General features: G+C 50.5%; 1 pseudogene; it reads left to right on the plus strand.

Moving 5' to 3' along the window:
* Positions 1-16,549: 16,549 nt before the first annotated feature.
* On the plus strand, positions 16,550-38,225 carry LOC105607482 (uncharacterized; annotated as a pseudogene).
* Positions 38,226-72,089: the final 33,864 nt, after the last annotated feature.

The raw sequence follows: 72,089 nt of genomic DNA on the forward strand, positions 1-72,089 counted from the left end.
ATGAAATCCAGTGGGAGAAAGTGTGGAGAGCGGGGCAGCATAAGATGTCTGTCTCCACCAAGGAGCCAGTGAGGGAGACAGGATCCACATTGAGCAAGGACGGTGATGAGAAGCGTGGAGTAAGAAGAGACCCTTAAAGGGTTCAAAATCAATAAATAAATTATGGGTAGGGGCCAAGGAGGAGGTCAGGGTGGACCCCGAGAACGGTTCTGAAGCCAGGCAGCAGCACCCAAACCCGGAAGCACAGGTAGTAACAGCCCCTCTCCAGCGACCTCACCACCAGTTTGGATGCCGAGCAAAGACAGACGATGCCCTTCCGATCCAAGTCGTCAAACCCGTGGTGAAACATCGCAGATGCACCCTACAGCAGTCAGGCCGCAGTGTCAGACCAGGAAACGGAAGCTCTGCCCCCATTCCAGCCAGCCCCCTTACACTGGCTACTGAATTCCTGCCACCTTCCAGGATGCCTTTTCTGATGACTTCAGCTGAAATGAATCCCAGAGAGACGACTATTTTCTCAAAGTCGTGCCTCTTTAAGCACTTAGGCGGGGGGCGGGGAAGAAAAAAACTGTATAAAAGGAACCACAGAGACTTAAAAAAAAAAAAGCCCTTCGATAAGCTGCATTCAAATCACCTACTTAGGAAAGAAATTAATGTTAACTGCTAAGGTCAAAGAATGAACTAAAGACATGGCTCTGAATTTTAACCCCAACTTTTCATTCTGGTCACATATTGTGACTTCTCTGCAGATTTGACATTGATTCTACTATTTAAAGCAGTCATGCAAATGTGTGCGGGGCCTGGGGTGGTGGGGCAGGGGGGGCCGCTGGCTGTCTGCCCACCCCAGCCTGGCAACACTGGGCACCTGGTAAATATCGTAAATGGACTTTCCAGCCAGAAAAGCCAGCACCACCCCTTATTCTACCAATTGCCACCCACCACTTGACAGTGACCTGCCATGTGACATTCACGGAGAAAAATTCCCCTCGAGGTAGTCAAGAGTCAAAATCCTACTAAACCATTTCTCCCAGGAGTGGGTTGTTTTTCAAATAGGAGGTCAGCCAACATGAAAGGAATATTTTACACAAAGTATTTTAAAATGAAGCACTAAGCACTAAATTATACTCATATTCTACACTATATCACTCTCACCACTGGTGAGAATGAAAGCGAGGGAAAGATTTGTGGCATTCTTACATAAAGCTTTCTGCAGGACTAAGGATATTCTCAAAGACTCTGCAAGGCCAATTTAAAGAAACTAATTTCCCAAAAGCATTTCAAGAGGAAGTAAGTGTCCTACCAATGTAATTTTTCTTATATGCTTGGGCTGAACACTTAGACCTTCTAATTTCAATTTAGAACCAATTTTACTGTTCAGCAAGACAGACGTTATGAAAAAAAAAAAAAAAAAAGGACTCAACTTTCAGTGAACTGAAAGGAAAAGGCAGTCTGTAGCCACGTTGCCTTATTATCCAGCTCGTGCACTGATATTACCATGAGCTCTATAAATACACATGAAAACTTTCACTAGTCCTCATGACTCAAGAAATCCAACTTTTGCCTAAATTCCATGTTATTTCTTTAAAAAAATCACATTCTTCCATACTAAACAAACTGGGCTCTATTTTTCAAATTTTCTGCTTTAAATTGAATACATTCTCAGTCATTACTTGGAGGCCAGGCAAAGGCATCACAGAAGCCATCAGCACTTGGGAATCCTCTACCTGGATCTCAGCTGCTAAGATCATTCTTCTGCACAGAAGTGGGGTGCTTTCATTAGAGGGTCTCCTGGTGCTCTGCACTCAGCTGAGACCCTGCCTACTAGATTCTGGTGGACCGGAAAAGACATGGCCCTGGGCTCATTGACGGTGCCACAGGCTTCAGGCAAAATCAAATAATTTAGTCTGAAGAGGGAAGCTATTGTTCTCTCTTCACTTCTGTCACACACGCAATCTCTCCCTACAAATCTAACCTGTCTCTCATTTCTATAATGATCGGCTACCCTCTGCCCACAGCAGGAAAAGAATCACGTCCGCAAGACAGAAGCAGTCATTCTTCCTTTCTGCCACTTGCACTTGAAGCCCAAGGTCTCAGCTCAGCCTAGCAGAACCACTAACTCCTGCCTAATTTTAAAACTTGCGTGAAAGTATTCAGGGTTTTGTTTTTGGCTTCTTTTTTTTTTTTTTTTTTTCATTTTTAGGAAAGGGATGCCGATGTCGTTTTGATGAGCATGACTTTATTGCAGTTATCAACAGCCACACATCAGAGAGGTTGTGGTTGCACTCATGGTTAACAAGTGTCTTCCAAGAATGACTAGATAAAGAAAAGGAATATATTAAATATATATGTATACCTATATATATTTCAGTATTTAAAAAAAAAGGAGATCCTGCCATTTGGAACAATATGGATGAATCTGGAGGACACTATGCTAAGTGAAATAAACCAAACAGAAAATCAATAAAACTGTATAATTTCACTTAGATATGAAATCTTTAAAAAAAATCAAATACAGATACCACTGATATGTAGAATCAATACAAATGAACTTATTTATAAAGCTGAAACAAATTGACAGGCATAGAAAACAAATTTGTGGTTACCAAAGTTGGGAGTGATAAACCAAGGAGTGTGGGCTTCCCTGGTGACTCAGTGATAGAGAATCCACCTGCCAATGCAGGAGATGCGGGTTCGATCCCTGAGTCAGGAACATTTCCTGAAGAAGTAAGTGGCAACCCCCTCCAGTATTCTTGCCTGGAGATTCGCATGGACAAAGGAGCCTGGCAGGCTACAGTCCATGGGATCATGAAAGAGTCGGACATGGCTTCAGTTGAAACAACATGGGATTAACAGATACACATTACTATATATATAATAAACAACAGGGATTTATTGTATAGCACAAGGAACTGGATTTAATATCTTGTAATAAACTCTGATGGAAAAGAATCTTAAAAAAGACTGTAAACCAATTATCCTTCAGTTAAAATAAATAACTTGTTTTAAAAAGAAAATAAAGAATATAAATTTTTTTATATATCCGAATCACTTTGTTATACACTTGAAACTAACACACTATTGTAAATCATCTATACTTAAGTTTTTAAAAAATCAAATACAGAGAAGCAGGGAGCAGACAGTGGTTACTAGGGTGGGTAGGAAGGTGGGAGGAATGGGGAGATATTTGTCCAAGGGGACAAAGCTGCAGATATATAAGATGAATGTTCAGCAAGCTGAGGTACAGCATGATGACTACAGTTGATAATACTCTGCTGAATACTGAAAGTTTGCTAAGATGATAGATTTCAGGAGCTCTCATCACCAAAGAAATAAGGCAACTAAGGGAAGAGGCTACGTTAATTAGCTTCACTATAGTAATCATGTCATTAAATCTGTGTGTGGGTGCGGGTTCAGTCACTTCAGTCGTGTCTGACCCTGTGACCACAAGGACTGCAGCCCGCCAGGCTCCTCTGTCCACAGGACTGTCCAGGCAAGAATACTGGAGTGGGCTGCCATTCCCTCCTCCAGGGGATCTTCCAGACCCAGGGATAGAACTGCATCTCTTATGTCTCCTGCATTGGCAAGAGAGTTCTTTACCACTAGTGCCACCTGGGAAGCCCACTGTACACCATATATATATATATATATATATATATATATATATATATATATAATTTTTATTTTTTTAATTAAAAGTAAATTAAATTTCTTCCATGAGAGTGAGCAACCCTACTGAGGCAATATGTAGTGTTTCACTTGAACCTGGAATAATGGAATCTAGGGATCTTCTAAGCTACCTTTGTGATCCAGCAGGCAGAACCCTCTGACTTTTAAGACACCTTCATTTTTCTAAACCCCAATCAGTTCTTCCAGTTGTAGTCAACTTTCCCTATTTGAGTGTTTTTTGGTGACAGTTCATACATAAGCGATCATTTATGTTGCATACTGTATTATAGGGCTTCCTCAGTGGCTCAGATGGTAAGGAGCCCACCTGCCATCAGGAGACCTGGATTTGATCCCTGCGTTGAGAAGAACCCCTGGAGAAAGGAATGGCTACCCACTCCACAATTCCTGCCTGGAAAATTCCATAGACAGAGAAGCTTGGTAGGCTACAGTCCATGGGATCACAACACTCACTCACTAAAGCTAGGCATGAGGTCTAAAGCTGAGCAGGGTCCAGGACTTGCCCTCACAATGCTCATATGTGCTTGCTGTTGACTAACTGTGGTTGGTGACTCCAGACTCTAATAATATTCATCACAAATATCTTCTCCCAATACATAGCTGTCTTATCATTAGTGCACAGTAATTTTAATTTAATATCAAATTTATAAACCTTTCCTTTATGGCTTTTGCTTCTCACGTCTAATTTAATATGCTTTTCCATCCAAGTGTTAGAAGATATTCTTCCACGTTTCCACATTTCCCTTGTAAGTCTTTAATCTACCTGAGTTGACCTTCTTGTACGTTGTAAGGTAAAGATCTAATTTAACATTTTTCTTCCATATGGATAACCAAATGTTCCACCGCAAATCCAGACTCTCCCCACTAATTTGTAATTCTACCTCCGTCCTCGACCAACTTTCCATATGGATCAATTTCTGGGATTCTGGTCTGCTCAACCAATTCACTTTCTATTCTTGCCTCAATACTTTTATTTTAAGCTTTTTAATAAGTCTTAATGTTTAGAGAGCAAGCCCCACATGATATTCTTTCCTATTCATATTATCTTGTCTATAGCTGGTACTTTAGTCTCCCAGGTGAATTCTAGGGTTCTCTATTCAAGTTCCATCTTAAAGGAAATCAGACCTGAATATTCCTTGGAAGGACTGATACTGAAGCTGAAACTCCAATACTTTAGCCACCTGATGTGAAGAACTGACTCACTGGAAAAGAACTTGATGCTGGGAATGATTGAAGGCAGGAAGAGAAGGGGATGACAGAGGATGAGATGGTTGGATGGTGTCACCAACTCAATGGACATGAGTTTGGGTAGGCTCCAGGAGTTGGTGATGGACAGGGAAGCCTGGCATGCTGCAGTTCATGGGGTCACAAAGAGTCGGACACAACTGAGGGACTGAACTGAACTGATTCAAGTTCCATGAACTGCAGTGAATTTATAGATTAATATTAACTGAAAACTTTGTGCTATAGTACCTCCCCATCCATCACACCAATGTGCCAACTCCAACTGCTCCATTTACAAATAAGAACCCATGACCACACAGAAAATCACAGGGAGAACCAGGTTAGAGCCCAAGTCCCCTACCCAATACTCCTTCCACCAACTTCAAATAGGGATCCCCTCCCCCTGGGGAAAGCTGTGCCTTCTGATATCTTTCTATTTAAGTCCAGGCATTATATCATCCATTCATACCATTAGCATTTTGAGACCAAGTGCCTCAAAAAGAGTGAAGCACACACTCTTTGGACAAGATCATGCTGGGATCTGATCAGAGCCAGGTTTTTCTGCTCTACTACTTTGAACTGGACTCAAGTTGTGGGCACAGTCCCTCCTCCGAATCTCCAATGGGATGCAGCCATGGGGGCTGAGTGATGGCCCAGAGCCATCCCCTGGGAATGACTGGCTCAGAGACCTTGTGTGGTCAGTGGGGAGGGGCAGAGGCCTCAGCTGGGGAGAAAGAGAGGCCTGGTTTAGTGGAAGGACTCAGCACAGGGGGTCCAAGGCTGTGTGAGAGCCATGCTGACTCATGCTCCCCAGCCCTCAGGAAACCAAAGCACAGAAGTGAGAGTGCCCAAGTGTTCATTTATCGTTAAAACAAAATATGACCGCCTAGCACCGGCGCTTACTTCCTATGGCCGCACATTTGCTCCCTGTAGGCAAATTACACAGGAAGCCAGATTATAACCAGAAGTTTGCTTGGTGAGCTCAGAGCCAGGGCTGGGAGAATTGAATTTGTCCTGATTTGAATGTGTCCTGACGTCAGATGTACTTGCTTCCATAACAGGGCACAGTCAGCGCTGGAGATGACAGTCCCAGGCCGGGAAGGGGCTCTCCTTGCAGAGCCTACCCTGCAATCCCCTCACCCCGAGTCCCTTCCCTCTGCCTCCAAGATGGCCGATTCTCCTCCTGAAACACACACTCTTTCTTTTGACAAGATCATGCTGGGATCTGATTGGAGCCAGGTTTTTGTTTTGTTTTGGTGTTTTCTTTTTTTTGGCTCCTCTAATTTGAATTATAGTTGAACTTTTACAGTGGGTTATTTCTAATAGTTTCTTGAGGACAGGTAGAAGTTCTATTTTGGCCAGCAGGGAAACTGAGGCTCAAAACAAGTTAAAGGAACTCACTTATCCATGGTTGTCTGGATAACAATTGTATGAACTGAATTTCAAGCCGAGTTTTAATCCACTTGAAAGGGGGAAATGTCTGAAAATACACTGAAGGTTAAGCGGCTAAATTTGGTGCCTAACCACATCAACCTCTGAGGTTAGAAACTTAAAAGCGGAGACCCTGACTTCTGCTCCTGTATAACTAACTTCCCACAGGGCCTGGTCCAAAGAGTGCTCACGCAGGCACTCCAGACATTGACTGCTGAGCTTGCTCCACTACCTTAAATGGACCCAAACACACCCAGAGGCCTCACACATCAAGCCGACTTTGCAGGACACTGGGGAGCCCTTTCCTCTCCCTGCCCTACATGCCTCTGGACCTTCTGCCTCCCTGGGACACCATCACCACCACCTTCCCTCCCAGAGATGCTCCAGAGTCCTTGGGAGTGGTGATGGCCATTATATCTGGCCCCATCCCCAGAGACAGAGGCGAGACCTACCCACACATCCTGGACCAGCACGCCTTTCTCTGACCATGGCCCTGGCCTTCATCATGAGTGTGGTGGCAAGGGGGTGAGGGGTGGTCTCTTTGCCAGCAAAGCCTCTGTGCCTTCCTCATGTGACCAAAGGTCCCCTCCCTGCCAGGACTTTGGAGCAGAAGGAAGAAGAAAATGTGATCAGAAAAAAAGTCCATGGCCACACATTTAACAGATGGATGTTGAGTGTCTGTGGGTCAGCAGGATGACAAAGAGCTGAGCCATGGAAGACACTTGGACACTAGGGTTCTCATCCCAACCTTGCCTCCAACCCAGCTGGTAGCCCTGAAACTGTTGGTTCAGGCTGTCTTTGCCTCAGAGATCATCCAGTCCAAACCCTCTAACTTTGCAGCCTCCCCATATAGTTCTCATCTCGGACAGCTCAAGCTTCTCTGTGCCTAAGCAATTTTAAATATTATTCAAAAATAATCAATTTAGTAAAACATATACAGAGAACCACATTCCAATGAGATGCAAGTCTTTTTAAGATTACTGTAACAATGTGCCTCTGGATGATTCCATGGAAGACATCTCTAAATGTCTTCTTAGAAGAGTGGAGGACTGCCTTGAACTTGAACAATCTGAGTAGGTCAGAAAAGGAAGTAAGGCTATCATGGAAGCTTTCCTATACATTACCAAAAGTTATTTTGTGTTTTGACTTTTATAGTAGGAAAAAATATCTACCTGTAAAATATACAAATAAGTTATCTATTTTCAAATGTACATTATGAACAAGAAGAATATTTATCATGTGAGATAATACAACTGTGTTTATTTAAGCTTGTGTGGTTAAAGGCAGCAAATTCAGAATGTATATGCTATACTGACAACTCAACTTCTAAGTCTGTTTCCATTGAGGGTTCTTTCTTTTCTGACTTCTTTCAGCTTCTTTTTCCTTATCTCAGGAGTTCCTGAATGGAGTCTGTGGACATTTAGACACTTAAAGAAGCACTACAGAAGGTCCTTAACCCCTAAAATTGAAGGACCTATGTGCTCTTTTTTTTTTTTTTCCTATGTGCTCTTATAGACTGGCTTTCATCTGATTTTCAAAAGGACCCTGGACCCCACAACAGCCTCTGATTATACTCCTTGTTCACATTCAGCAGGAGAATGTTCTAGGCAAGACCTGTATGTGAACAAGCAGCTTGGCAGAAAGAATCCTGATTCTGGCAGCACTGCAATCCGATTGAAATCAAGCTGCCAAATGAACTCTACTAGACTGTGACTCTCCGCTGTGCTATCTCTGTGAGGTGTGGGTCATAGCATTTGCCCACTTCACAGGGTTCTTGTGAGGGAGAAAGTATTTGATACCTGTAAATCCCAGTGTATCATCAGTGCAGGCAGGTGGTAGAGATTAGGAACCCCTAGAGGTTCCTTCCTGGAGAGCCTGCCTGGAGGCCCAGCCACCCTCCAGGGTCCCCCATGGCCAGGAACTAAAACACAAGCCCAGGCCAGCCAACTCAACCTCTTGAACCCGATATTCCATGGCCTTCAGAAGTGATATTTCTCCTCGAGGGCGGTTCCTCCGAGCACTGACCAAGACTCCCTGACCCACATGTCTAGCCTTCAGGCTCCAATGCCACCCCCACCCCAGCAGACATCACAAGAGAAAACAGCCTCCACATCCCCTCAGCCCTCCGCCTGAGACTGTTTCCTCCTTCCACCTATGGCAACAAAGCCACTTCCTTGTCCTCAAGGCACCTACGGATCCCACTTCTACTTCCTCCTTGACTTTCGTTTCTCATACCTTGTCTTGAGCCACATCCTCTGTGCTAGAAACAGCTCCCACTTCCGGCTCGCCCAGCAGCCTCGGGGCACTTCCTCCCTGGCTGTGCTCTTTAGCAGGAGCCCTGGGCGCCTGCATCTCCAGGGATGTTTTAGCCATGCTGTCTCTCCAGACAGGAAGACGGCAAGTTGGGAGGTCCCTATAAATATGCTGTGCGCTGGAGGCTGGGGGCCTGTCCTGCTGCCCTGCCCACTTAGACACAGCACAGACCTGCCAGTTCCCACCCTGAAGCCAAAAGCAAGAGAAAGCTCCTCATGGAAGTTCCTAGAACTTCCTGCCTATTCCTGTTTTTCCCATTCTCCTGTCGTCCCAAACTGCTACCCCTCAACCAGGTATTTGCAGGTGAGCCAGTACTGACTGGCTCCTTTCAGATGACAGGCTGAAGTAAACTGAGGAAAGTTGCAGGGAATTGAGACCAGAGGTGGACAAGAGCGCCCGAGGGGCCAGAGGAGCTGGGAATGGAACAAAGCCCCGCATGGTGGCCTATTGGCACTGAAGGCACCAATTCACCAGGCCCCCCGAGGGCCACTGAGACAGATGATGGGAAGCACCTTCAGCTGGTGTGAAGGCCCTGCTCCCACAGTTATTAGCTCTGTGGCCTCCAAGAGGGTTGTTTTTTTTTAATTATTCTTTAGGCCTTTGTTTTCTATCTGTATAGATAGAGTTAACAACATCCCTTATAAAGGGGTCACAATATAACTGAAAATGGAGGTCCCAAGTTTCACCAATAAAGCCAAGAAAGAAGCAAGTTGGTGGGAAAGTTAGCTTTATGTTGGAAGCCAGCAGCCCAGGAGGCGATAAGGAGGAGAGTAGACACCTATCTAAAGGTCCAGCTCCTGCCCCAACCCCTGACAATCAGGGGACAAGAGCTTTTATAGGTGGAGAGAGGGAGCTACATGTAGAAACGGTGCAGTCAGCTCTGACAGTCACCTTGAAATTGGTCATGCAGTGGTCTGATCAGCGTCATCTTGATTGTTTTAAGTACAGTTAATCTTCTGTTCCAGGGTCGATTTGTTCCCGTATCTCTGAGGCCAGTTCTTGGAATTGTGGCAGTTTATGTCATGGCTACCTTCTGGCCGTCGTGCAGTTAACTTCTTCCACCTGATGGGGTTTCAGTATCTACAAGACAGCTCACAGGATATGGCTCAAAGTATTATCTATAGCCCTTGAGAAGGAACTGAAGGTCCTTGACTTTGCTTACTGACTAAACTATTATTGTTCTGTCCTGTTTGACTGCTTTTCTTCACTTCTGCCTTCTCACACTTCTCTGATGAGTAAATTCATTTTTTGGCTTACATTTCTCTATGGACCAAAGGCAGATGGAGGGCAAGTGGGGGAAGGACCATAGGGTCCTGCTCTGTTTCAGTAAGAGCTAGTGGAGAAGATATGGGTAGAGCCCTTGGCACAGAGAATGTCCTCACTGCAGGAGAGCTGGCATCATCATCACTTGGCTGGGTACCAAAGTGGGAGTGATCTATTACTAGGCTTCTAGACAGAAAACTCTAGAATAGGATTTCCCACAGGGGCCAGGAAATCCTACTGCCAGCACTGAGTTGTGCACATGGGCCCAGCCCAACCCCTACACACAAAATTAACTACAAGCTCTGAGGGCACTGAAGGATTATGACAATCATGGATCACAAATCAGACACATTTCTTAAAGGAAGTTATAATGCTTGACTTTCCTCTGTTTCCAGAATCAAGTGCCCCCAAAGGATTGAGCCTGGTAGTTGTTCAGTCTCTAAGTCATGTCCAGCTCCTTGTGACCACGTGGACTGCAGCACACCAGGCTTCCCTGTCCTTCACCATCTCCCAGAGTTTGCTCAAACTCATGTCCACTGAGTCAGTGATGCCATCCAACCATCTCATCCTCTGTCATCCCCTTATCTTTTTTGCCTTCAATCTTTCCCAGCATCGGGTTTTTTCCAATGAGTCAGCTTTTCATATCAGGTGGCCAAAGTATTTGATCTTCAGTTTCAGTCCTTCCAATGAATATTCAGTGTTGATTTCCTTTAAGATTGATTGGTTGGATCTCCTTGCAGTCCAAGGGACTCTCAAGAGTCTTCTCCAACACTACACTTTGAAAGCATCAATTCTTCGGCGCTCAGTCTTCCTTATGGTCCAACTCTCTTGAGCCTGATAGCTTTGTTGTTAAGAGACAGACGATTTTCTTGTGGTTTCTCACCCTGCCCCCACACCTCTCCCCAGGAAGTTTCATCAAATGATTGATAGTCTCCATGACAACTGCTGAAGCCCGGCTCACCTGAAACCCCTGCCCCCACTGCCCCAGACCCACCAGGGGGACAGTCCTGGCTGCTGATTACTCAGCTTTTGCAGATCCCTGAGCAAAGGTTATTTGCAATGGCTTACTCGACTGGGAGGTGAGTACTTTGTTCCTGAAACCAGGTGCTGAGATGACACATACTTCCCTTTAACCGTTGGAGGGTTATCAAACAAGAAATCATAGCTCTGATGAGCATTAGAATAACCAGATGGATGGAAACCAGGAAGAACCTTCACCAGCCCATCAACCTGTAAGTACTTTCTGGAGAAATGTGAGCCAAAGAAATTATGCTTGTCTCCACAGTAGCCATTGTTTATGACATTCATACAAAGCACCACCTGAGAAGGCGGATACGTATCGACAGCGTTGAAAAAAGTGCTTTCGTAAACTCAGTGCAGTACAGACAGGATAATGCCCACCTTCAGTTAGCTGCTAGGACTGTGTTGAACCCCTTCCATATTCAAAAAGGTTGTTTCAAGTACACTGAAGAGGGAAAAACCAACAGGGAGGGGGAAGGGGGAAATCACAAACTATATCTGGCTACAGAGAGTTCAGAGTGAGGTGGGGGAGGAATCAAGCTTTCCCAATCTACCTAGCTCCCTGCTCGACAAATGACAATGACAGGATTGAAATTAAAAGGGAAGGAACACAATGCCCTTTTCATTTCACTTCAAGGGCAACTTCTTTGGGTTTGTGGTAGCATTTGCCAACCCTTCACCTAGGATTCTCCCCACGGACATCGGAGACTTTGCAAGCCTCTCAAAAGAGCTTACAAAACGTCTTTAGAAATGGGGCTAACCTTTTGCAAGGTGAGAAGTCTGGCTTCGTTTTTTAATCTCAGGGAGAAAAGGGAGCCGCAGGAAGCGAGACTAGAAATACACCACAAAGAACACCAACGCCAAACTGAGTTAGTAATTCTGAACACCCAGGAATACGTCTGTATTTCATTCATCCAACTAGCCTTGGTTAGACCATTACCTACCAGACACTGGGAGGTATTTACTGGGATGTAAATATGAATAAATCTGGATCTGTGTCCTTGAGGAGCTCCCAGGGGAAAGACAGACACTAAGCAAGCAGTCACGTTACCAGCAGCATACCAGGAGTAAAAAAGCCCATGGTATGGGAACCAGCTGGTCCACTCTGGGGTTCGAGGACAAGGGGATTTTGCCAGAGGGAGAAGGATGGAGACTGGATAAGAAGATGCAATTGAAAGTTCAGAAATGGGAACTCCAGCCACATCTAAAGACACACCTCTGCCCTCCTTAGTGCCATCTTAGAACCTGCCTCCCATCACTGCAGAACAGTGCAAAGATTAATGAGAAAACGTGAGATGCCATCTTGAGAATTTCTAGGAAAGATCTTAGAGTCATTACATTTGAGAGTTCTTTCGTATTAGGCAGATTTTTGCTCCTAATCAACAGGATTCCATTTGGCACCAATTTTATTGCCGATCAAGATCAACTGCTGTATTTTTTTTTAAAGTATACCTATCTCCTGAAAGATCTTCAAATAGATCTCTGTGTTTTAATCAATTAAGGACTATTTACTGAACACTCCCTCGTGCCATATCCTGTTTGCCATATATAAATAAGTCTTCAAAAGTGCGGCGAAGCAAGTCTATCAGTGACACCAGTCTTCTCATTCCCCTTTCATGTCTATCCATTTGGTCCTCAGTATGTTGTTTTTTTTTCTTCAAGAAAAGATGTAGCCAATCACGCTTCTTTGTTTTTATTTTCTGAGCAAAGAGACTAACTTGCCATAGAAATAAAGACAGTGGCATCTGGCAAGGGGAGCAAATTTTATATGTGGGGACTGTGGTTTCACCATCCCTAGAAAATGGACTTACAAGTTAAAGTCCAAAATTGGACATTGATGACAGAACAGATTTGAGAGACTGAGTTGGCCAGAGGTATCAACGAAAGCCAGCAGTTCTCGGGGGAGCCCAGGCTCACCTATACGTGTCCATCATCGATTTATCCGTGAATCTTCTCTGAAGGGATGACCAGCCTTCTGAGGGGCTCTGTGACAATGCACTGATTCAGACACTTTGCCCTGTCTTGTCTGAGTTATATCTGGGCATTGTGGGTTTTTTCTCTTTCCTTCAAGTCGACAGAAGGAAAAGAGTGCCAAGGTTACCGGTGCATTCAATGATTGAGAAATGTTTGCCATTTAAAGCCATTTCACTTCCTGCCTGATACCACAAAGAAGCTTTTTAACAAAGTTAGCCTTTGCTTTTCCCAGTGTCACGATGCATCTCGCTTATTTTGCCCACTTTTCACTTTCAATGCTGAAGATAATAATGAAATGCTTGTTTCCATTGCACAGAACAACTCTATTTCAAGGCAGTCAATTAAGAGAAGAAAAGTTAGCGGGAGCCCCGAGGAGGTCAGAGAGGAGGGATGAGCAGAAGGATGGCTCAGTGGGAGCAGAGACCACAAGCGGCAGGACCAGATCCTCACTCTGCTCCGAAGGCGCCGGCCACAGTCACGCTCCCATGGGCATCAGAATCCTCAGGCAGTGGAAGGACGGTGAACAGTTAGCAAATCCTAGACCAAGGGCCACCCTCGCTTGGCACTGGCCCTTGCTTCCCTAGCCCTACAGTTGACACGTGACTTCATCCAGCTTCAGCCAAGAACAGAAACACCACGAATGGCCTTGAGATCCCTCAGGCTAATTCCCAAAGCAGGAAGAACCCACACCTTCAGTCGCTCCTGCCAAACCTTACTGTTGCAATTAACACTCAAGTTTTAATCTTCGTGATGCACAGAATATCTAGTTTCAAATAACTAAAGCTACTGCTTCTTAAGGGCTTACTCTGTGCCAAGCACTGCACATTTTGTGTGCATCTTCCCACTTAATCTCCTCAACATCTTACAAGATAGATTTTGCTGTCTCTCTTTACAGATGAGAAAACAGAGACATAGAGTTAAGTGATTTGATCTGCGTCAGCTGTTATTAAGGCCACCACCCAAGGGATATAAACACAAGTCTGTGCTCTTGGTTACTAGCTACGCTGCTCCAGGACTTTCTGGTCTACCTCCCAAGTACCTATATTTGAGATGACCCATCTCCAACAGTGAGGATATGTTGGCTATATCCGCATATATATCCAAGCAGGAGACACAGGTTTGATCCCTGAGTCAGGAAGATCCCCTGGAGAAGGAAATGGCAATCCACTCCAGTATTCTTGCCTGGGAAATCCCTTGGACAGAGGAGCCTGGCAGGCTGCAGTTCACAGAGTCGCAAAAGAGTCAGACACGACTTAGCAACTAAACAACAACAACAACAGCTTCTAGCCCACGTGACTATTGGTCACTTGACATGTGGCCAGTCTGAGTTGAGATGTTTAAAGTGTACCATACAAACCATACTTCCAAGACTTAGTATGAAGAAGAGTGAAAAAAACTCACTAATTTTTCTGCTCATTACATGTTGAAATGATATTTTTGATACGGTAGGTTAACTAAGATGTAGTTTCTATTTTCATATGTTTCCTTTTACTGTTTAAAGTGTGACCATGCGACAGGTTAAAGTCACCTTTGTGACTCACGTTACACTTCTCTTGGGCAGCCCTGCTCTTGAGGCACGTGCCTGGATAGGGTGACAAGTGAACAGAGCTGTCCCTGTCACAAGCGGGCAGAGAAAACGAAGAAGGCACCATGAGGAGGCCGTGGGAGAGCAAGTGAAATGCTACACTTGGGTCTAAAGAACGCAAACTTGAAGCTCAAGTCCTTCTGAGGGACCGTCTAGTTGACAGATGTGTTAGTCACTCAGTTGTGTCCACCTCTTTGTGACCCCATGGACTGAAGCCCACCAGGCTTCTCTGTCCGTGGGATTTTCCAGGCAAGAATACCGGAGTGGGTTGCCACTGCCTTCCCCAAGTTAACAGATAATCGACCACAATCACCGGCCTCTACTCTAGAGACTCAGCAACAACCCAGTAAAGCTTCAGTGCCTGGATAAGAGTAGGACAAACACTGAGCGCAAGGAAAGTGCTGGCTTCCATTCTGGACATCTACATCAGCTCCAGTGCCAGCTCTGCTCTCATTTCCACCTTGATCTGGGCTTTATTTGTATCAAGCGTTTAGACCCAGAACCTCTCTCCTCCCGGACAAGGCAAGTCCCAACCCCACCTGCCTCATTTTAATAAACCACTCCCCTCATCCCAAACTCCTTTGCAGACTGTGACATACACTATCTAGTATCCACATCCTCCCTTGTTTCTTGCTAGAAGAATCCCACTTTGGTTCAGAACAACCATAGGCCAGCCCCCGATCATGGCCAGGATCGGTCTAAGTCATCTTAACAGTTCTACTCCTCTCTCTTCAACCGCCCCTTGTAGCAAAAGGGGTGTCATCTAATTCTGGGCTTGAGAGTAAAGCCAGAGACTGTTTCAGAGTCTTTCAAACCTTGTACTTCTAGATCGAATGGAAGAAGGTAGGGCTCAGAATGTCTCTCCTTGTCCTGCCCCCATCATCCTGCCTCAAACATGACAGCTGGGGCTGCAACAGACATACTGCAAATGTTAGGGGAACTCCAAGAAAATTGCACGAGGTTGTCACCAATAGCCCACCTCTCCTGAAAACCTCTGCTGGCAGCTGCTAGTGGACTCGCATGAGCAGTTGAGGTGTTGTCGGGTCATAGCAGTAACAGCCCAGGAGGTCAAAGTTTCAGAATTCTTCGCACCACAGGAGCCACGTGCATTGGAGGTTCCGATGGACCAGGCATGAAACGGCTCTCACATTCCCGTGACTACACTTAGTCATGGGGCCACACCTGACTGCCAGGAGGACATGAGAGGAGTCAGCTGTGTGTCCAGAAAGAAAAGGAAACAGCCCTGGTGCAAAATGAAAATACAGGGGCCCAGGCTCATGGTTTCTAAAAATTTCAAAACAGTGACACGGAGCATTAAACCAGGTGGAGCTATACGGCAGAAATGAACACAACCATTGTAAAGCAACTGTACTCCAATAAAAGTAGATAGATAATGTTTAAAAAAAAAAAAAAAAACAGGTGCAGGACCCTTCCACGTAGGCTCAGGGCCACAGCACACATTGTGGGACATGAACTTGGTCCTGGGTGGAGTAGGCGCTCATTAAAGGGCAGGTGGCATCATCTCTGTTTCTTGGCTCCTAATGGTACCCACAGACCATGACGAATGTCCTCCCATTAGCATCCTATTTTGTGCTGCTTTTCCTAGTAGCTCCTTGAAATAAAGTGGGATTCTTCTAGCATTACAGCAGAAAAGCTAGATCCCTGAGGCAGTTTAAGTGGCTTGAATCACATTACCAAACTGATTTGAAACATTCAGAGTAACACACTGTCAAGAAAAAGAAAGCACCCAGACTTGAAGGTTCGATGTGGCTTTGAAAAAAGCAGCTCCAATTAGTTTGCAAATCGGGTTAAATTTCTGGCCTACTCTCTTCGACAGTGACTCCTAAAACTACAACTTAATGGCGCTCTGAACAGTTGCGTTTTTATTGGGTGGTAGTATAAAAGTGCACAGAATAACTCTCTGCTGAAATCAAGAAGCCTCTGGCACCACCTGAACCAAGCTCGTTTGTCTGTTTTAAAGCAATTGCATTTGGCCTTGTACGCTGTGATTCTTGTTGGCATCACCCTAGGATGCAAGCGTGAGATTATTCGGCCATGGCACTTAGGCCCATGGCCAGGACGGCCTATGAGCCCATCACGGCTTTAGCTGCTAGCAATGCAGCCACACCCACAGTAGCCTCCCTTCCAGCCGGCCCTCCTCGGCCACAGCAGAGGTTTCCAGAAAGGGGGAAGGCCAGGCACACAGATGGCAGCTTCTGCACACTGAGCATCCAGGAGGGAACCAGCAGCAAAGGGAGGGCCACAGTAGGCCCTGAGCTCCCAGGTAACATCTGGACTTCATCTTCATCCACGCCCTACATTGCCGGGGCGAAGAGGAAGAGGAGCCAGAGCGGAGGAGGAGGCTTTAGCCTTCTCTCAAGGGCATCATCCCCTCACTGAGGGGGTGAGATTGTATCTGCAGCTGTTTACTGTGTCAGCCAACCATGCCCAGAGTAGGAGGCCATGGTCCAGCCACGCAGCCATGAGGAGAGTGGATGCAGAAGATTCTAAGAACTGGCCGGCAGCCTCCTCCACTTCCGCTATGAAGAGAGGACAGTGACAACAGTTCTGCCCACCCTGAGACGGAGAGCCCTTTCCATGACCCCTTCTCTTTCTCAGCACAAAGAGACCCCACCTGCCCCACCTGGCAACAAAATGTTAGTACTTATTTATTCTATTTTCTTATATAAATTAATCCAAAGCTCTAAGAAGTGAATGGGGAAAATTATCTTGGATCCATTTATCAGATGAGAAAGTAAAAGAAAGTTATTCAGTCGTGTCCGACTCTTTGTGACCCTGTCGACTGTAGCTTACCAGGCTCCTCCGTCCATGGGATTCTCCAGGCAAGAACACTGAAATGGGTTGCCATTTCCTTCTCCAGGATATCTTCCCTACCCAGGGATCGAACCCAGGTCTCCCACATTGCAGGCAGACACATTCCCTTCTGAGCCACCAGGGAAGCCCTATCAGATGAGGAAATATACCCAAACACAGGTATATTTGTTATGTATACAAATATATATAACACATGCGCACAGGAACACAGATGCACACCAATTACAGGGCACTTCCTGCATGGCAGGGACAGCACGAAGCTCACATCACATCTCAATTACATTCCTGCTGGTGGTACTGCTGTCCCCATTGTACAGATGAGGAAAGTAAGGCTCTTAGAGGCAGGAGGTCCACGTACACAAGTGGAACTGGGGGCCAGCACAGAGTTAGCCGAACCCGGAACCCATGCTGTCCACTGCTCCTGGGACAGCAGAGGGACGATGGCTCTTCCAGGCTCGGGACCGAGGCTCACACAAGTCCGTCTCTGCCTCTCTGTCTCCCTGAGAAAACCTGCAGCATCAACAATGGGGGAGCTGATGAGCAGGGGAGCCGACCTGAGGGGTCCCCCACAAAGGAGACCTGGGGCAACGCAGCCTGCATTCTCGGCAGCAGAATGATCTCATGAGCTTCTGTTACCTTCTGTTGCTTGAATCATTATAAAGTGTCTTTTAGGTTAAACATGTTTATTCTAAAACGTTAGGGGGAAATAGAGTATTATGAAAAAGAAAATTACGTTATTGTCTCATTACTCGTGTATAGCCACTGTCCATATTCCTGTGCATTGTCGTTCGTCTGTTTTTATGATACACACAGCACACACACATGTAAATATAGGCTGTATATAAATGTATGATTTTACCTCATTAGGCACACACTATACCTACAGTCATGCAACAGTTTAACTCTAACATTGCAAGGTAAACATCTCCCTGTATCCTTAAATACACATCAGTGTGACTTGAATGGGCTTAAACTATTTTATTATATATGTGAAAACACCAGGATTGATTTAATTCTTCCTCTATTTTGGACATTAAGGTTGTTCATTTCCAATTTTACCCGTAGTCTAGGGAGATACATTTTAAGACGAAATCCTGGAACACAGATCTCTATAAGCATATCGAAATAGTTCCTGAGCATAAATTCCTCGGAGTTAAAATGCTGAGCAAAAGGCTGTGAACATTTTTAAGACTCCTGATCAATATTGCCAAATCGCTCTCTAGGAAGGCATTACCAAGTCATGCTATCTTTGTCGGTGGCTTAATGAGTTGAGTTTGGATTTTACATATGAAAGAGGGAATTTTCAGTTGGCGGAGCTAAGGCCCAGCCTGCTTCACACTTCCCTACAGGCATACATCCACACCCGTTTGCATCCACGGACTCGCAGAGGGTGGCACTTTGTAAGGAGGTGTTTAGGGGTGAGAGGGTGGGAGGGGTCAAGAGGAGGATCAAGGGGACCACGTAGTATCCTCCTCACTGTCCTGGGGTTTTGCCCCAAAAGGAGAGGAGCCTGCAGAACAACCTACTGGACCCCAGGGAGGATGCGGAGCCAGGCGGTCTGCCTCAGACCCGGGGATCCCTGGGAAGAGACCATCCACTCATCTGTGTCTGCAGTAAACCCAGGACCTGCTGGCCCTCCTGCAGGCTGGAAGCTTGGGGCACCCCGGAGGTAGCACCCTGCTCTGACAGTGGCCTTCTCCAGGCCAACAATGACAGCAGTAAGATGCCAGCCCATTCATTCGTGGGCAGCAGCCCTGGGTGGAAGAGGCCAGTGATCTCATGTGACCTGGTCCTTGGGCAATTTCTGGGGAACGTCAGAAATAACTGGGTACTCTCTGGGAGAAAGGGCTTCCTTGATGGCTCAGTGGTAAAGAATCTACTTGCAAGGCAGGAGACCTGGGTTCATTCGCTGGGCTGGGAAGATCCCTGGAGAAGGATATGGCAACCCACTCCAGTACTCTTGCCTGGAAAATCCCATGGACAGAGGAGCCTGGTGGGCCACAGTCCACGAGGTCACAAAGAGGCAGACACGACTGAGTGACTGACACTTTTTCTCTGGGAGAAGGCTTATCCTATCACTCAGGTCGCAGCTCTCAGACCAACAGACAATGGAATTAGACATTCATAACTTTTCCCATTATTTTTAAGCATTGGATTGGTTTTTCACAGCAGGAATCCATTCATTCATCCTCGTACTGGAAAGCTAAACTGCACGCATCTGAATGGTGGCCTCCCAGGCTCCATTAACCTTAGTGGGGAATGAAACCCAGGAGATGGAAAACTCTGACTCCTGGCTCACAGGCTCAATCCGAAACAAAATCTCTACCAGGGTCACCTATGTGTAACAGCTCAGTCTGGCTAAGACCCTCACAAGTTAGCAGCCAGAAGAAGAATATGGTCCTCCGAGTGGATTACAGTCAGAGGGAGGACAAGCTGAGCAAAAGTCAGAATTAGCGTTTCAGTTCCCACCTCTCTAAAAATGTAATTGTCTATTTAAGAAAGCTTTTTGGCTTCCCAGGTGGCCGAGTGGTAAAGAATCCACCTGCCAGTACAGAAGACACAAGAGATGTGAGTTGCAGCCCTGGGTGGGGAAGATCCCCTGGGGTAGAAAGTAGCAACCCTCTCCAGTTTTCTTGCCTGGAAAATTCCATAGACAGAGGAGGGCTGCAGTCAATGGGGCAGCAAAGAGTTGCATACAACTGAACGACTGAACACACACACACACACACACACACACACACACACACACACACACACACACAAGAAAACTTTTTGCCCTGTTATCAGAAATTAGCAAATGGAAATGTGTTTCCACTCCGGAGATGTGTTGAGAGTTCACAAATAGAGCATCACATAATAGAATAAGTCTAATCAATATTTCCATCTCTGAAAGTCACATGACTTATCCTTAAAGTGATATGCTTTAGAAGAAAAGTCCAAATAACCACAATTCTTATTTGTCATCATCAAATTGTTTTTCTCCTATAAACCTCAGTCAGCACTTACCCTACAAGTAACATTAATAACTGCTCCTGCTGCTGCTAAGTCGCTTCAGTCGTGTCCGACTCTGTGCGACCCCGTAGACAGCAGCCCACCAGGCTCCCCTGTCCCTGGGATTCTCCAGGCAAGAGCACTGGAGTGGGTTGCCATTTCCTTACTCTCTACTGATTATCAAATTGTATTACTCGAATGGCTTAGCTCATTTAATCCTTACACATCTGTGATGTGGGGAATATTATGAAATCCCTTTCACAGATGAGACGGCTGAGGTCAAGTAGCCTGTCCAGTTTCCGATGTTTAGTAACTTACTCAGACCGGCCTTGCCTGACTCCAAATCTTACAGGCTTAAATCCTATGTGCACCAAGCATTTGCACCCACAGGATCAAGAGTTACTGAGTGCATATTCCCTCATAGGTACTTTATATGTCATATCTAGAATCCAGCCAATTTCATCCTTTTAAGTAAGGAAAACAAAGTCAGGAGGGAAGACCAGACCGAGACCCAAAGCCTGCTTCCTGCCCTTTGGGGCCATTCTACTCCTCCAGGCCTGCATGGAAAAACCACCCTGTGGGACAGGGGGTGCTTTTTAAATGCTGATGCCCAGAGATTCTGATCCCATTGGTTCAGGGGGCCCAGGACTTCTGCATTATTTTAAACAGTCTTCAAAAGATTCGAATAGTCCACTGGGTAGAGGGCTAATCACCACTGGTCCTTTCCTTCCTTCCAAGTCTGCTCTGCGTGGTCATGGGCTCTGGGCCCTGCGTTTAGCCCGAATCCTGCCCCCCAGGGGCTGCCAGGTGGTGAGGGGGCTGATGAGGAAGCAGAAAAGCACAAGGAGCCTGAGAAGTTTCCCAGCGAGGGCCTCCAGCGTGCCAGGGAGGCTAGAGGAGAGAGACTGGAGGAAGGAGGCTTCAGGGAAGTCAGGAGAAGGTTCATGGAGGAGGGACTTTAAGATGAGTGAGAGAGAGTGGAGGAGAAAAGGAATCTGCCCACTGTAGCATCTCCTCTTCTCTTTACTGCCAAGGGGGATGAGAAAGCACCTCCCACCAGAGAGGCAGCCGTCTCTGCTGGCCCTCTCGGCCTTGCCGGACCCAAGGACGACCCACATCTACCCACCAACCCAGAGGAGCCACGGCCCCAGCCCGACTGTCTGGGAGACGAACTCAATCAGGCGAGACGCACGGAGTTCAATTTCCGCTTCAGCTCTAAAGAGCGAAATGGGGATCTGGGTGGAAGTAAGATTGTCGGCGATTTTTCATTCTAATTGGGAAACTCACCCAGAGAGGCTGCAAGAGCCGAGATAATCAATCTCCAGTACCGAGTGTCAGGGCAGCCTTCCCATCTCATCCCACGGGGATGGAGCAGAACTCCCGAGAGGCCCCGACGGAGAGGGGGGTCACGGGAAGCCCCCTTCCCACAGACTAGTTGCCACTGCCAGAAAAAAAAAAAAAAAAAAACAGGGCAACATCCCCACAGCTTCTCAAGGTCCAAATCAATCACCTCCATCTCAATTCCCTTTTCTCATCAAACCCCAGCGGTGAACGGGCCCGGCCTCATCAGAATTCTGCAGCGAGGGCTCCGAGACTACAGGAATTGAGAACTAGGTCACCCCGCGGGGAGGGAAGGTCGCTGTGTGGTTTCATCTAACTAGGTGGCTGGAAAGCCCCCAGGCCCCAGTTCTCTCCTGAGTCACCAGATCTCTGTCAAGTGGCCGATTTGCAGAATCCGAAATTTGTTCTTATGGATAAAGAGCACGGGGTGAAGAAGGAGCACACAGACCGTTGCTGAAATCAGATCTGATCATTCAGGGACGATTTCCTGGGTGCTTTGTCGACACCCCTCACCAAAGGGAACAAAGCCAAGGGACACTCGGCCCCAGCCAGTGGCTCTGGTTGAAAAGAGCTCAAATCCCTGCTGGGCACAGAAGCAGGTTGGCTGTGAGCGGTGCAAGGCTGGGGTGCTGGGGGTGGGCAGGGCAGGCAGAGAGAGCCTCCGTCCATGATGCTTAGGCCCAGATGAGGGTGAAGAATGAGGAGGGATTTCTCCAGATTAATAAACTCACTGGTATCCCACCCACCCCACCCCCCATTTGGTAAGAAAAGTAAGACTCTGGGAGAGCAAGCATCAGCTCTGAGGCCACAGGAGTACCGGCCTCTCCCTAGAACCTGTGCGCTCGGTGTCTCACCCCAGACCCCCAGAGCACAAGGAGGAGAACACAGGTTTGTGCTGTGGAGACCAAAGGTTAGAGATGAAGTCATGAGTGGGCATGAGGTCACCCAGAATTGCAGAATGAATGGAAAAGGTGATCAGGCTGGAGTCCTAGATTCCCACCACCACCTGGGGATATGGAGAAGAGAAAAAGTTCTCTAAGGGTGAGTGTGCTCAGTCGTTCAGTCATATCTGATTCTTTTGGACCCCCTGGACTGCAACCACCAGGCTCCTCTGTCCGTGGGATTCTCCAGGCAGGGATATTTGAGTGGGTTGCCATTTCCTCCTCCAGGGGATCTTCCTGACCCGGGGATTGAACTCATGTCTCCTGTGGCTCCTGAATTGGGAAGCCCTCTCTCTAAGGGAACTCAGAAGAAATAAATAGGAGGAAAGCCATCCCTTATTCATTTTTACTGAGAAACAGCCTGGTTTCCTATGAATTTCTATTCCCGAAGAGTTTCTTTACACTTCAGAAGTGAAAATCCCTACCCAGGCCAGAACCCGAAACAGGACTAGAGCAGGGGCAGAAAGTGAGAGATGGTCTCTACCTGATCTGATCAAGGAAGGCTTCCTGGAGGAGGAGAACAGTGTTTCTTCTGAGCTAACACCCGTAAGGGCTTCCCAGGTGGCTCAGCAGTGAAGAATCCGACTGCCAATGCAGGAGATGCGTGTTCGATCCGCGGGTCGGGAAGATCCCCTGGAGAAGGAAATGGCAACCCACTCCAGTATTCTTGCCTGGAGAATCCCATGGAGGGAGGAGCCTGTTGGGCTATAATCCATGGGGTCACGAAAAGTCAGATACAACTTGGTGACTGAATGACAACAATGACAAGGCCTGTATGTAGGAGAACTCATGGAGCGGAGCGGGACAGTTGCTTTGAAATAAGACATAAGTGGATTTAGAATGTGGCAAAAATCAATGTTGTATATGTGAGATTTTGGAGGTAGCCTCACATGGGTAAATACCCTAAAGAAAAATGATATGGAACACTGCTTATAAGTGGTTTTCATGAGGTCATGACTTTTATTGGATCATGAAATATTGAGCCGTTCTCTTTAATTTGCAAAAGAAAATTCAGGAGATGACACAGAAACACATCAAGGGAAGTTTGTCTGTTTGTTCCATTAAAATATTACCTGCCAGAGGAAAGCATGTATTATAATTATTACCCTTGCTCAATGCATGCTAAATATCTCCACGTGGCCAGTGGTTTATTTTCCCTTCAACTTCTCTGCTGTTATTTCAGCTATTTCAGAGAAATCAGCTCAAGCAAGTCAGTTTGAAGTTTAAAGAAATAAGACTTGGCCTCAGAGATAAATAGTATCATTGCCGCCGATTTCATTGTTTCAAATACAAGATTTTATTTTGAGAAGAAAGTTTAATTAACCAGAGGTGGATCACTAAATTCTTTGACTTTAAAATCGTACTTTCTGCAAGATTTCACCTGTGAAATTCGCAGCCTTTAATTACTGCCTCACATCTTAAAAGGGAGAACCTTTCTTCTGAGTGGCTAATAACATTATTATCAGAGGTAATTACAGACCCGGGGTCTGCGGTCCATCGCATCATAATGCATGGGCCACATCACTCTGGTTTTTGAACTCTGAAAGTAATTTGTTAGGGAAACACTTTCTCCCCTACCCTGAAACAGTGTTGATGTTCTGGATCTGCTGTTAATTTCTGTTCTTTTATCTTTTTAAAAAAGGGGTGAGGTGGGGGAGAGACATTTAGAAATCAGTCCTTTACTGGATGAATTTCTTCACTTCCCAGAAAGCAAGAAAACAATTGTTTCCTGTAATTGGACAGTTTGATTGGAGGCAGGTGGTGCTGAGCTGAGGAAACTGGAGCCACAAAGCCAATTTTGGCTTCAAGCACATTTCCTTGCGTTTTCAACTCCGGCAGCACAACATGGAAATTGGCTCCACAAAAGCCGACTATAAATTTAGTTCCCATCTCTGTGACTAGCACCTTATCAGCCATGAAGCGCTTTAGCAACTGGGGCCAGTGTGCACATCCGACAGGACTGCAGCACTGCCCTGAGACACCCCGGCCTTCATTTCTCCGGCCGGTCCTTGCTGCCACAAAGCAGAAATTCATGAACGCTTCTGGAAGCATCGTGTGCCATCGTGTTTAACACACGGGGATATTTTCTGCTTCTGGGTTCACTGACCTTCGTGTTGCTCACGTTGCATTATCTTGAGTTACTATTTGCTTTCAATATTTTGGAGTAACAGGGCGTGTTATCCACAGGTTTGTAATGGGACCACAGATTACAAACATCAGTCCAGAGAAAGGGCCAAAATCAGAGGCATGGAGGATTCGCGGGAGCCGTCTATGACTCCTCTGCTGCTTCCCATCCAAACGTCCCCCAGCCTTTCCCTTGTTTTTCTTCCCCCACCCCGCCTACAGCAGCTGACAAGCAATAGTCCTTCGCAGACAGAAGCTGCGGCTCAGAGAGGTGAATTGCTTTGACCCGGGTCACACAGGAAGTTAGGACCAGAGAAGTAATGAGCTGAGAATCTAACTTCCCAGCCCACTGCTTCAAGTACATATTTCTCTATTAATTTCCTCCCTGCTGAAAATCCGTAATTCAAAACAGTCATGTTTAAGCAACTGGACACAGTAACAGGATGGGGTTGGCGGTGAAGAAAGGCAAGAGGAAATTTATCGGATGAGTCCATCCAACCATTGTCCTTTGTATATTCTACGTATTAAATCAGTTACTTCAAAGCTCCACTCATTTTGTCACTAATTTCTGGCCGTGCTTAAGTTTTCTTAAAAAAAATGTCAATCTGATGGTTACATAAATTTTAATCTCCTTATTTATTTTTAGTAGTCGCAAATAATCTCTTCTAATCCTAAGTAAATTAATGGCTTAAATAACCTCACTCCCAAATAAATTTCACCTGTCAATCTACATATCTGTATAGAATTATTTTACAAAAAAAAAAAAACCAGATTGCAAAGTTTGCTTAGCACCTTGGAATTATAACACTATTTTCCAAGGTGATTACATCAAAGGAAATACCATTAAATTTCCCTTTCCAAGCTAATGGATACCCATGGTTTAAAGTCTTGACTTCATTAATGAGAGTCTCTGAATCTAAACAACAAAGGTTTAAATGCAAACAATGAGTCTCCTCCTCCACTCTGACACTTTCCTTTTTAATACTTGGGTTAACAATATTCTCTAAATGATGGTCTCTAAAGACACTCCAGGAAGAATTAGAGTTGTCCTCTCTCCCAGACTGTTGGAGAAAGAATTCCTCAGCCCTTTGCGCGTGTGTGCGTCGATTCAGTCATGTCCACCTCTTTGCGACCCTGTGGACAGACATATAGTCCACCAGGCTCCTCTGTCCATGGGATTTCACAGGCAAGACTTCTGGAGTGGGTTGCCATTTCCTTCTCCAAGGGATCTTCCCAACCCAGGTATCGAACCTGTGTCTCCTGCATTGTAGGTGGATTCTTTACCGACTAAGCTACCAGGGAAGCCCTCCCCAGCCCTTGGCTATGTCATAATGCCCAAGCCCCAAGCTTTGTGGCCCCTACCCTAGCAGCTGCTGGTGGCCAGCAGGGAACAGAGGAGACGGGCACATAAGCACTGTGACCATTTTCTAAGAAAGATCTCATGCTGATTAAACCTGTCCGAAAGCAGATTGAGTTTGCACAAGGAGACCTGGTTGATAGCTAACTCAGAAATCTTGGCATCACGACAGAACCAATATTTTCACAGAGGTGGCACAGTCTTAAACAATGTCGTCAGTGTGCAGGACACAGGCAGCCAGCCCTTCGATGGGCATCCAGCAAGGGTAATTTTTCCTCCACCTTTTCTGGAGAAAGGGGCTGATGAAGGGTATGGGATGGGGGATGCAAATGAGAAGGGTGGGTAGGGCGGTGGGGAGTGTGAGTACCCCTTCAGCACTGTTTCAATAGACGCAGCCACGGCCACAACTCACACGAAGCTGGCCCAGCCAGGTTCAAACAGGTTCAGGGATCTTGCTGACACCAGCCCTGCAGCTGTTTGGTTTTCCTAATATGTGTAGAAACAGCTACACAGAACTTGGCTTAACCTCAATTTAACCACATAAAGTCAAAAGCATGTTGCATTTCCCCTCGTGGGAGGCAGGCTAGCAGCAGCATCTTTAGAGCCCCTGGGCCTTAATGGACAAGGGCCGCCAGCAGAATGGCCCCTGCCTCCTTCCTTTCCGCCGCCCTCTGAGTCTCCCATCAGAGGGAGGGGTTCAGATGCTGACCCACAGAGGGAACAGTGCTTACACAACCTAGAAACTGCTCCTGGGACCTGCCAAGCATGAGGAGGGCTCCGTCACACACCATCTGGGCATAGGCTTGGGGATCAGGAGGGTTCAGGATCCACCCCAGAGCTCCTTGTTGGCACCTAGAGATTCACACGGTCCTCTTGGCAGTTTCCTCCTCAGGCTGGCAGGTCCTGGCCTGCCTCCCTGGGGGGTGGTTTTAGAACAGATCATGTTCGTGAAGCCGACACACTGCTTGCTGAATGGCTGGTACTCAGCAAACAGCTGAGGGTTGACTCATCGCTTCCCGTGGTCTCCATCCATCCAAAAGTGTCTGCATCCCCAGCCAGGCCAACAAGCCATCAGGGGCTCCTGACATGTCAACAGAAACAAAGAACATGCAGTAGACGTTGGCCGCCCCTTTCTGGTAACTCTCACCCTCTCTCCCGGAACCCACCCACCCCCAGCTGGAAAGGAGCGAGCGTTTCATTTCTGACTCCCTCTCTCTCATACTCACAAAGTGGCCTTCCTTTGCAGCAGCCTTCCATCCTTCCATCCCTCTCTTTCCCCTTCTTCCAACTTCTCAGGTCCTTCCTCAGCTTGAAGCCCAGCGCACTGGAAAATTCACATCCTGAAATGCGGGAGACCCAGGTTCCATCCCTGGGTTGGGAAGATCCTATGGAGAAAAAAATGGCAGCCCCCTCCAGTATTCTTCCCTGGAGAATCTCATGGACAGAAGAGCCTGCTATAGTCCATGAGGTCTCAAAATGTCGGACACAACTGAGCAACTAACACTTTTTTCTGCACTTGTACCGAGCCCCTCTCCTGCTAGACACTATCAGAATTAGGCAAGGATGAGAGAGCAGCCAGCTGTCCAGGAAGCACTGTCCAGGGGAGGCGGGCTGGGCAGGAAGAACCTCACAATGTGGATCTGACATTGCTCTCCTACCTCTTCTCAAGCCGCCTTCCTCCCTGCAGCTGAGCGTCACTCAGGGCCCTTTTCACCCATCAGACGCCCTGCCTTGATTTCTGGCCCACATCTCTAAATGTCCAGGTCCTACCCAGCAACCCTAATGCAGGGTCACCCAGCCCATTTCAGACTTCTTACTGTGGCTCAACCACAAATCGGTCCCTATTGTTAGACTTTCTATGTAAATAGATCTTCCCTTCCAGCTGGGAGGCAGGGTTACTGGCATCACACAGAACCTGATTCTCAGGCTTTGGTCTCAGCTGTGATGGAAAGACAACGCTCTGCAGGAAATAGCCCTGCTCCAACCACTGTGCCCACAAACCCTCAGTTTAGTTTGGATGGATTTCTAGCCAAGTCCTCGACACAGCAAACACCCTTATCGGGCAGGAGGCAGACTGACGAGAGAGCTGCTTCTGCTCCATTTGGAAAGCTTCCCACTCCCTGTGAAAGGCCTGGCCGGTCCACCAGACCCAGGTTCCATCAGATTTGGAAATCCCCCTGTCACAGCATCCTCTTTCCACACTCCCATCAGGAGGTCATCTAACTTTTCCTTGAATTTCCTCAGGGATGGAGTATTCCCGCCCGTGGGGGCAGGTCCTTCCATTCTTAGACGTTTCCCATTGCTGGGAGGAATTCCCATGTATTGAGCTCCCAGTGGACAGCAGCAAGTCTCAGTGCCTCCCAGCAGATTTTCGACTCACTATTGAAGATCCTGGTGTCACCATGGGCTGCCACCCAGCCTGACATTACCAGTATCGGTATCGTAAGAACAAGCTGTATGCAAAGTCTCGCTTCTGCTGAGGTGTCCCTGATGCTACGATCCACATCTTTGACCTGGGGCGGAAGGAGATGAAAGTGAGAAAGTTCCCACTGAAGCCCTGGAGGCTGCTCATATTTGTGTTGACACGTACCTGGTGAAAAGCTGTGGCAAAGATGGCTCTCGTATCTGCGTGCAGCTCCACCCCATCCACATCACCTGAATCCACAAGACATTGTCCAAGCTGGAGCTGATCGGATCTGACAAGCTCCAGGCAGGTATGCGCAGTGCCTCTGGAAAGAGCCAGGGCTCAGTGGCCAGGGTCCACATGGGCCAAGTCATAATGTCCACTTGCACCAAGCTGCAGAACAAGGGGGAGGTGACTGAGACCCTCCCCGAGGCCATGTTCAAGTTCCCTGGCCGCCAGAAGATTCTCGTCTCCCAGAAATGGGGATTTATGGAGTTTAATGTAGATGAATTTTAAAACATGGCGGCAGAAAAGGTGGCTCCTTTCAGGTGGTTGTGGGGTTAAATGCATCCTTAATCGTGGCCCCCTGGACAAATGGCTGTCGTCCCTTCCTTACACCTGCCTGCATGCTAAGCTGCTTCAGTCGTGTCTGACTCTGTGTGACCCCATGGACTGTAGCCCGCCAGGCTCTTCTGTCCATAGGATTCTCCAGGCAAGAATACTGGAGTGGGTTGCCACGCCTTCCTCCAAGGGATCTTCCCACCCCAGGGCTCAGACCCGAAGCTCCTGCATTGGCAGGGAGTTTCTTTACCACTACTGTCATCTGAGAAGCCCCTCTTTACTCATGTCCACCAACAAATCCTACTTTCCTGTCAAAAAAAAAAAAAAATTATTGAGCACCAATTGCATGACTGTGAAGGGATAAAATGGAAAATGAGAAAAACTTAGATTCTGTCTACCTAAGCCTACCATCAAGGGACCATTACAACAAGGTAAGAAAATTATTGTGTAAAGAAAAAAAGTAGAGCAAAACAAAATACACCAAAGAGAAATGGCAGTGAGCTTTGTGAAAACACAAGGAGTGCGTTTTCTTCTCTGCTTTTTACTTTATGTTTTTAAATGGGGAGCAATGATTATTTCTTTTTTCAGAGGTGAACTTCTGATTTAAAAGGCATGTGCCCCCCACGTCATTGCCTACCCCCACCCAGGGTTTCCGGGAGAGCCTCCTGGCGCCAGGCTGTGGGCCCAGTTAGGGGATCAGCTCTGGTTCCTCTCCACGCCCTAGTGGGTCACAGGCTTTCAGGAAATACCCCCACGGGGGCAATGCAGTCGCATGAAGAGGGCACACAGCCTGGCAACAGGGCAGGTCTGAGTGTGAGTCCCAGCTCAGCCCATCCCCTAGTGGGGTGACCCTGGCTATGAGGGTCCCCCAGCTCCTCTGTCCCTCCACTTCCTCTCCCACAAGTTGAGCAGACCCACAGACGTGCCACACGCCGTGGGCTCCCCATTAGCAGATGTGATGGTTTGCGGGACTTAGTTGAACCCCAGCAAAGGCCCTCATCCCGTCTCTCTGTTTTTGCTTCCATCTGACAAAGGTCACTAAGCCCATTCATCAGACTACCTCTTAAGGGTAATGCCAGGGCGTTTAAGGGGTGTTTAACGTTTAACGTTGGCCCATTAGGTGGTGTAGATGTGGCCTGTGAGTGGCTGTGTTCCTCTCCAGAGCAGGACCGAGGACAGGGCTGCAGGAGCAAGACCCAGGTTGAGGCGCCCTGATCTAGGAGGGACTCAACAAAAGCAGGCGTTCCAGCATTTTCCACAGTAGGCAACAGTGCTTATACTACCCTGCCCGCCTCCTATTACCCTCACTCCGCTTCATCAGGAGAAAGTACTGGTATGATTGGAGCCGCAGGTCCCAAAGAACATAAACAATGCTGGAGATGAGGGTCATTCTCAGATGAGCCGAGATAAGCTCGTTTTCCTGACCTTCACAGTCATTCACACACAATGGATGGATGATAACATTTAACTGTTTCTAATCACTGCAGACAGTGACTGCAGCCACAAAATTAAAAGATGCTTGCTTCTTGGAAGAAAAGCTCTGACAAACGGACAGCATATTAAAAAGCAGAGACACCACTTTCCTGACATAGGTCTGTATAGTTAAAGCTGTGGCTTTTCCAGTAGTCATGTGTGGATTTGAGAGTTGGACCATAAAGAAGGTTGAGCACCGAAGAATTGATGCTTTCACACTGTGGTCCTGGAGAAGACTCTTGAGACCCTTGGACATTGAGGAGATCAAACCAGTCAAGCCTAAAAGGAAATCAACCCTGAATATTCTTTGGAAGCACTGATGTTGAAGCACCAATACTTTGGCCATCTGATGTGAAGAACCAATTCACTGGAAAAGACCCTTATGCTGGGAAAGACCAAGGGCAGGAGGAAAAGAGGGTGACAGAGGATGAGATGGTTGGATGGCACCACTGAATCAATGGACTTGAGTTTAAGCAGACTCCAGAAGATAATGAAAGACAGGGAAGCCTGGCATGCTGCAGTCCAAGGGGTCACAAACAGTTGGACATGACTGAGCAACTGAATGGCTGAAGAACAATAGCAATGACTCCTCCACACGGCAAAGAGCGAACTTAAGCCATTCCACTGGGAGACTTTTAGGGTTTAAAGGTGCTGTGTTCTCTGCATTAGGCATCTGTGAATATGAAATGAACCTCTTCTTTTCCTTTCCTGTTCTCCAAATGAGGACAATCCCAGGAAAGCATCGCCAGCGATGTTCAGGAGATGGGTGGCCTAGAGTTAGGCCTGTCTTGGATAAGTGTCCTTTCCTCTGGGGCCCCAGTTCCCCGCTGTGAGATGCATGGTCTGGACCAGCTCACGGCTCAGCGCCCTTCTAACCCCACAGCAGCAACCGCATTCCCCTCCTGTCACCGCGGTGAGTCTGTCTCCGGTTTTTTCTCTTCGCTCTTTCAACGCCACTTAATAAGTCACCAGGCTCTCCTTCCCATCACATTTACCTGCTCAATGGACAAACTCTGCCAAGAACGTACAGTGCCTGGGGCAGAGGAAGCCAGCAGCACACACTCCTCCCCAAAGGCAGACCAGAGAACATCGAGGTTGTGAAGACAGCCAGCCAGACAAGTGCTAGTTCCCAGACCACAGGCTCCAGACCCCTCTCGAGACCCAGCTGCATTTGCCTAACTCCCAGCTGCCCCAACCCTGGGTAACCAGCAGCGAGAAGTGACATTTCTCTACCTGGAGATTTACATCTATATTGATGTGCCAGGGCTGCCGTGACAAAGCACCACAGACCAGGTGGTTTAAGCAACAAGAATTTATTCTGCGACTGGAAGTCTGAGATCAAAGCGTCGGCAGGGTTTGTTTCCCTTGAGGCCTCTCACCTTGGCTTAGAGACGCTCTGCCTTCTCCCCGTGTCCTCATGTGATCACCCTTCTGTGTGTTTCTATGCCCTAATCTCCCCCCACTTATGGTGGGTTAAGCCCACCGTGTGACCTCACATTACCTCAGTCATTTCTTTAAAAATTCTGTCTCCAAATACAGTCAGGTCTGAGATCCTGGGAATTAGGATTTCAGTCTGTGAATCTGGGGAAGACAACTCTATCCATAATACCATCCATATTATTACCTATATATTTACCCATGAGGAAGCTGAGGCTTTTCCCAGATCTCAGAGCAAACAGGGAAGGAAGCGACGCATGAAGAAAGAAGGGAGGAAGCAAGAGACAGGTATTAGTATATTTTTTAAATCCTCCATTTGCCCCTCGATGTTCTGTTTTCCAGGGCTTCCCGGGTGGCTCGACAGTAATGAAATCCCTCTCCAGTGCAATAGCTGCAGGAGACCCGGGTTTGAGTGCTAGGTCAGAAAAATCCCCTGGAGGAGGAAATGTCAACCCACTCCAGCAGTCTTGCCTGGAGAATCTCATGGACACAGCAGCCTAGTGGGCTATAGTCCATGGAATCGCGAAGAGCTGGACACGACTGAGCACACACACGTGCATGCACCCGTGTTGCCTTCCTATTTCTTTAATGCAACGTGAGTCTGCGTGAACTCCAGGAGATGGTGATGGACAGGGAGGCCTGGCGTGCTGCGATTCATGGGGTCGCAAAGAGTCGGACACGACTGAGCGACTGAACTGGACTGAATGTGAAGATAAACTGAGTCGCCCCTTAAGACAGTCAGAGAAAGGCACCTGCAAGCAAAGTTCCCGGGAGGCGGTGCAGATGGCATCTGCCGGGCAGAGAGGACCCGCGGAGCTGGCTGAAGTCCTTCCCGGCCGGCATTCCACTTCGTGAATCAGCCTTCCTGCAGCTGGAATGTGCGGGCAGGCAGTGCTGATTCCTTCTCCACTTTGTCATGAGGCTTCTGATAAGAGTGACCCTCCCTCCGACAGGTGCGATCCTACACCCTGGCTCACCCTCTCCTGTGGGTGTCAGACCCAGGACCTCGCACGTGCCGGCCGCCCCCCACCCCTTTCCAGCCTACCAGAACAGCCACGTCCATCTCCTCCTGGCTGGGAACTCAGCAACTGGGCACTGCTGGTGTTTGTTCGAAGGTTCCGTATCTGAGACTCATGACTAAATTCAGTAATAACACCACAATTTCACCAAAAAGCATTATAGTGATTACTGAGTTATATTAGGAGCTTATTTAAGATAACATCTTATTTGCACAATGTAGTTCAAATAGATGGTTAGAGAAGAGAGCACAGTTGTTAAACTCCTGTGTACATTAGCATAATCACACTGGAAGTGTGTGCCACTTTTAAACATATGAGCAGCTAAAACCGAAAGCATAAATATATGTCTTTTAAGGTGGTGGCACAGTTAGAATAAGAGGGTTTAGGTTTATATGTAAACAGGAATTTAGTTGTCTCTTTAGCACAGTACAGTAGGATGTAAAACTCTCTCCAAGACAGGTTTGTTAAAGAAGCCAAATCTCTCATCCCAAACTGCTGCATTTCATTAATAGTAGTTTCTGTTTATCAGATACTTTCTCTGTGCCAGGCACAGTGCTGGGCACCTTACATAACTCTCTCATGTCACTTATTCCTCCTTGCACGATAGCAATAAATATTATTATCCCCATTGGAAAGATGATAAAATCGAGGCTCCAAGAGGTGAATGACTTGTCTGAGGCCACACAGCTAGAACGAGAATTCAGATCTCACTTCCTGCACCTCTGTTGTTGCAGTTGTTCGTCACTAAGTTGTATCCAACTCTTTGAGACCCCATGGATGGCAGCACCCCAGGCTTCCCTGTCCTTCACCATCTCCCAGGGCTTGCTCAAACTCAGGCCCATTAGGTCGATGATGCCATCCAACCATCTCATTCTCTGTCACCCACTTCTCCTCCTGCCCTCAATCTTTCCAAGCATCACGGTCTTCTTTACTGAGTCGACTCTTTGCATCAGATGGCCCAAATATTGGTGCTTTAGCTTCCGCATCAGTCCTCCCAATGAATATTCAGGGTTGATGTCCTCCTGGGTTACCTGTCAAAAAGTGGGGCGTGTCCAGCCAGGTTCCAGACAAGGCTCAGGGGTCTCCAGCAGCCCCCAGGGCTCTCTAAATGACCCTGGTTGCAGAACCCTCACTCAGCTCCAGAGCATGGAGGGAAAGCAAGCCCAAAGCCTAAGCAGTGAGGGCAGCCTTCTACACAGATGCTCTGCCCCGCCCTGAGACCCAGGCAGCGCTGGTGGTGCTCCATGATGGAAAGCAACGGCCCTCGGGGCACGTGGGAACTTCCAGGGAAAGATTGAGGGCAGGAGGAGAAGGGGGTGACAGAGCCCCTGACCCCTCACCTTGCTGTCCCCCACAACCATCCCACTCAGAAGCCTGCATGGTGCTCTCACCTGATGGAGACTCATCCCTGCTCCATGTCGCTCATCACAGCCTAGCAGATGGCTTTCTGTGCTGGACTTTGTGTTTCTTAAAAGAGAAGCGTGACCTGTGACCCCTAAGCAGCTCAGGTCAGCTCCAGGCCACGTGCACCAGCCCACCAGCCGCCCAGCTCCAATGCTGTGCTTGAGCTTCCTTCAGACCACCAGATCTAGGACTCCTTCCCCAGTCATTCAAAAACAGTTATTCTCTCGGTATCTCCAGGGGATTGGTCCACAATTCTTGGGTGCTCAAGTCCCTATACAAAATAGTGTAATACTCACATATAACTTACGACATCCTCTCTTAGACGTGAGGTCACCTCTAGATGACCTGTTGTCCAGATACAGGGCAAATACTGTGCCAACAGTTGCATCACGGCAAATTCAAGTTATGCTTGTTTGAAACTTTCTAGAATTTATTTTTTTCAAATATTTTTGATCCAAGATTGGTTGAAAACACAGATACAAAATGAAGAAAATGGAGGCTGACTATAGTCCAAACTAGTGTCGTCTAAACACTAGGCTCACCTAGGATTCCTTCCAGCAACAGCTTCCATGTGGCTCCTGCCTGAACTTATGAGGAATGGTAATTAGTCAGCTCCATTGACTAATTTGAGTTCAGCTCTGACCCTCTGGTTAAGAAAGTATGACTGGAAATTTACCAATACACCAATTATACAGTAAATATACTTTAGCATGTATTATATACCACGTATAGGGCTTCTCTAGTGGCTCGGATGGTAAAGAATTTGCCTGCAATGCAGGAGTCCCAGCTTCAGTCCCTGAGTCGGGAAGATCCCCTATAGAATGGATTGACTACCCACTCCAGTATCAATATGCATGCGTGAGTGCCAAGCTGTTTCAGTAGTGTCCGACTCTGTGCAACATCAAGAACTGTAGCCCGCCAGGCTCCTCTGTCCATGGGATTCTCCAGGCAAGAATACTGAAGTGGGTTGCTGTGCGCTCCTCCAGGGGAATCTTCCTGATCCAGGGATCGAACCCCCATCTCTTAAATCTACCTTCATTGGCAGGCGGGTTCTTTACCACTAGAGCCACCTGGGAAGCCCCAGTATTTATATATATATGTGTGTGTGTGTGTTTGTGTGTGTATACTTACTTTATATATATATATATATATATATATATATATATATGCACTTACTTGTGTTCTGTGCTTAGTCATTCAGTCATGTCTGACTCTTTGCAACTCTGTGGACTGTAGCCCGCCAGGCTCCTCTGTCCATGGGATTTCCCAGGCAAGAACACTGGAGAGGGTTACCATTTCCTACTCCAAGGGGTCTTTCCAACCCAGAGATTAAAGCTGCATTGAAGGTGCATTCTTCACCCGTGGAGCCATGTGGAAGCCCGATACTTACTTAATCATGTGTTGCATGTCACATGTAGCATAAATTCACGTCCTGTCACACAGTGAGCCATACTGCAGAGAAGGAGTAAATCTGCTAAAGCTTCTTACAAGTGTTTCCTCTGAGCCTCAGAACATGCCGCAGTAATGTTGATCCTGCTCTGTCTCTGCACACACTGCCCTGGTGGATCTTGGAAGCCTGAAGGAATGCCAAGATCTCTCTTCAGGTCCTAGCTCCCTCCTCTCTCAGCTGTAGGACCTGGGCTGAGGGTCTGGCCCCAGGTGTAAACTGAGACAGTCAGAGCGGGGACCCCACAGAGTGGGTGTGAGGATGAAAGCCCCGAGCAACGTGCCCAGCACACATGGGACACCAAGCTGAGAGGAGCTGGAGTTCATATTAGACACACTGGAGTGTTTCTCTTGGAATGTAACCTACTGTGCGCAGCTTACTCTAAGGGGCCGTGTCCACACAGAGCGTACCTATAAAAACTCCCTCATCAGCTGTCCCAGGCTTCCTAATATCACTGCATCCCAGGTGTCCTGGGACAGAGACGGACAGAAGCCATCCTCATAGTCCCCGAGCTGAACGAGGTGACCCCTTGCAATCATTTGTGTCTGTCTGCAATCATTTGTGTCGGCCCTGGACAGAGTCCCCTACCACGGCAGTGGCGCATTCCTTCCTTTGTCTCTGGATGCTCTCACGGGGTAGCACAGAGGACCCTGGCAAACGCTTATTACTAGAAAGACGTTGCCAAGTTTGCTGATGGTTGATGACTTTTTTATTTTCCTTATTTATTGTTGTTTGTTTGTTTATTGGCTGTGCTGGGTCTTCTTGCCTTGCAGGCTTGTCTCTCTCTTTGCAGCGAGCCGCTTTCCCATGGCCCTGGCTTCTTTTGTGGAATGTAGGCTCCAGGACACATGGGCTCAGCAGTTGCAGGACACAGGCTTTAGCTCCGAGGCCTGGGGATCCTCCCAGACCAGGGATCGAACCCGTGTCTCCTGCAGTGGCAGGCGATTCTTCACCACTGAGCCACCAGGGAAATCCAGCTGATTTAAGAAGACAGACATTTAAATACTGGTTTCGCTTTGTTTCCCCCAGTAGCCAACCAAAGGCAGATTCTAACCTGGTAGACACACCTGTGTGTAGCAAATGGGTGAGTTCACCCAGTCCCCACGCTGGCCTTGGACCTGTCACTCTTATAAAAATAATAAGAGGAACTATGAGCATGTTGAATGCCCACAGGCACTGCACACTGCAGTGGGGAGGAGGGGAGAAAGTTCACATGGTCTGTGGGCCCATCCTTCCTCCTTAAGATAGGTAGTGTTAGCCCCATTTCACAGATGAGCAAACTGACACCCAGCAAGTCTCATTTGCCAAAGGTCACACAGCTGCTCAGTGTTTATCTACACTTGAAAAGAGAAAGGCACTGATGTCTGTTCTAGGAATTAGGAACATCGATGCTGAGAACACTTAAAAATAGCCCTGTGCATTTTCCCGTTTTTGAAACAGGTTTACTAATCAGGGACATGGCTCAAAAAATCCAGCAAAATGACTCAGTTCCTAGCAAAATGTCACGGCTCCCCATCGCTTTGGGACAACCCCAGCAAAGCCTGTGAGGAGAGACAGAGAGAGAAGAAAAGAACGCATCGGCACGATGGCCAGAGCCATTTCCTCCGTGTCACCCTGCAGCAGCCTGTCCATCAGCTGAAGGCGAGGGGCTCTCAAGGCGAGAACGCCCGCTGTAAAGGCAAGGGCAGGCTGGAGGGCTCACTTCCTGTCTTCTAAATATATTCTCGTTCTGATGGTATCTCGCCCCCTGCGTCATGGAGCATGATCGCCCTTTACTGTGCAGATAGCTCAGGGACTCCTCAGCCAGGAGGAAGTCAGACTTTCTAAAGGCCTTCAGGGGCAGTATGCTCAGGCCCTGCTCAAGCACTGGGCAATCTCTTCCCCTGCTCCTCTCTAACTCCTTTTCTCCCTCCTGCTCCTCCCCATTCTCCTCCTCCTCCCTCCTCCGCTCCACCCTCCTCCTCCTCTCCATCCTTCTCTCTGTCCTCCCCTCTCCCCTCCCCCCTCCTCCCCAGCCAGGCACTTCCAGCCTCAGGGTGGGCAGCCACATCCAGTAGCGGTGCTCTCCGTGAATGTTATCAGAGGAAACACTTGAGACCCAAGAGGCAAACAGAAACCATCCACACCTGGGGCTCTCCGCCTCCGGACGCCCCAGCCTCCATCCAGGTGTCCTCAGGGGAGAAAGGGCCCATTCAGGTCTGCGACCAGCCGTTCGTGCACCGCGTTCCTCAAACGCGGCAGAAAGAAAGGGAACACACAAAACAGGAGGTGGCAGAGCTTCCCAGCAGCCTGAGCGAAGACCGGCCAAGCCGCTCAGCTGATGCCAGGCCCTCGGCCTCAGATCATCGGTCCTCTGAGACCTGCGGCTCCTCCTCGGGTGACCTGAGGATGAAGTGACATGATGCCCTGAACCACGTAACACGTGCTCGGCACTGGGCTGGGAGAGGCCGGGTCCCCACTCTGGACCTGGTACATTTCCACGATCTCCTTCAACACTGACAACTGGGCTCCTTCTCACGATCACTATCAGTAACTACATCCATTTCGTTGCTCCAGATGGGAAATCAAGGCTCAGGGAGGTGAAGGAACCTGGCCAGGGTCACAGAGCGTGGAAGCGGTGGGTCTGGAATTCTAATCCCGTGGAACAGAGGCCCTCCTGCATTCTTCTGCTTCTCAGCATCTGCCCCCAGGCAGTCCATGCCCCTGGCTGGTCACAGAGGCAATATTCTCACGGGTGCGATGGGGAAAGAGGCTTAGAAATGGAGGTCAGGTGCCTGCGTGTAGAAGGACACACATGACTGCCTCGAAGCCTGCACAGCGCCAGGAGCAGGGTGACCAGCATGGATGTTCCCTTCCCGACAAGACAAACTCCCCAAATACTTAAAGAGAACTCAATATTCAGAGACCACCAACTTTAATATAAACACTAGGTAGCTTATATTTACTGATTTCCTGCTACGTGCCAGGGGCTGTACACATGTCAATAATATATTCAAGTATCCACAATCACTTAATCCTCGCCACAGCCTTCCAAGGTAGGTTCTAGTGACCATCATCATTTGTGTTTTGTAGGTGCTGGAGAAGACTCTTGAGAGTCCCTTGGACTACAGGATCAAGCCAGTCAATCCTAAAGGAAATCAACCCTGAATACTCACTGATGCTAAAGCTCCAATACTTCGGCCACCAGATGCAAAGAGCTGGCTCATTGGAAAAGACCCTGATGTTGGGAAAGACTGAAGGCAGGAGGAGAAGGGGGCAACAGAGGATGAGATGGTTGGATGGCATCATCTATTCAATAGGCATGAATTTGAGCACACTCCAGGAAATCGCGCGGGACAGGGTAGCGTAGCGTGCTGCAGCCCATGGGGTCACAAAGGGTCGGACATGACTTGGGGACTGAACAAACAGCAAGTGAAGAGATCAAGCTGGAGAGCAGAGAAGAGGCGTGGTTAATATCACCCAGCTGGGAGCGGGTACAGCCTGGGGTCAAGTCCAGCCACTGGGATCTGGCATCTGCACTTTCATTGATGTGCTATTTTTCTTTGTAAGGATTGTGTTTTAATTTTTCAAAGGGTGACATGGGAATGACTCCCAAGGGCATCCAGGGCTCCCACTGTTGGGGAGAGTCACTTCCTGTCAGAGTGCTTCATGGCAGATCACCGAGGCCAGAGGCCAGGGGTCACTCTGCTTCCTCCTCAGGCTCACCCCACTCCCCAGGGCCAGTGTGGCTCAGCCACGCTGGTAAGAGGGGTTTCTGTGGTACCTCTCCAGTACTCCAGACACCACCCTTGCATGCCTCCTGCACGCCCTGAACAGCAGCTCCTTCCTGGGTCAGGGAGAAGGGAAGGGGTCAGGCCACCCCAAGGGAGAGTGGGGGGCAGAGGGATGTCTCCATGCAGGCTGGGGGTTTGGAGTCCTCTCCAGGCCTCAGGCCAGCACCCCTTCTTGTCCCTGTGGCCCATGAGGGAAGGAGAGCGGCTGAACCCCATGCTTTCTGAGGTTCTGAGAAGTGAGAGCTCGTTCTCAGAGCTGGGGCAAGAGCCTCGGGTGGGCAGTCACTTGCTGTGTGACCTTGGGTGAGCCCCTGAGGTTGCTGGTGCTGATAGGAAGTGGTTAGGGTGACGCCCTAAAACCATCCCTTCTGGAAAACAGTCAGCTCAGAGCACCCACCTCAGGGTGACTTGAATGGGCCTCCTCCAGGCAGGACCCCTGAGTCGTGCAGCCCACGTTTCCCTGGTCCCGGTGGTCCTTAGGCTGCTCAGTCATCCCTCCCCTCCTCTCTCATGAACGATGGGGGGCTGTCACCGGTTGGTACAGCCATGGACCACCCCAGTCAGTGTGCATGGAGCCAGGCCTCACCCCATCGCTGTGGCCATGCATGAGCATCTCTTCCCAAATGGGCACTCCGAGATGTCTCGTTGGTACCTTGGAAGCAGCTTGGTGAGAGTATTCACACCACAGAAACAGGCAGACGAGGACTTTGTTTTTGTCTTTCCTTCAGTCAATTGTTAAACATTTGTCAGCATGTGGTTGCCACTCACCAGAGCCCATGAGTGGACAGGCAGAGGGGACCCCACACTGAAGGCCCCATTCCCCTCTCTATGACTCCCAAAGGGACAAGACCCTTTACTACTGCTGGTCGAGGGCGCAGGACCTGCACAGTGGGACACAGGTTCCCCTCCCAGCCCCACGGTGCCATGCAGTCCTAAAGGTATCATCCTAAATGTCTCAGCGCTGACCAAGCAGTCATCTGCCATCTGCAGAAGGAGGTCACCACTAGAAACGGCAAACGAGACAGGGCCTTCCTAGACACTGTTGCTCCAGCAACAATCCGCTGTTGCTTGGGTTTTACCAAGCGTTCTGCAAGTTTTCTTTCTCCTAACTTGCTTTGATCTCCATGAGCTGTTAGAAACCTCCTCCAGAGAAGGGCACTCAAAGTCTGGAAAACCCAGAAACAAAGGGTTGCTGTTCACAGAAGGGCTCGTTAGACTTGCCCGACTCAAGACCCAAAGCCTGAGCTGAATACTCTGAGCTAGTGTGCTCGGTGACTCAGTCGTGTCCGATTCTTTGCAAGCCCGTCGACTGTAGCCCGTGAGTCCTCTCTCCATGGGATTCTCTGGGTAAGATTACCGAAGTGGGTCACCATTTCCTCCTTCAGGGAATCTTTCCAACCCAGGGATCAAACCCACGTCTGCTGGGTCTCCTGAATTGACAGGCGGATTCTTCACCATCAGCACCACCTGGGAAGCCCCTGAGTGGAGTCACCCTCAGGAAAAGCAAAGCCGCTTGTTCCTTCACACTCTTCACGCTCTCGTCCGAGTCATCTGATTCGAGGACTGATTCAGATCCTCTTCCCATTTCTGCTTCATGTCACGTCGTCAATGACCACCTCCAGTTGGTGAGCACAATTAGAAACATACGTCAGTTTCTATAGCAAGACAGCGAGTGATTTTCCTGAGAAGTCAGTTTCAACACTGCCCTCTGGAAGAAGAGTCAGCAAGAGAATCATGAATACTCACCAAGTAAATGTTCGGAGGATGGGATCTGGCCCTCCTAGCTCCTGCCCCTGCCCACACTGGCACTTCCCTGGGTGAGCCCTGCCTCCACCCTCCATGCCCAGAGTCCAGGCACTAGGGTCTTCCCACACACTCAACCTTCAACTTGGCTACAGGTAAATGGCCAGGCCCCCCCACAAACAGAAGCCCCAGGGCTCTCCCCAGACTATCTCCTGAATCAGTTCCCTCATCTACTAATAGCGAATTGCATCCCCTGCTTTGTTTGATTTTAATTTAGTTTTTTAATGGAAAAAGTCACATACACATGTGGTAACAACAAATAAAAGGAGTAAGAAAGGATATACAATAAAAAACTGCGCTACTCTCCTCTCTAAGATCCCATATCTTATTCCCCAGAGGCAATTACTATCACAAGTCCCCTGGAAACTGCCTGTGGAGTTCTTTACATGCAAGGGGCAAACCCTATTTGCTGGCTGACTTGACAGCATTGTTAGACTCTTTCCTTGCTCTTATGCTGCAAAGCCAGATACTCACTTTCCCAGTCTTCCCTGCAGCTGGGGATAAGCAGGTGAGACCCAGTCCTGGACAATGAGATATGGGGGTGAGATGGCCCATGGCGAGGGAGGAGGAGCCAGGGGGCAACTTGGAATCTCTCCATTTCCAGATTAAAAAAAAAAAAAAATACAATGGTATCTGGCACTGACCAGCAGCCCCTTCTTATTCTTTATACTTAGACGTGATCTTCAGAGCCACAGCAGCCGTTCTGGGGCCATGAGGAAACTAGTGTAAGGCTCTAAAGCCAACACCTTTCATGAAGGTGATATGGGAAAGAAGGAAACTGGGCCCCTGACGACCCTGGTAAGCAGCAACCGCTCCCCTTCAGCCGCGGGATTATGTAAGAGAAACAAACATGTGATATGTCCCCACTAGTGTTAGTCCATGCATCCCACAGGCCTGTCTCATGCTTTTCAATATCGCCAGAGTACCCCGCTGTATAGTCTGTATTTCAGATAAACCCTGATCCCCTTCTAATCATGGACATTTCTGTTGCTCCGATTTTATCCCATTACCCACAATGCCTCTGAAAGCATCTTGGTAGGTGGATCTCTATATGCACGTGGACACCCATCTGTGGTCGTTTGTGCAATGGATCCTGTTCTTGCTGCCACTGCCTCCCTTGACTGGACATCCCGAGCCCCTCTTCCTCTCCCAGCCCATCCCCAAGGGTCCACACTCCGGGCCCCCTTTTCCTTCACTCACCCCCCTGCCCAGCCCTGAACCCTGGGACACTCATGGCGTTAGCCAGGGTTCTGAGTTCCCACAACCCAGTGACCCAGTTTGGGTAAATACCTTTAGCTTCCCTCCTCTGGGACAAAGACCCAGGCTTGCTCCAAGCTGGCCCTCCTTCCAGTCCAGCCCCCTTCCACCCCCAACCCTGTTCTAGACCAGAAGAGCGGCAGGCGCCCAGGTCGGCTCCTCCAGCCCTACCCCGGAGCCATTTCTGGAGCCCACCTTCCCCATTGGGTCCTCTCCTGCTCTGGAGAACTGGTCCACGTCAGCGCCCGAGGCCCAGCTCCCACAGGAAGCACCGTGAGCAGCCACACCCCACCCCCAGCCAGGCCCTGGCCCCAGTTTCAGCACCTGTAACCAACCTCAGGAATTCACACCAGAAACCCAACCTCACACCCCAACCCAAATCCCACTCATCAATAGAAGCTGACAAATACCACTGTGGGTGGAAATGGACGCACAGAGATGGGAGAGCAGATAACTAAAAACACTCAAAACACCCATGCGTCTTTGGTACCAGTGACTGCAGACACACTTCACATTCTATCAGATCAGACTGGCTTGCGATCTCCAGCCTGTGTCCAGCCAGCCAAGGAACGCTAAGAGCTGAAACATATTTGAAAGTGGCAGGGGCCAGTGGGGGCTTAACCCAGACACGCTGATAACATTTTTCAGTATAATGTTTTGTGTTCTAGGGCAAAAAGCCATCTTCTTTGATGGGCAGATTTGCAAAGCTGATTCCAATATGAGGCTGGGACTGGCCACAGGCCAGGATCCTGGGCTCCCTGGGCCATGCCTGCTGACCCTTCTCCAGTCCTCCCCCCATCACCCATCCACACCTATCTGGGCCCACAAGGAACATCAGGAAGGGGGGTGGTCTTCCAAGAACAGCAAGTCCAGTGTCCTGATGTTGTAGTTAGGGAAACAGGAGTCAAAAGGTAACAACCACTTAGCAACAGCAGGAGGGGCAGAAGGGACAAGATGCTTGTCTGAGCTTGGCTACGCTGTCTCTACAGCTACACTGGCCTCGAAGGCTTTTTCGAGATACTCAGGGCTGTCTCCCTCCCACAGTCAGAGACTGGAGGCTGGCAGAGGGGAAAGAACTCGTTCTAGCTTACACATCGGGAGAGGAACAGGGCTTGGACATGAACTCAGCCGCCCAGCTCTCCATCCAGGCTCTTTCTGCCGTGGCCCTCTGATGCCACTCCTGGCACCCAAGTGAAAACTGGGGGTCGGAGAGCAAGAGAGAGTGTGTTAAGGAGAGAAATGAGTGGTTATGATTAAAACGAAAATGCAAATAAAACACCCAAAACCATCCAGCAGGTGTTCGTAGGGCCCTGCCTTTCTTCTTAAGTAAGCAAGCACCTGGAAACCAAAACGACAGGGCATTTCAGATAGAGAGAGAGAAGGTACCCTGAAAGAGCTCCCACTGCCCAAAGCTGGATCGTTTGTGAGCAACAGTGTAAGGAGCATGGTACTGGATCATAACCCAAAGCTTAAATATCTCGGAGTCTACACCAGTGTAAATAAAACATACTAAGTGAAGTCCGACAGAGAAATAGCCTATTCCCTTGTATGTGGAATCTAAAAAGAAATGATACAAACAAATGTATTTGGGAAACAGACTCACAGAATTAGAGAACAAACTTACGGTTACCGGGGTGGGGAAGGATGGGAGGAAGAGATGGGTAAGGAGTTTGGGACAGACAGGTACACACTGCTATATATAAAATGGATCACCAACAAGGAGCAACTGGACAGCACAGGGAACTCTGCTCAAAGCCATGTGGCAGCCTGGATAGGCGGGGAGTTCGGGGGAGGACGGCAACATGTGTATGTATGGCTGAGTCGACTTACTTTCTACCTGAAACTGTCACAACCTTGTTAATCTGCTATGCGTGCCTGAGTGCTAAGTTGCTTCAGTCGTGTCCAAGTCTTTGCAACCCCATGGATTGTGGCCCGCCAAGGCTCCTCTGTCCATGGGACTCTCCAGGTAAGAAAATTGAAGCAGGTTGCCACGCCTTCCTCCAGGGATCTTTCTAACCCAGGGATCAAACCTGCGTCTCTCACGTCTCCTACATTGGCAGACAGGTTCTTTACCACTACCACCACCCAGGAATCTGCTATATGCCAATATAAAACAATAAAACTTTAAAAAAAAAAAAAAAAAGATCCATGGCGAATAAATAAATAACTGAAAAAATAATTAATGGGGAGAAACTATTCACCCTGACAGGAGAATCCCACAGACTTCATGTAGATACGCCCCCTGCAAGAGGAGGAGGGGGACCACCTTCTGCCGTGTGTGGGTTCTGCTCTGTGACATGCCTCTGAAGAACACAGTATAGCCAGAGGGGTGACATGACCGTGGAGGAGCCTGGCAGACTCTGCCACCGTCAGCCAGGTGATCAAGCCCAGCGTGGCCGTGATGAGTCATAGGACAGGATGGATACAGACTTCGCCTTTGTGGTCTTCCTTCCAAAACCCATACCCTAGTCTAAGCATGAGAAAAACATCAGCCAAGACCAGAGCACGGGGCTCAACAAAATAACCTGCCCTCAAAACCATCAAGGTCATACACAACAAGGAGAGTCTGAAAAAGTAGCAAAGATCAGAAGAGGCCGAGATGTGACCATTAAATGAAAGGAGGTTTCCTGGGGGGGATCCTGGTACACAAAAAGAACTTGGGGGAAAAAACCCCAACAACCCATAGAATCTCACTGATAGTGAGTGGATGGATGCCGGTGACTTCGTTGAGACAAACGACTACGGCTTTGCCGGCTGCCAACAAGAAGGGGACAGGTGTGGGGGGTGGATTCTCTCTGCACCCTTGCGATTGCTCTGTAAATGCACAGCTCTTCTGAGCGAAAGGCTTATATTCACAGTAAATAATGATGCAGAGATGCCTGGCAATCCTAACAGAAGCTGGGCTTCACTCACCACCCATTCGACAGATTTGGGGATTTGAACGGGCTGGACCACTCCAGCTCAAGTAAACCAGGGTCTCAGAGCCTGGGGCCTGAAACTTGGACGTCCACAAGGTCCCAATGAGTGTCCCGTGCCATTTGGAGGTGAAACCACTCACCAGGATGAGACAGGAATCAAGTCCTAAGGGCTTCCGTGGAGGCACATGGAATTCTAAACAAATACTAGCGTCCTCCACGAACGAGAAAGGGCCGCACTGAACGCATTTCCTCGCCGGCCTGCCAGACCTCTAAAGGTCTCATTGTTGCATCTCCTCCGGCAGCTACCCACCCCCCAGCCCAGGGAGTGCTGGATGGCTGTGGAAATCAGGTGGTGGAGGGGTTCAAATTTCCGCTCAGTGTGAAAATGCAAAGTGACCTGAGCTAGCGAGGAAAAGAGCAGGTGTCCTCTTTCGTCCAGCTGGGGTCACTGTCCCCTAAGGGGCCCCCCAGCTGGCCTTTCCTGCCACACCGAGGTCTTGGACTTGACTGGCTTGAACTCCCAGAGGGGGACCCCAGGAGCACTAACACCACAGCAGGCCCCGGGAAGATCCGGGAAGATCCGAGCTCTGAGCGAAGAGGGGAGCCATTTCGACTGGGGAGGGCTGGCCCCAAGCCAGCAAGTCCCCAGATGCCTTGCAATGCACACCTGAGCGGGGTAAGAGAATAGGTGTGTGTAAACAGTATTTGAAAGAGAAAATAGCTGTACAAATACAGCACTTGTTAACACAGGTGTTTATAGGTGGAATTATTTTTCCAGGGCTGCTGTCTCCCAACCTTCTTTGTAAGTCACAGATCACACCTGCAGGGACTTTCCTATGAAATGAAGCCACAAAGGGGAAATGGATAGTCCGTATCGACTTTACGAAGCAGGAGTCCAGTGATCGGCGGCAGGCCTGGCTCGCTTTCACCCAGTTTCTCCCTTGCTGGAGTTATTTTTTTTTTTAACCTGCTCTAACAGGATCCGGCCTGTTCAGGGCTTCCTGCTAAGCTCTGAAGCTGCCCATGACCACCCGAGGGCAGTCTCAGCGAGACGGAGGCTTCCCCAAGGCCAGCGGGCACTGGTCGCTTCCTCGGCAGTATTATCTTATTCTACTCTCTCTCTCTCCCCCCCGGGGGAAGTCTCATTGTTCCTATCCTGTGGACAGTGAAAACAAAGACACTTGTCCGAAGTCACAGAGTTAATAAGTGGAGGACTCCTGAGCAGACATCACCTCCAATGGGGACTGAGTCCATAGCTGCCAGGACAGGACACCCCTGGGACACGGCTCTCTGGAGAGGCACAGACTCATTCAGCTCAAAAAGTAGTTTATTGGTTTGTTCCTCCTCATAGAAGGAGGGCTTCCTTGGTGGCTCAGACAGTAAAGAAACTGCCTGCAATGCAGAAGTCCCAGGTTCAATGCCTGTGTAGGGAAGATCCCCCTGGAGAAGGGAATGGCAACCCACCCCAGTATTCTTGCCCAGAGAATTCCAAGGACAGACGAGCCTGGCGGGCTACAGTCCATGGGGTCACAAAGAGTCAGACAGGACTGAGCAACTAACATACTTTCATAGAAGAAGGCAGCGCTGTAAGGCAGCTATGGGTTTACAAAGCATTAGAAGCATTAAAAGACCAAACCCGGGTCTCCTGCAGTGTAGGCAGACGCTTTACCTTCCAAGCTACCAGGGAAGCCAAAAGTTACGGAAGAGAAACTTAATACCACCCAATGGCACACTCAAAAACGGTGAAGTGAAGTGAAGTCGTGTCCGAGTCTAACTTAAAACTGAGAACATCCTATTCTGCATGAAAACCTAACCCAAAGGAGGTGAGTTTGGTTTTCAGTGAATCTGTCTGTTTCTGGTAACACCCGGTTTTTGTATCTGCGCCCAGCTCTGTCCCCTGGAAAGACCGCCTCTTAGAGGAGCCTCTTATTCATGCAGATGTCAAGTGAGAATTTCCCCACTGTTGGGGGGAAGCCCTCAAAGGTGAAACAGCCCAAATGCAGATGGTTCGGAGTGAGGTGTGAAGGGCTCCAGTTCCCAGTCTCAAAGGCCGGGAAGGGTGAGGAGGGAAGTGGGAGAGGGGCTGGGGGTGGCGGCCGCAGCACACTTGGCTTGGAGGAAGGAGGGCAGCCCTGGGTGCAGGATGACGGGCGTAAGGCAAGTGAGCGGCAAGGGGACCGGGAGCAGCAGCAGCCGCGGTGCGGGCCCTCCCCCAGCCCTGCCGTCCGTGGAACGTGGCAGCTCTGAGGACCCTGGGAGGGCTCTCTCTCTCTTGGAAAGGGACAGGGAGGAAAGAGTGGGCCAGCAGACCCTGTGGCCAGCTGACCCTGACCAGAGGCCACTGGTGGGAAAGCCCATGGGGCGGCCTGGCCGGAGGTGCCCGGGGCTGAACGGGAGGGGCTGGGGAGGCCTGGGAAAGGCTGTGTCTCCCACAAGCACCCAGACGGGGTTCAGACAGTGCTGGTGGGACTCAGGATGTGTGATCCCCGTGGCGAGGGAGGAACTGGGCTCCTTTGCCATTAGTAGCTTTTGATGTCACTGCATCTGCAAATCAGGGGAAACTTTATTACTCATTAAACTTTATTACCTGGTTTTAGCAGCAAGGGCTTCCCTTGTGGCTCAGCTGGTAAAGAATCCGCCTGCAATGTGGGGCGCCTGGGTTCGATCCCTGGGTTGGGAAGATCCCCTGGAGAAGGGAGAGGCTACCCACTCCAATGTTCTGGCCTAGAGAATTCCATCGACTGTATAGTCCATGGAGTCACAAAGAGCAGGACACGACCGAGAGACTTTCACTTTCACTTCGGCAGCAAAGCCCTTTGACTCGCCTTAAGGAAAGAGGAGGCTTCTGGAAACTTTACGAACCATCACTCTGCTCCAATCTCCCTCTTTGACCTCTACTCCCAGGCCAACTCCATTTCACAGATGAAGAAACAGAGAGTCAGAGAAACAGGAGCTTTCACAAGTGGCCCTGGTCCTGGAAGTCTGTCTGGGGCTAAGTCCAGCAATTCTGGTTTCTACTGCGGCTCTTTCATCCTCTGTGACACTCTCCCAGAAAAAGGAGGGAGCCTGGCCTTCCCTGCAGAGTCCTCCGGCATCCTCCCTGGACCATCTCCACCCTGGCCTCTTCTTCTGCCTGCAGATGGTGCCAAGGAGGACCAGCACACGGGCCTGAGCACCCGCTGGAGGCCAGTGGCTGGTCTCGCCTGACACTTGCCAAAGAGACAGAGAGAGAAAGAACACCAACGGAGGTTTTCAAAAGTCACCACCGAGAAGCTGAAAGATTTTCCATTTGAATCTATGACAAGTCTCGAAAAGATGGGGATGATACCTCACAGTCTTTGTTTTACACCATTCTAATGAAGATGACCTCATAGGATAATTACAGACCCGCTCCTCCATCACTTGGAAAAACTGGGATGCTGGGCCATGCTCTCCGCCCACCACACTGGAAGCTCCAGGCTTCACGCTGACACCTGCACCTCAGTGGCCTCTTAAAGGCGACCAGAGTCAAGGGCATCCAGCGGGCATCTCAGTCGTCTCAAACACTAAGCTGATGTTTAGTGAACCCCATGGGCCAAGAAGGGGGTCATTTAAAAAATGGATTTTCATCACCGCTAGCACTATTCCTCTTATCTCTGTCAGTGGAGGGGCTGCCACCATTGTGCAAAATACATGCGCGTGCACACACACACACACAGGGGCAGTCTTCAGATGTGAATGCCCAGTGTCCACCTTTAAACAGAGACCGCACACTAGGCGGCATCATCTGACCCTTTTCTCCAGTGCTGGTTGGAGCAGCCTGGGTTCCCTGTGGATGCTTGTTCAGCCATGATCACCTGGAACTCCAGCATCTTCTGGGGCTTGTCATGTGTGAACCATCTATGACTCTCTGGTCCTGAGGGAGAATCTCTCCTGAGCTGCCTGACTGGGAAGACCGCCTCCCGTCCCTTCCACCTGGGGCTGCGGCCTGCACACCAGCCACAGCCCAGAGGTGCCCCCAGGAACAAATGAGCCATTCCTGATAGTTTACGGTGAACGAAGTCGGATTTGTGATCACCCAAGAAGAAGATTTTTGGGGGCGTCCCTGGTGGCTCAGCTGGTAAAGAATCCGCCTGCAACATGGGACACCTGGGTTCGATCCCTGGGTTAGGACGATCTCCTGGAGAAGGGAAAGGCTACCCACTCCAGTATTCTGGCCTGGAGAATTCCATGGACTGTATAGTCCAAGGGATCACAAAGAGTCGGACACAACTGAGTGACTTTCATTCATTATAAGAAGAAGATTTAGCTTCGGGACCAGGGACCATGCTCGATCACTCAAGAGCTTTTGTATAGCAGAGTTTCATTGAAGTGTAAAAAGGACAAAGAAAGCTTCTGAAGTAGATATCAAAAGGGGCATGCTAGTCTTAGCAAGGGAACTATATACATTTCAGTTGGTTATTAACAATAAATCAAAAGAATGTCTCAAGGTTGTAAAGCTCTCACCAGACCTACTCCCACAATTTACATTTTAAGATGACAGAATTAGAACGAACAATAGCAAGATCTTACCAGACCCACTCCCATAATATACATTTTAAGATAACAGGATTAGTCGGAAGATTCTCAAGAAGGAGAAACATGTCCTCAAGCAGGATACATTGTTATATAATCCTTGCTGCTGCTGCTAAGTCGCTTCAGTCGTGTCTGATTCTGCGACCCCATAGAGGGACGAGGCTCCGCCCCCGCCCCGGGATTCTCCAGGCAAGAACACTGGAGTGGGTTGCCATTTCCTTCTCCAATGCATGAAAGTGAAAAGTGAAAGTGAAGACGCTCAGTTGTGTCCGACTCTTCGCAACCCCATGGACTGCAGCCTACCAGGCTCCTCCATCCATGGAATTTTCCAGGCAAGAGTACTGGAGTGGGTTGCCATTGCCTTCTAGAGTTACACTATTACAACCATTTATCATATATCAAACTACACATTCGATCAACTGCTTTAAGTCTAGTCATTATTTCCATTGAAGGCTCAGTCACATACTTGGTAATACAAGAAATAATAATCTTGTGAAACAAGCAAAATACAAACGGTATAGTTAATAACATTAGTGGAATTAACAGTAAGTATTTTAGCCATGAGCCTCCCACACCATTTTTTTTTTAAAGATTATCAAGACTAGGGAATGGGTCACTTAGAGCAGAAATCTGATTTTTCATGTGGTTCAAATGTATTACATTAAGGGACTTATCAGGTACAAAAATATAGCATTCAGTTTGAATTACAGCACAGATATCTCCCCGAGATGCTCTAAGGTATCAAGGGTCTTACAGTTGTGTAGCACTGCCTTTCTCATCATAGAGATCTCAGAATTCAATTGGCTAGTAGCCCGGTTACTATCATTTAAAGCTTATGAAAGTTGTCAAGGCTTAAATATGGGCAATTACATCCTCCAACCCCATTGAAGGTGCACACACGCACACACACACACACACACACACACACACACACACACAAGCTGCTAAATGGTCATACCAGTAGAATACAGATCTTTGACCCATTGGGATCATACCAATGGCTGATTGGGGTTACCTGTAATTTGTTAACATGTATGACCTTAAATTCATGGGAATCCCAGGCTACATCTTCGTATCATTCCTGTAGATGTCAAGGCCATAAATTAGTGCCACAAATCCACTGAGTTCCATACCAATCACTCTCTCTAAGAGTAATAACAGGCATAGTTCATAAAGCACCCAGCCTTGTCTCATAATTACCAGGTTGATCATTTTTAGTATGATTTAACCATTCCCAACATAGAGGAGACTTTAAACTTAAATGACCATAGCCTGGTGTTAACCATGTAGATCTTCCTCATAATTGTAGAAGTTTCCTTTTAATAGATGAGAAGTTAATTTTTTATTAAGACTTAGCTCATCACTCCAATTGAGTTTAAATGACCCTAAGAGAAAACTTAAATCTATGGCCAGCCCCAGAGCAGGTATTTTTAATTGGCCAGGTGAGATGATCCCATCTAGAATTATTATGAATAGATAGAACAGGACTGAACACTCATCTAAAACAAATTTCCTAGGGGGTATCCAATCAGAGCCCTAAAGAACAGAAATCCACCAAGGTAACCCAGAAGTAATAGTAATAATATAATCCTTAGTACACAGTTTAAGCCGAGTTGTTTTGTTGTATAATCAACTCTGAGCTTAAAGAAAAAAAAGTTTGTTCTTTTCTCCTTCTTGAGAGCTCCAGACCCCTTTCTCCTCCTTGGGGACCCCGGACTTCTTATCAACCTGCCTAGGAATTGAATCTCTCACTCCCTGGGCGACAACCATCTCTCCCGCATTTCAGGGTCGAGGGCAGCTCACTCCAATTTACCCATTTTTTTGTATCTCTGGGTACCGACTTCTCACTCCGTGATGTGGTGACACCCCGTGTCCATGAAAAATCATGAAATAAAGGGAGATAATTAATATTCAGCCTTGCCAGACGGAAGCACTTGGGAGGAACCCATCCTGTCATCAGAGGGGCAGCCACTTGTCAACTGGAGGGCAGAGCTAATGAGATGCATCAGCTGCTTGGCTCCAAGGCAACTTCCATGGGATGACCAATGCCGAGTGGCACAGGTAGAGACAGCCCGCACACGGCAGGCCTTCCATTCTGCACGCACATCCTGAGCACGGTCGGGCCATGATCAAGTTCAGGGCCAGACACAGCCAGGCCATCCAGCTAGTTCTTTCCCTTTCCTAGGAGTCAGCCAAGTGAGGTCAGTCTCAGCATAGCAAAGGGGTAGTGGGGACCACGTAGGCTTGTCCTCTGTACCCCAGAGCTGCATCAGCCCACCCCACAACACACAGCACCCCACCTCAGACCCTAGCCCTTCCCAAAGCCCACCTCCACTCAGGGGTGGGGGAGGATTCAACAGTCAATAGGCTGGGGGACTGATGCCGAAGCTGAAGTTCTAATACTTTGGCCACCTGATGCAAAGAACTGACTCGTTGGAAAAGATCTTGATGCTGGAAAAGATTGAAGGTGGGAGGAGAAGGGGACGGCAGAGGATGAGATGGTTGGATGGCATCACCGACTCGATGGACATGAGTTTGACTAAACTCAGGGAGTTGGTGATGGACAGGGAGGCCTGGGCTGCTGCAGTCCATGGGGCCACAAAGAGTTGAACATGACTGAGGGACTGAACAGCAACAACAACAGGCTGAGGGTGGACCAGCAGGTCCAGCTGAGGGTGGGAGAGGGAGGGGATGCCAGAGCGAGGCAGGAGCCCCGGGGTCCTGGACCGGAGGCTGAGAGTGGGCATCTGGCTTTGGTGTGGGTCAACCGGCATCAAGACTGACATATGGAGGCAGGTCCAGGGGCTGGGTCCTCAGGGGTGGGTGGGATCCTTTTAAACCCCATGAAATAGAAGCTGGCACAAGAGCTCAGCAAGCCACCAGCAACAGCGGGGAGAGGGAGTCTGAATAGGGCCTCCCTCACTGGCCTCCGAAGGAACCAGCCCTGCCGACACCTGGATCCCGGACTCTAGAGCTGTAAGAGGGCACATCTCTCTGTTTAAGCCCTCTGTCTGGGACATTTTGTTATGGGAACCTGGGAGCTATGACAACCCCTGGTTCACACACAGGTGAGGAAACCGGGGAAGGGGATGAAGGACTTTGCCAAGGTTGTACCGCCAGAGTGGGGCCTAGTCTTGCACCCACGTTGAGAGCCTGTGGGTTCCCAGGTGGCATTAGTGGTAAAGAACCTGCCTGCCAATGCAGGAGGCAGAAGAGACCTGGGTTGGGAAAACAAAAAAGAGAGAGAGGCCTGGGTTGGAAAAAAAAAAGAGACCTGGGTTCGACCCCTGGGTTGGGAAGATTCCCATGGAGGAGGAAACGGCAACCCACTCCAATCTTCTTGCCTGGAGCATCTCATGGATGGAGGAGCCTGGTGGGCTGCAGTCCACCGGGTCACAAAGAGTCAACACCACTGATCCGGTGAACTTCGGCCTGCTACTTGTCTCTTGACCTCCCCGAGCAGGAGACATCCAGTCCCGAGCAGCCTGACCATGCAACTGACCCCTGACCATGGTCACCCCTGTGGTGGGAGCTGAGTCAGGGGTGTCACGCCCTCCGCCGGGTGGAAGGGCACCCAGGGGCTCACAGCAGGAGAATCGGGAACTGGGGCCCCAGCTGGCAAGTCCTCAGAGTGTTCTCTAACCGCTGCCACTTCCCCACTGCTCACCCTTCTGTAACTGCCCCTCTGTCCCGTGTGGCTGTGAATTAACCCTTCACAGAGGCAAAGACCCGCCTTGGGGATCAGCCAGGGCAGGAGGTAGAGGAGGGCTCTGTCCTCCGTGAACCCAGGCCCGCCCGGGATGGGGAGGGAGGTTGGAGAAGGCAAGGCAGCCTTTGCAGAGGGATTTGCTGGTGAGGGGGGAAGCCCACGCCTGGAGCCACAGCACCAGAGATATCCTGGGTCCCCAGCACTCTCTGAGCAGGGCCTGACGAACCGAGGGCGTCAATGAAGCCTCCCTCCCTGGGGGATCCAGGGGCTGCTGTCCGTCCTGGTGAGCTATAGAGGGAGGAGGGGATCTCCAACCATGGACACAGTTCTACTGCTGACCTTCTCCCCCTGTGAAGCCAGCTGCGTCCCTTCTCCTCCTGTTCTGTGAGAAATCCTCTCACTCTATTCACAGGGGTGAGACAGGGCAGGGCAGGAGACCAGCAGGGACCTCAGCAGGCCGTCCTCTGGGCTCCGGACTCCAGAAATTCAGCCCAGGCCAGGTGGGCTTTGCTCTGCACCAGCAGGTGCACTGGGAAGCGGGGATCACAGGAGAGGAGCAGAGAGCCCCCGAAACACGCGGCAGTTCACCCGGGCCAGAGCCGTTGCTCGTGCACACGCGCATGCGAAGGAGCAGCAGCATTCACCTGGAGCTTCTGAACTAAAAGCATGCCTTTACATGCATGGGTTTCCCTGGTGGCTCAGATGGTGAAAAGTCTGCCTGTAATGTGGGAGACCTGGGTTCAGTCCCTGGGTTGGGAAGATGCCCTGGAGGAGGAAATGGAAGGTGCCCTGGAGGAGGAAATGGCAACCCACTCCAATATTCTGGCCTGAAAAATCCCATGGACAGAGGAGTCTGGCGGGCTACAGTCCATGGGGTGGCAAAGAGTTGGACACGACTGAACGACTTCACTTACACACATGAATCCCTGTGATCCCACGAGGCCTATGTGGCTGTGTTAACACACAGATGGGAAACTTGGGTCTAGACTGGCCAGGTGACTGGGCTGGCACTCAGACCTGTGGGCAGCCCGGGTGGTGCCCTCAAGTGAAGGGCCCCCTCCCACCATCTTCAAGGTACAATTTACGGCCACAGGGAGCACCTGCCCAACTCTCAGAGTTTCTGCAGAGCTAAGCCCTGCTGGAAAACCCTCTTGCTTGCCACTAATACAGCCCTTCAATCTGCATCCGAACCTGTTTCCAGGGCTCTGTCCAGAGCAGAGGAGAGAAGCCCTCTTACTGTAAAAGCCCTCGTGAGCCTGCAAACATAACACCCACCTGAAGTGTCAGCATCTCCCAAACGCCCCTTGTGCTTTAACTTGGGCTTTCCCTTTCTCTGGGGGGATGGGTTGGGGGTGAGAGGCCTGTGGTTGGCACAGAGCTCAGTGCAGAAGTCGGGGGGCATCCCTGGGCTCCTTTCTCCCCATGGTACCAAACCCCGACTTTAGACAACACACCAAGATGACCTAGAGCCCAGCCAGAGCTGGCCTGGGAAAGCCACGCAGTGGACGGGCCTGCTCACTTCTCTCACTCTCCCACCATTTCTGCCATTCCCTGTGACCAACGTGGACTCGGGGCCTTTGGCCCCCAGGCCACCCCACCCACACGGTGGTTCTCAGCAAAACCCAACAAGGTTCCATCTGTGGTCCCGGGTGTGGTGACACCATCAGTGGGCCTGGGCCCTGGGACATCCCCCGAGCCCTCTGGGCATGGCTGGCTCTTGGAAGGCCCTGGTCCACCCAGCTCAGAACCAGAGATCGAGACTCTGGGCGATCAGGGGCGGGGAGACTGTTGCACAGGGGCAAGCAATGGCCTCACGGAGCTCCAGATAGATGCCATCTATCACTTCCCTGGGATCTGCAAGCCGGTCGTTGCCTGGGAAGACGAGATCAGGGAGAAGTCCAACCAGATACGCAGTCTCTAGCACGCTTCTGTCTGCAACCCGTGGGCACGACGTCAAGTGCGGAAACAAGCAGGCGGGCCTCCTCGTGCATGGCTCTCTGCCCACCGGCCTCAGCTCTCCCCCCAGCTTCCCAAAGTGGCAGCCCAGTGGGGCTTCGGGGCCTGCCACCATCCAGTCATGATCGCCAGCCCTGGGTTTTCTGGAAAGATGTGCAGTCCCATCCACGAGTCTCTAGCAATGAAAGGCCCCACACAGCAACGTGAGCCCTGCCCCCGGTCCTCACCTTTGCTCCCCAGAACAGGTGATTCAATGGAATACGAAGGATGAATGCTTCCTGTCCCGTTTGCATTTCACCCAGTTGGAAGAAACTAAGAAATAAAGGGTCAAGAGCAAAGCATCTTTGGCTGGGGCCTGATGGCCAAGTCTCGCCTCTTGAAAACCTGTCCTCTTGCCTATCAGCACCTTGGGAGCAGGGCTGGGACTTCAGCCTTAGAGATGGTGGAACCCAGAGGGCTCACCCAGCCCCTCAGCTGTCCCCCTGCACCCCCAATGGTTCCAAGGCGAATAGTCCCCCATAGAAGTTTCCATTTCAATCCAAGCTCCAGGAGGGCCAGGTCGGGATTTGCTTCCTTAGCTGGCGCTCCTCCAATTGGGCCAAGGCTGCAGGGGGTAGAAGCTCAAGGGTCTGATGACGCTTAGCCCTGCCTACAGGGGCACCGGCCTGCCCGCACCCTGACCAGTCCCTCTCCCTGGCATGAGGTCACCTGTTCTTCCTCTCCAGACCCAGCCTGAGATGATAAGACTCAGCCCAGGCAGAGGTTGACCTCTCCCAGGGGACTGTCATCTCTGGGGGTCCTCCAGGTAAAAGTGGGAGAGACAAAGGAGGGCTCCCACAGTGGGAGGGGCGGGGTGGACATTAAACCTGATGGAATTTCCAGCCAGGTGACCCTCCAGGGAACCAGAGAAAGATGTGCGATGACCACCCAGCCCTCACCTGCTGGCCATGACCCGGGGCTCCCTGGCCGCCTCTCATGAAAAAAAGAATCCAAACTCTTTGAGGAGAGAAAAGACCGAATCCAGGTGGGCTAGAAAAGTCCACATGTGAAAAATACCCAACTCCTTTCATCCTGTGCTTTAGTTTGTGACCTCTTCTCCTGCCCCCCAACCTACTGCTGCCGAGTATCTGGAATATTCGGAAATTCTCAGAAAATATTACAGCCCTGCTCCCTCTAAGGGCTTCCCTGATGGCTCAGCTGGTAAAGAATCTGCCTGCAACACGGGAGACCTGGGTTCAATCCCTGAGTTGGGAAGATCTCCTGGAGAAGAGAAAGGCTATCCACTCCAGTATTCTGGCCTGGAGAATTCCATGGACTGTGTAGTCCACGGGGTCGCAGAGAGTCGGACACGACTGAACAACTTTCCCTCTAAACACATGTTCTCATCTCCTCCTCTCATTCTGTCGGTCTTGCTCTCCTTCCTTCCTGTCTCCTCATCCTCGCCCCATCCCCCTCCCAGAGATGTCGCTCAGTGTATGCTTTTGTCCGTGTGTCTGCTTCTTGTCTCTGCCTCTGGCCTCAATCTCTGTGTCTAATCACTCCGTGTTCATCTCTCCATCACTCTCTGCTGTGTCTATCTGTCTGTCTGTTGTCTTTTTCTTGCTCCGTGTGTCTCTCCATCTGTGTGTGTGAGTCTGTCTGTGTCTTTCTCTTGCTCCATGTTTGTCTCTCCATCTCTCACTGTCCGTGTGTGTGTGTCTGTCTGTCTGTCTGTCCCTATCTCTCTCCTCTTCTCTTTGGGTATCTATCTCTCCTACTCTGCCTGGAGGGAGTGCTACTTCTTTGGCCCCTGTCCCCAGATGAATGTCTCAACATCTACAAATATTAACTTCATTAATTTGGGAAGGATATATCTGTACAGAGGTTAATTGTCTTACCCTGTCATGTTTTTAGGGAATACATCTGGGTGACAAAATTAATTTCCTCATTAGCTATTTTTAAAAGTGGAACAAGCTGGGGTGGGGGGCGGGGATCAGTGCCCAGAGACTTTGCAGTGTGAGCTGTTCTAGCCTGTGCCCAGGCCCCCTTCCTGGGGCACCAAGGTCAGGGATCAGAGGGACCTTGGAGGCAGGGCAGGCGTGCAGGGAGACCTGAGGGCTGAGCTCTGGGGTGAAGCTCCAAGGAGCCCACACCAGACCCAGGTGTGCTTACAACGGGGCCCTGCTCTGAGGGGAGGCCCAGGTGAGTGGGCAGAGTGCCAGCCTCCTCAGGTGCCCAGGCCCAGATCCAGGGCAGGGTATCCGGGGCTCCCTGAAGGAAGGTCACCAGCTGGGAAGCTGAGGAGCCCAGCAGGCGAGCACCGTGGACGCTGGACCAGCCAGTCAAGGTCAGAGGCCCCTTTCCTGGGCTGTGAAGGCAATAGCAACCCCCTGCCCCCCACCACTGGCTCCCAGCTCCCCCTGCCTTGAACTCTGGACCCTGAGACTCCAGCTCCGAGGTCCCGACCCTCCAAGCTATCCCAGCCCCTCCTCGTCCTCTGTCATCCACTCCTTCAAAGCCACCTTCCTGGCCCTCTCACTGATTGCCCTGGAGAGAGGTGACCAGGATGTGCAGCCCCAGCAAGACTCAGAGCTTTCTTGAGCCAAGACTGTTCCCCACTTGGCTTCTTCCAGGCAAGTGCTTGGGTCTCTTCTAGAAGAAAAGAAAGTGTACACCCAGGGGCCAGACGCTGCCCTGGGACAAAGCCAGGCCAAGAGCCCCTTCCTTCTGGTCAGGCCCTGTGTTATCTGCCCCTCCTTTTTAGGAAGCAAGGCAGCCTGGGATGTGGTGCTGATATGAATCCTGAATTTCCTGTTTCTCTAAACAGAGACAGCACGCTCGCACACACACACGTACACATATGCACACACACATGCATGTATACATGCACACACACATATGCACACACACCCATGCACACCAGCAACACTCCCCAGCAGCTGCTTCTGACCTAGCCCTGCATATTGCAGAAACTTCAGGAACAGGAAAAACCAGCCCCAGGGAGCTATCTGAATGTCACCAGTCATCAGGAATCGGATGGGCTGCCAGCACCTCCCGCCCCGTCTTTATCTGCTGTTCAAGAGGGCCTCTCCTTTCTCACGGCCTCCTCGGCTTCCTGAAGGCGGCAGCTCAGTGCAGGAACGGGAGCCCTGGCGTGAGGTCACGGGCAGGCCCTTCCCTACACTCCTGCTCCTCCAGCTAAGCCCCAACTGGGCAGGCTTGTCCTTGAAGGTTAGTGAGGGCCCTGCAGGCACCCCGCCCCCTGCCACCAGCACCCTCCTCACCTTCAGAGAACACTCCCTGGGCTCCTGGAGGCACCAGCAGGGGCTGAGCACACACACAGAGCAGGGAGCCCTCACACAGAGAGCAGGGAGCACGCACACAAAGAGCAGGGAGCACACACACACAGAGCAGGGAGCAGACACAGAGAGCAGGGAGCACACACTGAGAGCAGGAAGCATACACAGAGAGCAGGGAGGACTCACAGAGAGCAAGGAGCACACACAGAGAGAGCAGGGAGCACACACAGAGAGGAGGGAGCACTCACACAGAGAGCAGGGAGCAGACACAGAGCAGGGAGCAGACACAGAGCAGGGAGCACACACAGAGAGCAGGGAGCACTCACACAGAGAGCAGGGAGCACACACACAGAGAGCAGGAAGCACCACACAAAGAGCAGGGAGCAGACACAGAGCAGGGAGCACACACTGAGAGCAGGGAGCACACACTGAGAGCAGGAAGCACACACAGAGAGCAGGGAGGACTCAGAGAGCAAGGAGCACACAGAGAGAGAGCAGGGAGTACACACAGAGAGGAGGGAGCACTCACAGAGAGAGGAGGGAGCACTCACACAGAGAGCAGGGAGCACACACACAGAGAGCAGGGGGCACACACACAGAGAGCAGGGAGCAAGACAGAGCAGGAAGCACACAGAACAGGGAGCACACACAGAGAGAGCAGGGAGCAAGACACAGAGTAGGGAGCACACAGAACAGGGAGCATACACAGAGAGAGCAGGGAGCACACACAAAGAGCAGGGAGCACACACACAGATAGAGATCAGATGGGCTGCCAGGTGGGGAGCAGTCTTGCACACAGACTGCTCTCTGTGTGAGAGAGCAGGAAGCACACGCACAGAGCAGGGAGTACACACACAGAGCGGGGAGCACACACACAGAGCAGGGAGCACAAACACAGAGAGCAGGGAGCACACACAAAGAGCAGGGAGCACACACACAGAGCAGGGAGCACAAACACAGAGAGCAGGGAGCACACACAAAGAGCAGGGAGCACTCACACAAAGAGCAGGGAGCACTCACACAAAGAGCAGGGAGCAGACACAGAGCAGGGAGCATACACAGAGAGCAGGGAGCAGACACAGAGAGCAAGGAGGACTTACACAGAGAGCAGGGAGCACACACACACAGAGCAGGGAGCACACACAGAGAGCAAGGAGCACTCACACAGAGAGCAGAGAGCACACACAGAGAGCAGGGAGCACACACACAGAGCAGGGAGCACACACACAGAGAGCAGGGAGCACAAAGCAGGGAGCACACACACAGAGCAGGGAGCACACACAGAGCAGGGAGCACACACACAGAGAAGGGAGCACACACATACAGAGAAGGGAGCACACACAGAGCAGGGAGCACACACACAGAGCAGGGAGCACACACATACAGAGAAGGGAGCACACACACAGAGCAGGGAGCACACACACAGAGTAGGGAGCATACACACAGAGCAGGGAGCACACACAGAGCAGGGAGCACACACACAGAGCAGGGAGCACACACACAGAGCAGGGAGCACACACAGAGCAGGGAGCACACACACAGAGCAGGGAGCACACACACAGAGCAGGGAGCACACACACAGAGAAGGGAGCACACACATACAGAGAAGGGAGCACACACAGAGCAGGGAGCACACACACAGAGCAGGGAGCACACACATACAGAGAAGGGAGCACACACAGAGCAGGGAGCACACACACAGAGCAGGGAGCATGCACACAGCAGGTGAGCAGCTGAACCACAGTCAGACTGGCTTGCGCTGAACTCCCCATCATCCTCCTCTCAAGCCCCAAACTGATGTAAATCTAAAGTCATCTCCACCTGCCTCCAGCCTCCTGGCAGCTGTCCTTCCTGCTTCCAGCCTTTCTACCCTGGGTTTCCTGGGACAGGGACTCCAGACCTCCCTCTGAGAGCGGGGAGTCTGGCAGTAAAGTGGGATGAGGCACATTCACTCCTGCTCCCCCAAGTAGAGATGCACTCCAGCCAGTCTGTCCCGGGAGATGATGAGGAGCAGACTTTGGGGTGCCCCACACCCCCTCCCTGATGTGGAGCCTGAGAATGGGGGAGTATAGGGATCAGGGAAGGCTCTCCGGTGAGGATGATCTCAGAGCTGGGTTCTGAAGGATGAACAGAAGTTTACTGAGCTGGTTGGAGGGAAAGGACAGGCAGAGAGGAAACAGCATTTACAAAAGCCCTGGGACTTGAAAAAGACCTGGCCTGACCGAGGAACTTGGAGCTGCCACATGCGGCTGGCAAGTATACGTCAAGTCAGAGCGAGTGGGGCAGAAGGAGACCTGGATGTCTCTGCCCATCGGTTCTTAGTGGGAGTTGAGCAGGACACTGGCAAGACCCAGCTGGGGGTTGGGAAGGGCACCTGGGAGGCCAGACAGGAGCTGTGAGAGCCACAGGTTCGCTTTCACTAGAAACCAGGAGCACTTCTCCTAGCGGGACCACCTCCTCTCTACATAGTCAAAGCTATGGTTTTTTCAGTCGTCATGTAGGGATGTGAGACTTGGTCCATAAAGAAGGCTGAGTGCTGAAGAACTGATGCTTTCAAACTGTGGTGTTGGAGAAGACTCTTGAGAGTTCCTTGGACTGCAAGGAGATCAAACCAGTCAATCCTAAAGGAAATCAACCCTGAATATTTATTGGGAGGACAGACTGAAGCTGAAGCTCCAATACTTGGCCACCTGATGCAAAGAGCTGACTCACTGGAGAAGACCCTGATGCTGGGAAAGATAGGGTAGGAGGAGAAGGGGGCAGCAGAGGATGAGATGGTTGGATGGCATCACTGGCTCAAAGGACATGAACTGGAGCAAACTCCAAGAGAGAGTAAAGGACAGGGAAGCCTGGCGTGCTGCAGTCCAAAGGGTCAGACACGACTTAGTGCAACAGCAAGAGATGGCATGGAGACAGTGCCAGATGGATGCTCAGAAAACCTCAGGAAGGCCAAAGGAGGGTCTGGCCCCAGGGCCCAGTAGACAGGCCAGGTTCCTGACCAGTGAGGTGGTTTGCCCATGAGTTTTGTGGAACCAGGAAAGTTTGATCTTGCCCCGTTTTGGAGATGGTGCAGCGAGATAGCGGCAGGCATCGTATCACAGCCAGTCAGTGCCTGGGCCAAGAATAGCGCCCGCTCCAGTGGACTCCCACACTGGGCCTCATGCCTTTGATGTGGGTGCAGCAGCTGCACGCGCCTTCCTGCACATACACCTGCTGGCCTGCGTCACCTCCAAACGTGGGCATCCGGGCGCATGGAGGTGCCCCACCTGAAACATCCCCCTCCTTCCGACACTGCAGATAGAAAACTGTCCAGGAAGAAAGCCCTAAGCCAGAAAGGAAACCTGTCGGGGAGCCGAGGCAGCCCTGTCGGGCTCTGCAGGGTCCAGGTGAGGACCTCGGTTCACTCTAGCCAGTTCTCATCCCCGCCTTGGAGCCAGGACCTGCCGAATCCTGCCCCTCGCACCAGAGAAGCACTCTGAGCAGAGGCATGAGAGTGCCCAGCAGTCACATGTAGGATGCACCAAGCACATCTGTGCAGACGCTGCCTTCAGATGGGAGGGAATTAGGATGGAGCGGCCCCAGAACATCCTGGGCGGGGTGGCAGTAGCTCCCCAGGGTTTGCCTCCCTAGAGCCCACTTCTCTCTTCTCTCCGGAGGTTTTCTGTCTTTGAAAAGAACCCATCCTGGCTAGCCATCCGCTCAGCATTGCCCAGAGCCACTCCAGCCAATGTGTGCAGAAAGTGGGCCATGGGCGTTGGGATGTCCAGAGCCATTCCCGCCTGAGGACAGCGGGGTGTGTCGGCCACTCCGAGAGGCACGGACTTGGAAAGCCAAGGTTTTCTTGTAATCTGGGCCTTGGGACTTTTTAAGAGGGGAAAAAAAAAAAAAAACGTGTTGTCTGCGGTTTTGTTCTCAATCCAAAGGCACGGTGCTTTGGAGAGTGCTCAGATTCTGCTTTTGGCGGATCTTAGGATCCAAAAATATGATGATGGATGGAGGAAGGGCAGTGCTTTTTAGGATTTAACATATTTTCTCAGACACATTTTAAGCTTGATTATAGCTTGAAATACTAATGGTGCGTGTGTCTTATGCTCAACAAAGAGCTTCTCTCTGCCTAAAGGTACCAGGCCTTTCTAGGAATGATTACACTATTCTGCTCATCCCACTGACCAGCTAAAAATCCGCACACCTGAGGGCTCCCCATTGCCCTCAGATGCAATCATTGTTATCATCTTTATAGAGATTAGTGAGGGCCGTGCTAAGCATGTGGCATCTATTACCTCATGTAAGTCTCAAAACAAGCTTCAAAGGAAATAGCATTCGGCCCATTACACAGAAGAGAAAGCCAAGGCTCAGAGAACTGTCAGGACTTGTCTGATCTCACTGCACACACAGTATCAGTGCTGAGGTGAACCCCAAACCTAGCAACACTGTCTTCTATCCAACATGCACCCTCCCCTTCATCTACTTCCTATCCTGATGGAAGAGTTTAGGCCTCACTCCCTGCTCCTGAAGCCCCTCCCAGACACCCTGCCCACATCTGACTAGGGAGCATCTCCAGAAGAGGCAGCATCCTTGCTAACTTTACCTGCCTCTCCCAGGCTGGGATCCCTTGGGCCCTGATGCCAGGTGGTTCCTCGCCATGTCCAGCACAGAACCTGGTACCCAAAAGGGGGCCAGTAACTATGTGTGAAAGTGAAAGTGTTAGTCACTCAGTAATGTCCAACTCTCGCAGTTCCATGGACTGTGGCTCACCAGACTCCTCTCCATGGGATTCTCCAGGCAAGAATACTGGAGTGGGTTGCCATTCCCTATTCCAAGGGATCTTCCCAACCTAGGGATTGAACCCAGGTTTCCTGCATTGCACACAGATTCTTTACTGTCTGATTGTGGAGTGAATAATTTAATTCTGCACTAGAGCATCGTTTTCACTCTTGACAACTTTGTCTATCAAGAAAATTAATAGTATCTACCAATGGGTCTGCGTCTCCCCAGGCTTGATGGTGAGAAAGATGACCTACAGAGGCAGGTAAAGTTGAGACCAACACTCAGAGGGTGGGCTCAGCAGGCCAGTCTGGCTGGAGGTTTTGTTTCTGTTTTGTGTTTTGGTTTTGGGGCCATGAGGCATGTGGGATCTTAGTTCCCCACCCAGGGAATGAATCCTCACCCCTGCCCTCACCCAATTTTAACCACTGGACCTCCAGGAAGTCCCAGGCTGGAGGTTTTGCATTCATACAGGCTCCCAGGTATACTGCCGCTGGCCACCCTGGCCTCACCGTGCTTGAGAAGTGACCATCTAGCCAATTAAAGGCACTTAACATGAGGCTCACCAACGTTTTGGACAACTTCAAAACTCTGGCTCAAACTTGTGGTTACCAAGAGAGGAATGGGGAAGTGAGATCACTTGGGAGATTGGGACTGACGTACACACACTACTGTGTATAAAGCAGATAACTAATGAGGACCTTGCTGTTGCTCAGTCGCTCGGTTGTGTCCGACTCTTGGTGACTCCATGGACTGCAGCATACCAAGCTTCCCTGTCCTTCACCGTCTCCCGGAGTTTGCTCAAACTCATATCCGTTGAGTTGATGATTCCATCCAACCAACTCATCCCCTGTAGCCCCCTTCTCACATCAGGAACCCTTCTCAATACTCTGTAATGAACTATATGGGAAAAGAATCTTAAAAAGAGTGGATAGATGGACACATATAGCTGATTCACTTTGCTGTACTGCAGAAACTGACCCAATATTGCGAAGCAGCTATACTCCAATAAAAATTAATGAAAGAAAACCCTCTGATCACAGCATGAAAAAAAAAAATGAATGAGCACATTCTCAGTTTTCTACTTGAAAGAGTCATTTGCCACGGTGGGGGATTTTTCTCTGCACTTTCTGAAATGCCAGGAAATACAATTTCAAATGTGACTGCTATGTCCTCATCCGGGCACTGCAAGCTCACCTGGCTGTACCTCAGAGGGCGCCTGGGGCTCCCCACCAGAACGCCAGCACCCAGCTTAGAGTTACGTTCTGACTCCTCTGAACATGACACCCTGTCCTTCGGCACGGGTGCACTCAGAAAAAATTCCCGTAGACCACACACACGCACACACATGCCCGGGCCCCACATACGTACACGCGCACACACACAGCCTCAGCTTCCGGTTGGCAATGAATGTGCGGGTGTTTTTCTGCATCTCACTCGCGGGAACGGTCCGCGGGGACAGCGCAGGTGCCGTCCCTCCGCGCGCCGGGGAGATGCCCCCTGACTCCAGGGCAGCGTCCCCGCGGGCCCGGGGCCAGTGAATCACGCAGCCCGGTCCTTCCCCAGTTCCCGGAGCTGGCAAAACTGACTGAAAAACCAGTAGCAGCTGGCAGGAAATGGGTGCGAGCACTGACCACAGATAAACTGTAGGCCTCCGCAGAGCCGCAGCAGAGAGACCCTGCGACAGGAAGTCGAGCTGTCAGGCCGCAGCCCCACGCCCGCTCACGGGGCACCCTGGGGGCCACGGAGGACTGCGGGCCCCCGATAACACTGGGGGACACAGCTGTGGGGTCACGACCACGGGAGGCGCACTGGCGGCCAGACCGGGAGGGCCCGCGGCCCCGGAGGGAGGGGAAGAAGTGGCCAGGAAGGAGGAGGAAGCAGAGAAAAACCCCGGACTGGGAGTTCCAGGCTCTGCCTTCAGCAGCAGCAACGGCAACGGTCCTGGCTGGTAGGGCCGGTGATGAAATAACAGCCGGCCCTGGGCTACCCTTTCAAGGTCAAGTCTTGCGAAGGCCCGTGCGCATTTCTTGCCCAGGGTCCCGGCTGCAAAATGACCCACTCCCGGGTGTAAAGGGCCCGGCCCCACTGAGCACAGGAGGCAAAGAAGCCCCACTCTACATACAGTGCACAGACTCAACACTTGCAAACACTCTCAGAGCTTCTCCGCCGATTCAAGGGAGAGACCCTCTCAAATACATCATGATAGAGGGATCAATGGCCAGGCAGCACGCAGACCTTTCCATACATTATCCAGCTTCATGCTCACAGACATCCTAGGAGGTGGGTCTGATCGCACCCCCGTTTTACAGATGGGTAAACTGAGGCTTGAGGAATTAGCCCACTTTGCCCTGGGTTGTGAGCTTATGAAGGACAGAGCCCTAATTCAAGGTCTGACTGCAGTCTCCATGCTGGGCACCAAGTTCAATATCCTCCATTCACAGGGAGAGCCTGTAGATGCTGGAAGTGTGGAAGAGAGAGACGGGGAGGCTTGCAGACCTGAGAGAGGGGGCCTGCAGTTAGCGTCCAGTAACATCCTGCCACAGCCCAGGGTGAATGCCAGGCCAAGAGGGGACCAAATGTCTTTGCACCCCAAAGCAGACTCAGGGGTCCATCCACAGACAGCCAGAGCAGGGTGACGCTCTGGCCACTGGCCCCTCGGGGATATCTTTGGACAAGCTCCACCGGGTCTCCGACTCCCAGGGAAAAAGAGGCTGGGCTGAGAAGGGCCGACCTGGGCATTCCCAGGCCTCCGTCTGCCTCTGCTGCGGGTGGCACTCTGCAAGGGGCGCAGGTCGCCTTCCTGGCTCTGAGGAGCAGCCCAGGGCACCTGCCCCAGGGGTAAGAGTGGCCCCCTCTGCTGGCCCCGATTCGGGCCTGTCTCCCCATCTCTAGCAAGACGGAGTTCAGCTGGGCGACTGACTCACCCTTGTTCCTGGAACTGTCTGAAGGCGGGAGAGGATGCTGTGGGTAGATTCTAACTGTATCATCTGGGCTGGGGCCGGTAGCAGATGGTCCTTAGGAAAAAAAAAATACTTCCATATGGGCTTAAAATAGCTCAGCACTCACCATCAGCTGAATGGGGAAATGTACGAGCTCATGGGTCACGTGGGGGTGGGCGCTGCAGGCTGCAGGTTGGGACACGGGGCCCCGGGGCACAGCCACAGCAGCAAAGCCCAGAAGGCGGGAAGGGGAGAACGTGGCACCCCAACCCTCCACAATCTGCCCGGCCTGGAGGCAGTGGCGGCCCCCTGACAGTCTGGAGTCCATGTGACCCATGGCCGCAGAGAGGACCGGGGTCTGAGACCCACAGCTGGGGCGCGGGCGTGAGGCCTGGACCTCAGAGCCTGCCTGGGCTAAATCTCAGATCTGCCACTCGCTATTTCGTGCGCCCTGGGGCAGGTCGCTTCCTCTTTCTGCGCCCCAGTTTCCCCATCTCTGAAGTGGAGCAAACTCAGCAGCCTTCTCTGGGGCAGGCTGGTTGGGGGGAGGGTCTGCAGGAGCCCAGCCCCCCAGAAGGGGCTCTCTAAGCCAGCTCACAGGGCGGAGGGCTCACCCTGAGGCAGGAGGCAGGTCCCCTCTTCTGGAAACTCTTTTCCTGTCCTTATTTAAACAGCGACAAGGGACAGCTCTGAAAGTCTGAGTCTCAAGTTACACCCCGGGTTGGGGGGGGGGGGGATGGCCAATGACTGTGCCCTGGGAGGGCCAAGTGATGACAGGAAAGACACCGCAGGCTAGAACAGGCAGAGGAGGCCAGCTGCCCCAGAAGCGGGCGGCAGGCAGGCGGTCTGGCTCAAGCCAGCAGCCCAGGACCTCCAGGGCTCTCTCCTGACCCCTAGAGCCCAGCAATCAGAGTCCCACTGTCCCGTGGTGGTCTCTGATGGGTAGAAGACCTCCCAACTGTAGGGCAGAGGAGTAGTAGCCTCCAAGGGAGCTAGAGGCCTTTGGGCCATTTGTCCAAGACAGAATGTCGGTCTGGGAATGGTCAGCTTCTATACCGGTTCACCTCTGTGTCCTCGGGGTAAGCGGTGTGCTGCGTTGGTAAATGTTGAACGACCAGCCCCGCAGGGGATTAGAAAGTGGCTCTGATTTGTGCCAGTCTTCACGGTGTCAATACCCCAACCCTGGGCAGCTTGCTCACCGAACGTGGACTTTGGGAAGACATGGCACGGTCTGCTTCCAGCAGCTCCCCCGCCTGTCCACAATCGCTGAGATGCTGAGCAGCGTGCCAAGGGAGAAGACAGTGCTTTCAGTCAGATTCTGGGTAACCACCATTCACCCATTGAACTTGGTTCGGTCCTGACTGCTCTTATTAGGCTGGGTGGCCTTGGGCATGTGACCTACCTACACTGGGGATCCCGTGTGAAGCGAGACCCAGAAGTACCACCCTCCGTATGAGGGTAAGGGTAGAATGGTAACAATGCCCACGCAATAATAGTTGTTACATCGGGCACACACCTGAGGACCTGCACGTGTCTCTTGGTCATCAGGAGCACTTAGAACCTCGCCCACCCACTGCTGCTCTAGCAGCTATCTCCCCGCAGCCCTGCATACCCTCCTTGGCCTCACATGCTCCTTCAGAGTGCTGCCAGGCCAGCCCCCACTGCCCCTTCCTCCTGCCCCTGGGTCTACCCAGGGCTACAGCCTCAGCCCCCTCACCAGCTCCCGCCAACGTCCCTGGTGACCTCACTTTCTAAATCTGTGAGCTGTGCCTCAGTCATCTTCTCTTCCACTTTTCAGCAGCACCGGGGCAGGGGGGCGGACAGGGGGGATGCTGCGGACCACCCAGCTCCCCTTCCATGGCGGCTCCCTCTCCTGCCAACCCTCCCCAGGCTTCTTTCTCTACTCTCCCTGCCTGGGCATTTTTTTCCTCTGCTGTGGCTCGAGCCTTAGGCGGGAGTGTGCCTCCCTGAAGACAGTTTCGCCAGCCTGCTCCAGGGGCCCGTGTACACTCTCCACATCTACCAGCCTCTCCCAAACTTGCCTCCACCCAGGCTGCTGCTCTGCTCACCTCGGCATCAGAACCCAAGTCCGCTCCACACACCTCCTCGGTTCTTCGTCCAGAACCCAATGGACCACTCCCTGCCAGACCTGTTCTGCACCTGGCGTCTGTAACTTAACGACTGCCACCTCCCTTAACCCCGCCGTCACCTGGTCCTGTTTGCCACCATTCTCCCTCTTGGCCCCGCATCGAATCTCCCGCAGACCTGTATCTCTCCAGGCATCTGGCCAACCCATCCCCTTAGTCTTCTCTCTTCAGCGCAATCTCCCAGGGCAAGCGAGTGCCACTTCTGGGGACCTGGCCATGCTGCCCCATCTCACCGGCCTCTCCTCCAGCCTTGCCCTCCATTCCATCTTCCGTATCCTTCCAGGGTGATCTTTTGAAATCTCAGAGGGGGTCAGGCCACCCTCAAGTAGGAAGTGAAAGTGAAGCTCGCTCAGTAGTGTCCAACTCTTTGCGACCCAACTGACTGTACAGTACATGGAATTCTCCAGTCTAGAATACTGGAGTGGGTAGCCTTTCCCTTCTCCAGGGGATCTTCCCAACCCAGGGATCGAACCCAGATCTCCCGCATTGCAGGCAGATCCTTTTACCTGCTGAGCCACAAGGGAAGCCCAAGAATACTGGAGTGGGTAGCCTATCCCTTCTCCAGGGGATCTTCCCAACCCAGGAGTCGAACCGGGGTCTCCTGCATTGCAGGTGGATTCTTTACCAACTGAGCCACCAGGGAAGCCCCAAAATCTCAGAGGCAGTTAGGCCACCCTCAAGTAGGAAGCTCAGAAAATCTCAGCTTGGCTTCTCAGGACCTGGGGGACCAGCCTCAGCCTACTTCTCTCTCTCCCTGTCTGTCTACCTGCCTGTCTCTGCTTCCTCGCGTCACCCCCTCCTCACCCCACATTCCTGCCTTTTGATTTCCCCCTTCCTCACATCACACGCCCCCGCACCCGACCCAGGAGAGGACCAAGTCCAACACCATTGTCTTCATAGCAGTTGACTAGCTTTGTGATTATTCACCTCCTTCTGTGGTTAATTGATTAACATCTAAGCCTCCCACTGGGCCAGTTATTCCCAAAGCGGAATTGGCTGAAGTTTTGAGCTGGGTAATGCTTTACCCTGCTATTGTCTGTGACCGGCAGGAGGGCCGAGCCCCACCCACTAGATGCCTGCGGCACTCCCAGCCATTGTTCAGTTCAGTTCAGTTCAGTAGCTCAGTCGTGTCCCACTCTTTGCGACCCCATGGACTGCGGCACACCAGGCCTCCCTGTCCAGAGTCTACTCAAATCTATGTCCACTGAGTCAGTGGTGCCATCCAACCATCTCATCCTCTGTCGTCCCCTTCTCCTGCCTTTAATCTTTCCCAGCATCAGGGTCTTTTCAAGGAGTCACTTCTTCCGATCAGGTGGCCAAAGTAAGTACTGGAGCTTCAGCTTCAGTCTCAGTCTTCCCCATGAGTTTTCAGGGTTAATTTCCTTTAGGATTGACTGGGTGGATCTCCTTGAAGTCCAAGGGACTCTCAAGAGTCTTCTCCAGCTCCGCAGTTCAAAAGCATCAATTCTGCAGCACTCAGCCTTCTGTGTAGACCTGAGACTGTCTCAAGTCAGAGGGTTTTAGATGGAGAACTAGGGTCTAAAGTGCAGACAAGATGCCATAAAACCCTGAGAGGAGAGGCCAGTGTGGGTGGGAGCAGCGCAACAGAAACTGTAGGGGGATTAGCATCAGGTTGGCCCTTAAAGGATAGACTAATAATAGCAATAATAATCAATAATTGTAGCTAATATTTACTGAGCACTAACACTGTCTTGATCGATTTTTATGGGTTATCTCACTTGATTTTCACCATCATCCCAGGACACAGATGTTAGTCATACTCCCATTTTACAGACAAAGAAACTGAGGCTCATAGAATTAAATAATATGCCTAAGTTTGCACAACTCACTATCGGCAGAGTCAAGATTTGAACCCGTGCACTCTGGCTTTGGGAACAACGCACTCAGACACTGTCAAGAGGGTTTGGGTATATCGGCTCCTGTACACCTGTGGGGCACAGGTCCCCAAGTCTGGCAGCCTAACCCAACATAGATTTATCACCTCACAGTTCCGATGGGTCAGGAATCCGGGAGTGACTTAGCTGGTTCTTCTGGCTCCCAGGCTCTCAATCAAGGTGACAGCCTGTGGTCACCTCAGGCTCCACGAGGGGAGGGTGTGGCCCCAAGCTCGCTCAAGTGGTTATCACAGGCCTCCAGTCTTGGCTGGTGCCCTGGTGGAGTCCTTGCCCCGTGGGCCTCTGCACAGGACCGCCAGCTTTCCTCTGAGCAAGAGCGAGAGAAGAGGGCAGAAGTCATAGTCCCCGCGGAGCCTCATCACCCTGGAAATGACATCCCATCACTTTTGCCAACATTGATTCTTGAGAAGCGAGTCCCCAAGCCCAGCCCACACCCCCTAGGGATGAGCACTGCACAAGTCACCGGCTCCAGAAGCGGGGTCCACTGGGGGGCTCGTGGAGGAGCTGGGCACCCTCAAACAGCAAGGGGTATAAGCCCATTGTCTCCCTGCTTGATTCCCCAGCCCAGGAATTCTACTTGTGCTTCCTTAAGTAACAAGAATAGCCTCAAAGTTAGTTAAACTTGATTCCCAACCTGAGAGAACGCTTCCTCCCATTCTTCCCAGAAAGTGAAGTGAAGTGAAGTGAATTGAAAGTCGCTCAGTCGTGTCCAGCTCTTTGCGACCCCATGGAATTCTCCAGGCCAGAATACTGGAGTGGGTAGCTTTTCCCTTCTCCAGGAGATCTTCCCAACCTGGGGACTGAACCCAGGTCTCCCGCATTGCAGGCAGATTCTTTACCAGCTGAGCCGCAAGGGAAGCTCTCTTCCAGGAACTGAGTGCCAAATAAGACAGGCACTCCTTAAAGCTCCTGTGCCCCGGCGGCTGTGTCTTTGCATCGCGGTGGCATGAGCCTGAAAACTTGGCACCGCCAGTCCCTCTGCCCGCTCCCTCACCACCCGACTGCGGGCAGCCCTCGGCGCCTCTCAAGTGCTTCACGTTCCATCGTCTCCTTTCCCTCCCCAGGGCCCCCCATGAAGAAACGTCCCTGAAGATGTTTCTCCAGGCATCACTGTGGACAGCACCTTCTGAGAATCCCTGCACACACAGGGCACCATCCACGGCTCCCCGTGGCCAAGCGGCAAGGCCCTAACTTGAACCTGGCACTCAAGACCCTCTGTCTTGTAGCCCAAACCGGCTCCCCAC

Source organism: Ovis aries, chromosome 3, assembly GCF_016772045.2.
Source record: "Ovis aries strain OAR_USU_Benz2616 breed Rambouillet chromosome 3, ARS-UI_Ramb_v3.0, whole genome shotgun sequence".
NCBI lineage: Eukaryota > Metazoa > Chordata > Mammalia > Artiodactyla > Bovidae > Ovis > Ovis aries.